Raw genomic sequence first — 72,089 nt, 5'->3', positions numbered from 1 at the left:
AACGTAGATAAATGCTCTTCATTGTTTTCGTACCATCATTTTATCAATTTGTAGTTTTTTTTACATATGAATCATGTGACACTAAAATAGTGAGAATCAAGACTTGGGTGAATTAGTGTTGCCTACAGGACTCGAGGAATTTCTCGTTCCGAAAACGAGACGATAATTGTTCTGTTTCTTGCCTCGTCTCGAATTTAAAAAACGTAAAAAAATACAATATCCAGTTTTTGTTTTCTTGCGCCACAGTGAAATATTTTCCAGTATAAACTGCCAATGCACTTGTAGAAATGTTAGATTCAAATGCAAATTAACAAGTATCTATGACATTTTCATTCAAGAGGTCAACCCTTTGAAACTTCGTTCGACAATACGACTACAGTTATTAAGATCTTACGTGTTCTTATTTCTGTGATAATTTAGGTTTGAACTTCCTATATAGTATTACTGCTTATAATACCGATTCAAATATTATCAAAACCGGTGGCAAATTTAAGATCTTGTTTCGGGGGGGAGGGCTTGAGAATCAGTAAGATGCATTTGTGTTGTGCTGTAATGCGAAAAATAATAATGAAATCATTTTGGAGGGGCTTGGAGTTCAATAGCCCCCCTAAATATGCCTCTGATCAGAATATATTTGTTATAATTATTAGTGCATAAATGTAAATTAACCTTCATAATATTACTAAATACTTATGTTCTTTGCATTGTTCACATAGAACAATATCATGGTGATGGGGCAAACTTTTTAGCGCTGCATCTCAGTTACATGAGTTACACGTTATTCGCCTATATGAATAAATTCTTCGTTTCTGAATTAACAGATTTTACACGTAAATCCCCCCCCCCTCAAAAAAAAGTAGCACTGCATTCTTATTCTGCACTTTTATCTAATTAAATTATATGATGAGCGAACTGTGAAGATCACTCTTCGACGCAAGTGTTATATAAGCCGGGAACTAATTGCTTAACTATATTTCCTTTCCTCTTTCAAAAATTAATAAAATCACTTATTATGTTCTGCCTTGTCATTTATTAATTATAAATATTATTATTTTCCAAGTGTATAGTGAATATTTTATGGGCTAACTGGGAAAGGATATGACAAAGTTTGTCCTCTAAAAGTTGCATGACATTTAATGTCCTTTCGAACGATTCCAACAGTTATACCACTTTCCATTTCAAATTTTGAAGTTGGAGGTCTTCATGAGACGCCACTGGTCTCGCTACTATTTTTATTGCATCCTAATAATACGTTTGGTAATGCAATTTCTTGTTTGAAGGCTCTACGTGCAGTATTAGGTGTGATATAGGCCTGGTTCGTTCTTATTGAATCACCCTGTATATATATATATATATATATATATATATATATATATATATATATATATATATATATATATATATATATATATATATATATAATTGAAAAGTTTGGAGGAAAACAATGATAACACTCATTTCAACTTAATTGTCGAAAGAGTTCAAGTTTGAAACAACAACATATTTAGTATGCTTTTTTTTTTTTAAATCTTGAATTGTTTCCGCAATTCAGCTCACATGAGTGTTATTGTTGTTTCCTGTAACCCTGTAACCAACTCACCCGGTTTTAAAATTAGAGTTATCGTTGTTTCCCCCCGAACTTTTCAATCAATTCTGTAAATCAGGTTTTCAGTCAAAATCAAGTGAAAAAATATTTCACTTGCTTATCTTTGGAATGCCAATGTCGGGTCCAAATTATCTAGATCCTCAGAAATATTGTAATATTTATTTATTTATTTAATTTGCATATTACTATTAGGCACACGCCTGAAATTCCATGATTTGTTCTTTCATCTTCCCAGATATGTCTTTTAAAGTTTTAAGTTTTATTTTTTAAAGTTACATTCCCTATTTTGGAAAGCAAAATATTGATAATAATGCTTTTAGTTTTGCGTTTCCTCTGTTGTGTCTCATCTTTTTCACCTCGCAAAAATCAAGACAGGCTTAGAAATGGTCGAAAAATGAAAATAGAGAAAGTACATCCTGTTTGACAAGGCTTCTTATAAAATACAAGTAAAAAGATGTGTAGGCAGATAAGGTTGTCTCATTTCTGACAGCAGCCAGTCTTGCCTTCCGCAACTCTTTCTTCTTCCGAACCATATGATCAGATTGTCAACTAATATAACTTCGAAGATATACACTCTCCACATTATTAGATGAACAATCTTTCCTCATTTCATAACTTGTTATCCTTCCCTACCAACTTTTTGAAGATCAGTGAGGAACAGTGGTGTGAATGAATCAGGGAGATTGTATCTGCAACTTCACGAGCAGGAAAACAAACCCTGGTGATTCTCCAATACCTGAATTTGTGTTTATTTTTATATTATTTCCAGCGTTGTCACATTTATTTTTAAAATGTAATATTAATGAACTGTAAGAGCTAGTTTAAAAATAAAAAAGTGAAAATGTAGTATTGGGGTAGGTTAACATCTGGAGAAAGTTTTCGTAATATTTTGGAAAGAAGTTCACCATGTTATTATATAGAGATTGATTATCTCAGCTGAAAACGTTAGACACGGCCTTAAGGTTCTTCACTAAGCTCACTCTCATCTTTCTAATATCGGTAAATAACTTAAACAGAATGAAGAATGTAAAAATGCAGAAACTGAGCCAGATAGTATCTACAAAACTCAATTATATGAAAGCATTAAGGTTCTTCACTAAGCTCACTCTTATCTTTTTAATATCGGTAAATAACTTAAACAGAATGAAGAATGTAAAAATGCAGAAACTGAGCCAGACAGTATCTACAAAACTCAATTATATGAAAGCATTAAGGTTCTTCACTAAGCTCACTCTTATCTTTTTAATATCGGTAAATAACTTAAACAGAATGAGGAATGTAAAAATGCAGAAACTGAGCCAGATAGTATCTACAAAACTCAATTATATGAAAGCATTAAGGTTCTTCACTAAGCTCACTCCTATCTTTTTAATATCGGTAAATAACTTAAACAGAATGAAGAATGTAAAAATGCAGAAACTGAGTCAGATAGTATCTACAAAACTCAATTATATGAAAGCATTAAGGTTCTTCAGCAAGCTTACTCCCATTCTTTTAAAATTTTAGTGAATATCTTAAAGATAACGAAGAATATCAAAAATGAAGAAACTGAGCCAGATAGTATCTACAAAACTCAATTATATGAAAGCATTAAGGTTCTTCACTAAGCTCACTCCTGTCCTTTTAATATCGGTAAATAACTTAAACAGAATGAAGAATGTAAAAATGCAGAAACTGAGTCAGATAGTATCTACAAAACTGAATTATATGAAAGCATTAAGGTTCTTCAGCAAGCTTACTCCTATTCTTTTAAAATTTTAGTGAATAACTTAAAGATAACGAAGAATATCAAAAATGAAGAAACTGAGCCAGATAGTATCTACAAAACTCAATTATATGAAAGCATTAAGGTTCTTCACTAAGCTCACTCCTATCTTTTTAATATCGGTAAATAACTTAAACAGAATGAAGAATGTAAAAATGCAGAAACTGAGCCAGATAGTATCTACAAAACTCAATTATATGAAAGCATTAAGGTTCTTCACTAAGCTCACTCCTATCTTTTTAATATCGGTAAATAACTTAAACAGAATGAAGAATGTAAAAATGCAGAAACTGAGCCAGATAGTATGTACAAAACTCAATTATATGAAAGCATTAAGGTTCTTCACTAAGCTCACTCCTGTCCTTTTAATATCGGTAAATAACTTAAACAGAATGAAGAATGTAAAAATGCAGAAACTGAGCCAGATAGTATCTACAAAACTGAATTATATGAAAGCATTAAGGTTTTTCAGCAAGCTTACTCCTATTCTTTTAAAATTTTAGTGAATAACTTAAAGATAACGAAGAATATCAAAAATGCAGAAACTGAGCCAGGTAGTATCTACAAATCTGTATTATATAAAAGCATTAGGGCTTTTCACTAAGCTCACTCCGATTTATTCTTAATTTTAGTGAATAACTTTAAGATAGCGAAGAATACAAAAATGTAGAAACTAAGCCAGATAGTAATTACAAAACTATATTCTATGAAAGCATTAGCCCTTTGGGGACTTTTGGTGCAGATCTGTACCATGGCGTCGACCTTCGGAATTTGCTTTATAAATCTCTACTGAAGCTTTTCACACCTTTTTTTTTCATTCATTCAAGCGGGGAAGCATTAAAGAATATGTTTCATAGGCATTTTGCAGTCACGTGTGACATGCCTGGGGGCAGTGACGTCACAAACATGGACGAAGGAAAAAATAAAAGAATAAATTTTTAGTGCCTCTTTTTTAAAAAAATCCTGACAAATCGCTATTAATCCTAGGATCATGGTGCGTACCTCATTGAGTTCGTAATGAAGGAATATTTCCAACTGTACACTCAAAGTTCCCTATTAGGTACCAGAAGCAGGAATATCCCGCCCAAAGTGGATGAAAGGTGATGTTTTCCTTTTTCGGGAATTCCTCCCCTCAAGTACATGATAGGGACATGTGAGTGGTACCGCTTAGAACCTAGTATCATTCCGAACAAAACGAGATACAAACCATGATCATAGGGTGTAATGTACCATTACAGTTGAAAGTAATGGCAATTTTTTTTTCACGCACCCTGTACCTAGAAATTTTTTTTTCATTCAATTTCGGTTTAGCTACACAATTTATTTACTCCCTTTACTTCGAATTGAATACAATGAATCGAAAGGTTTCATTAATAACCATATTCCCACTGTATAATATATGTATTTACATTTTGATTAAGTGTAAATCCCATTTTCTGATATATAAGTTGAAAAGTTTCAAGGTTTACCATTCTGACGTCATACCGAAACATAGTTCTGTCATTAGATATAAATTTTCTTAATTTCAGACCAATGTAGAATTTAGTCAGGTACCTAATTTTTCCCTCACCCCCTCTCAGTAGTCCATAGTCACTTTCAGATCCGGTTATATCTGGATTTACCAAATTTCCATTCGCTTTGTAATTTCCGCGGCTAAAGTTTTCGTTCTGATTGGAGGAATTCTCCTACCTCTGGCTTTTTCGGCGCAATGTTATTAGAATAATAGAAGACACCTTACGAGACGCAGCTTATATTTTCGCCTACCTATCTGCGTTAAAAGAACTAGGATTTTAATAGAATTCAGGTAAAAATATGATTTAATTTCATAATTGAACACTGAAGGCTGTGTAGGAGCCCCCAAAACAGTGAAAAAAGCTACATTTTCCGTAAAGAAACAATAAGTTAGTGAAGCATCCAGTTCTGTTTTTCTAGGAAGCCATGTTTGCTGCCCAGCTATAATAGCAGAAGTGAAAGAGTGACTTTATTTTTTTTTTTGTTATTCCAAATTCAATTAGGGATTAGGGACATTACGACCTGATTAGTGCATGTTGGTCGTGTATACAGTAAATGTGATTTATCATTATTTATTTCGTAATTGCATGTATATAGTAGGTTTGATAGTACTGTAAATAATCATAATGGCAGCTTAAGTTAGCTTAAAAGGGCTCCTATCCCCTTTTCCAAATTGAACCAGTTCTAGCGGGGGAATGGGTTAGTTATTGTTCGTTTTAGGGCCTTTTCCCCTTTCAGGGGAAGGGTCCCTCCATAAACCTCGTTAAGGTGCCCCCAGGGCATCAATTTTTGGCAATCATTATGTAAACAATTGGTCAGGTCAATTAGACCTAGTGTTACCTTTCTCATTTTTGACCCCCTTTAAATTAAATAGAGCCGACTGTATATATCGACGAGGGAGTAATGTATTTTAAATTTAATGTGTTAGGTTATTTTCGTCAACATGCATGTAACTAAATGGTGCATGTTTAGTTTAGTTAGTTGTCTTTATGTATAGTACTAACAGTGGTGTATGTAGTTAGTAGTTTTGTGTGAGTGTGTGAATTTTCGATTTGGACAGTGTATAAATATGCTTTAATTTAGTACCATTTTGCTAACATAAATAAACCAGAGTAAATATTAAATTTCTGATTAATGAGTACAAGTATACATTTCAGTACACGGTAAATTATGCCTCCACTACAGCGCTATAGCGTCAGTTTTCGGTAGTCAATTGTTTGTTGACAGTACGACATCGCATGACTTAGTGATTTAGATTGTTTGATTTTGGACAGTTATTCTCAAATTACTTCCCGTGGACATGGTTTTCGGTTCAGATGAGTATACCTTCGTATAAAATAGCATGAGATCTTACTGTACTGAAAATTTCAGCTTGCTAGGTCCAGTAGTTAATGAATAATCCGCTGAAATAAAGAACACCTATTTTCTTAATAGAAGTAAAGCCCATATGCTGTTACTGTTTGTTTAAAAATGTAGTATTAAATTCTCTTTTCCCGTAGCTGTAGAAAATTCCATTGTTGCTTCAGTTTTATCAACAAATCAGAAATAGATTAATCGTTGACAATTTAACTTTCCGTAAATACATGTATGATTTTTTTTTAAACCTGCAAGGTAAATACAATTTGGGTGCTTCGAAATTACCCGGACGTCGACCCCTAGTCCCCTTAAGTATTTTTCATGTCTTTTCTTAGTTTAATTAGATGAGGGAAATTAACGACGTCCCAGACGGTGGCATGTCTGCGCTGGGTAGCCATCGGTGATGTTTCGGTAATTGAAATCACCGATCCAAAATTCAGTTTATTTATTTAATTTTTTTTTAATTTTGGCGAATTACTAATTAGGGATACCTTAGCTATTACTCTAATTTCATCCCTATTCTGGAATCTTCTAGTTTCCAAGAGGTCGGATGATTTTTTTTTTCTTGAAATTCTAAATTAGCGCCTTCTCTAACCTTCCGGACGATTTCCGGGAACCTGCTGGTTTGGGCCGGATACGGGGATCGGATTTCAATCTTACAACCAAATTCTTGTGGGATTGGGATCTGATGGACACAGAACTTGCATCCTTGGCAGCAGGGCGTTCCTTGAGTCTACGTATTTGAGTAGACCACCCTTTTGGCATGTTAAGAATATTTTGGCTATGGATTTTGTTGAGAGCGAAATTCGATTTCTGTCTTTGTAGCGTTAGTTATTTCCCACTTAAGTCTTTGGCGCCACTATTTCTTCGTCTTCCTTCTTCTCTATCTCTCTCTGTCTTCATTACTTCGAGATTTTTTTTTTAAATTTCAACCTCCCCCCCCGGTTTCTGAAACTCATGAAAATGTACAATATTCCATATTACTTATTTCGATCGTATGTACTAACTGAGACATCGAGGGATGCAATTCGTGGAGGTATTGCAGCACAACTCAGGACCATTTTCGCGATATTCAATCCACCACGGGAGAAATTGACGAGAAGGTAAACGATGCTTTCAGATTCCTAGAAACCTTTGTTATTCATTGGTCATACAACTTATATCAATTGATTACTGATTTCTGGTTTTTATTTCTATTGATTGGTCATATAGTGTGTATGTATTAATAGTTTGGGCCCACTAGTTTCGAATAACATTGATTTTTTTGTATATACATATATATATGTACTTACATAGTTTTAAAAGTTACGTGCCTGCTCTATTTGTTGCATTTTCCACCTCTTATATCAACTCATTAAATAACACCAGCTATTTTTTTTTTGTATATATATACGCGGATCTTCAGTAAATTGAAAATGATTATTGATTATCGGGTTTATTCATATGAAATACAATGTTGCAACCTTATGAAGGAAAAAAAGGTGAATTTTGATAGTCAGGGTTTTTGTTTTGTCTTTGAGCCAAATAAATATAAATATTTATAAAATATGAATACTTGTCGAATATGAACGGTGATGTAGAATTTAAACGTCGATGAAATATTAAGATAGATATTAAAGTGAAATTTATTGTATTGATTAATATGAATGCATATATATATATATACGAGTATGTATGTAATGGGCTCGATATTTACCCTGGTCTTGTTAGGTTGCCATAGATTTTTGACACCCGGTATTAACTAACTATTTGTGATATATAGTATTCCCGCGTAAATTGTTATAAATTACTTTTTGTTGAGTTGTTATTAATTTTTGTAACTATGAAAGTGGAATATAATGTTAACTACTGCATGTGAATAAAACAAGTAGCGGGTCGTAAGATAAATAAGAATAACCCTAATCCTTACCCAAATTTACTTTGCGAGTGAAATTAGCAACCTACGAAACAGTGCGCCCCTCCAACGAATCTTTCCATTAGTGAACCATGAAACAAATCCTTCCCCTACGATCGGAAACCAAACTATTCAATATTTAGAATCTTTTGACTATAAGATCTATATTAGGAAAAAAATTAGTGATCTTAAATTCAACGAACTGAAATCTGTTTAATAAGTTAATATGAATACCGGAATATGGAAATATGTTCCCAATATCTGTGACTGGATTTGATAAGTTTTCCTTAATATTGACAAACTTTGAAATTTTAGATAAAGTGCGTCGAGTGACGAAATGAGAAATATAGATAAACATATATGTGATATGAAGCAATTAGTTGTCTATAGTTAAAACAAAAACAATTAAACACTCTCATGGACACAAACCACAGTGCAAAAGAGAGTTGGAAAAAGGAGCTATTATCGATGTGAGAACAAAGACTCATAAAATCGTCGAAATGTCTCCTCTTGGGACAGAGACCTAATAAAATGCTATTAAAGTATTTTTTTTTTTAGGATGATTAACCAATTATATTTTTTTTCTTTCTTTTCCGCAACGATCTATATATATATTCATTACATTGAATCCTAAATGTATTGATCTGTGAATTTCCTTATTTTTGTCTTTCATTTTTTTTCTTTTCCTTTTGTCAAATTCTCTTTTATGTAATGCAACTTTTAATATATATATAGGAAGATAAATGTGTTATTTGGTCTTGATAAAATTAGCGAATTTCTATGCATGTTAATGAAACATTCTTTCCATGTATTAAATTTTTTCCCTGTTATGTCCAACTAATTTTTCTTCTATTGAAATGTAATAAATGTATATAGTAATGTAGTTAGGTTAGTTTAATTTAACTAAATACAACCCGAAGTATACATTGTCCTGTATGAATGTGTGTGTGAGTGAAATGTAGGTTTAGTATTAAGTGCACCAATTATCTTGTCATACATGTGTAATTTATTATAATTATTGGTAGTTATCAATTGAACTCATTGAATGTTAATACTAACTTAAGTTGGCTCTATGAAGGAAGTAAAAAGGACTGAAGTAGCCTGAACGAATGATCATCATGAGAGAACTGTGAAAGTCAAAATCTTCGACACATATGTGATACTCCGATTTATTTTTTTTTTCTTTCTTTCTGTGGTCGTTTCTAACATGCCATCAACTTCGTCGTTCATTTTTCAAATATTGAATATTAGTCTAAAACTTCTGGAAATATTAAATAAACGGTAAAACTAAACTTTCTCATCTATCTCCGAGCTAGATTGGGATAATTCGGTAGTTGGGGTCAAATGGATCTAGATCGGGGATGTATGGGTTAACATGTGTCTACCTTTGATCACCCTAATACCAGACGTTTACCCAATAGCTATTGGAAATGATCCCAATTAGATAATTATTCACTTTCCTTTACCATATTCCTCAAAATATCCAGTAACAGTTTCCTCTTTAGCACCTTCTTACTTTACCTCTTTCCTCTTCTATCTTCCTCTTCCTTTCTTCATCTTCTTCTAATTTCTTTTTAATAAAACTGAAAGGGGGGTCGTGACTGGGAATTCTATATGTAATAAACACGGTCATGTATTTATTTGATTTTATTTTCTTTAGAAGTCCGATAAAAGGTTTTCTCTTTTCGATTGAACCTAGTATGTTAGAAATTAAGAAATGGAAATTATATTCCAATATAATTAGGCATAAGCTAATAGCTTCATGAACATCCCCACCAGGGGTGAAGGGTTCCCACTCACGACTTATTCTGTGCATCACATTTGTTGCAGCTTCCTTTTTCCTCAATCAGTTTTGGATTGATGAGCGGTGACAGGATTCGTTGTTATGGAAACGCATGTTTGCTGTGGCAACGGCCCCTCATCCCTTTTCCAGTTTTAGAGTGGCGACACGTGACAAGATTGTTGCCATGGTAACGCATGTTTGCTGTGGTAACGGATCTGAAAATGCTTATTGAATAATACCAGTTATCATGCCAATCAGTTTGAATTGGTGAACCGCGATAAGAATGGTTGTCATGGCAACGTTTGTTTCCATGGCAACGGATCTCAGTTTAAATGGCGACCGATAGATTTGAAATTTTTTTTTAAGAATGTCAAAGAGTGAGGTTGAAGGCATGTTGAATTGATTATAACATTGAAATTAATAAGAGAAATTTTATAGTCAAATGAAATAAGTAGAGTCGTTGGCTACTTTGTCATTTTTGTTTCCTTTTCTAAGGGGGAAAAAGAGAAGGAGTGTCAAAATTTTTCTAAAATTAGAATTAAACGCTAGAAGGGTTTCAAGGAAGGAAAGAGAATGGGAGTCCTTTAAGTCATGAATAATACTTGTCTGGATAGCAAATAAGTATTTTATAGTATATGTGTATTTTTGCTATATATATCTTGTCTTTTGTAAAGTGTAAAGTGTCTCAAAGCTATGGCAACAAAAAAGGTTGTGGTGTCACAGGGCGAGTGTGAAGTCACGTGCACTCAATGCACATTAAATGAAAAAGAGAAAAGATCTCGCGCCCCGCGAAGATTAATTAGATGCACCGGTTGTGGACAAAAATGGATCCACTTTGCTTGTTCCAATTTAGATGACACTGCTGAAAATGCAGAAAAGGTGCAAACCGGCGAAATAGAAAAATATTGTGAGGACTGTGAAAAGGACCGAGGCCAAATATCTCCAGCGGAGATATCTGACCTCGACGATGAGGAAAAAGATGAAAATCACAGTGATTCTCGGGATCAGACGGCAAACCCGAAGGAAGGAATGTCATCTGGAGGGTCTGACACGTCTGCATTAATTCGCCAGATGATGGAAATGATGCATGAAAAATTTTCTAACATGGAACAAAATAATACAGAAATGAGGCGTGAGATAAATCAGAATAGTGAAAACTTAAGGCGTGAGATAAATCAGAAAATAGATCAGAATAGTGAAAACTTAAGGCGTGAGATAAATGAGAAGTTTGATACCTCGAAACGAGAGACCGACGCTCGATTCGAGGTATTAAACAATAAATTTGACCAGATTTGTTTAGACTTTGCCTCTTCGATTAGTAAATTGAAAGAGCAAACGTCTACTGAATTGGAGCAGGTTAGATACCAGGCCCAACAGTCTACCGAGCAGCTCAGAGACGAAACAAATGAGAAACTAAACGAAATAGATGTAAGGTTTGAGGGTACAAACAAAAGATTTGGTGACATCGAACAAAAGGTTGAACAGCAGCAGGCTGAAATAAGTAGATTGAATGTTGTAATATCCGACCTATCAATAGAAACTAAACTAGAGTCGGTTGATCAAAGAATTAGTCGAATTCAAACTGAGGTAGACAGTATTAAGGGGAAGATTACTAAACTGGAAATCGTCAAGTCTGACATCTCCTATCCTTTTCCTGATAGCGATTCTATAGGGAAAAATTTCCCAGAAACGAGTAACGTCCTCCCGGGAAAGAGTCAAGTGTTGCCTGATGCACGGGACACAACCATGTATTGTCCCCCGCATCAGCCAACCTCGAAATCATGGTTGAGTAATTTCGATGTACCGATGCAGTCGAGTGTTGTGACTACAACAGTCACTAGCGTAAATGCTCACTCTACTTTTGGAATGGTACAATCTTACAGCGTGCTGCCAGGAGGGGAAAGGAGATGTGCCGGACCGTCAGTTACTGCAGTGGTGGGTCCTAAATTCGAACCTTACATGGTCAATACTAATTATAAAACCTCTCTTGGTCATATGGGAGCGTTCAGTTCAGTGACCACTTCGTCGGTGGCAAATCCGGTGACAACCCCAACCGCTCAGGATAATGCGTTGATTCCACTAGATTCTTTTCCTGCCCCGTATAGTATGAGCTCTAAAGTTTCCCTCCGGGATATTGAACGTTTTCCCACTTTCGATGGGAACATTACTAACGGGTTACCTCGAGTTTTCCTGCGGAGACTGCAGCAATATTTAGACATGTATAAACTTACTGATGGGGAACGCCTGCAGATAGTTGAAAAATGTTTGATCGCCGCTTCGGGCGCATGGTTTGCCTCGGTTAAATACCAAATCCGGACGTTCGGTGATTTTTTGATTCTTTTCAAAGAAGAATATTGTAATGAGCACATCGAACGACTCCAAAAAAGAAACTTACAATCACTCCGGTATGATCGCTCCAAGTATGGATCCCTCTTGGACTATGCTTGGAAAATTATCGAACTATATTATCAGATAGCTGAACATCCCTCTCAGGCCGAACTGGTAGATATTATAGTTAACGCTCTTCCACCCGATGAGTCCCGGGCCATAGCGTCCCACTTGTGCCAAACGGTGCGAGAAGTCACCTCACGTTTAGCTGCCTTGTGCGGTAAGGAAGTTGGTGGTCCACCAAAACGATACTTCGCCCGACAGGCAAAGATTCTAAAACCGACGAAGACGAAGGTAACGGCAAGTTGCCAGACAGATTTCCTGAGTTATACCCAAGCTGGATCTCGTTATCCTAGTGGGTATGGCTCAGAAAACAACAATAATGGCCGGCGACTATTTAGGAATCGGCCCATGTTCAACAATCGCCGGAGTTATCGTCCCTATGACCGTACCAACATGGCATCGAACCCGGATAGGGGCGATAACACCAGGAGGAATTTTAACAGGACGTACGGAAGAAGGGAGAACGGTAATAGTCAGGGCAATAATAATAACAATAATAGTAACAATAATGTAAATCGACCCCAGAATTCAGTCCCTTCGCAAGTGCGTGGTAACGGTGAGCCTAGAACAATATTAAATGGCAGTGATAGACGGGAAACTGCGGCCTAATGTCATCAGATATACTAGTCGACGGCTGAAGCCTTACGAATTGTTTCTATCGATTTCTCAGTTATAACTTCTGTCCGCTCTATTGCTATATGAACACTGCTGAAAAAAAAAAAAAAAGTATCGGAACTCACAATTTTCGAAATTTAAAGATTTTCAATTGTACAGAAGATAAACGTAATGAATTACTCGCGCAATACTCCAAGTAGATATAATATACTGTCCTAGTGTGACTGGTAATGTTTGAATGAGATGAATGAGTGTGTTAATTTAACAAGCATCAGTAGTTAGTATTCCCAATTAGCAAAATTTTGTTATTCTAACAAAATTTTTGTTAATGGGCCGGGGAAAACTGTAATGTACCATTACAGTTGAAAGTAATGGCAATTTTTTTTCACGCACCCTGTACCTAGAAATTTTTTTTTTCATTCAATTTCGGTTTAGCTACACAATTTATTTACTCCCTTTACTTCGAATTGAATACAATGAATCGAAAGGTTTCATTAATAACCATATTCCCACTGTATAATATATGTATTTACATTTTGATTAAGTGTAAATCCCATTTTCTGATATATAAGTTGAAAAGTTTCAAGGTTTACCATTCTGACGTCATACCGAAACATAGTTCTGTCATTAGATATAAATTTTCTTAATTTCAGACCAATGTAGAATTTAGTCAGGTACCTAATTTTTCCCTCACCCCCTCTCAGTAGTCCATAGTCACTTTCAGATCCGGTTATATCTGGATTTACCAAATTTCCATTCGCTTTGTAATTTCCGCGGCTAAAGTTTTCGTTCTGATTGGAGGAATTCTCCTACCTCTGGCTTTTTCGGCGCAATGTTATTAGAATAATAGAAGACACCTTACGAGACGCAGCTTATATTTTCGCCTACCTATCTGCGTTAAAAGAACTAGGATTTTAATAGAATTCAGGTAAAAATATGATTTAATTTCATAATTGAACACTGAAGGCTGTGTAGGAGCCCCCAAAACAGTGAAAAAAGCTACATTTTCCGTAAAGAAACAATAAGTTAGTGAAGCATCCAGTTCTGTTTTTCTAGGAAGCCATGTTTGCTGCCCAGCTATAATAGCAGAAGTGAAAGAGTGACTTTATTTTTTTTTTGTTATTCCAAATTCAATTAGGGATTAGGGACATTACGACCTGATTAGTGCATGTTGGTCGTGTATACAGTAAATGTGATTTATCATTATTTATTTCGTAATTGCATGTATATAGTAGGTTTGATAGTACTGTAAATAATCATAATGGCAGCTTAAGTTAGCTTAAAAGGGCTCCTATCCCCTTTTCCAAATTGAACCAGTTCTAGCGGGGGAATGGGTTAGTTATTGTTCGTTTTAGGGCCTTTTCCCCTTTCAGGGGAAGGGTCCCTCCATAAACCTCGTTAAGGTGCCCCCAGGGCATCAATTTTTGGCAATCATTATGTAAACAATTGGTCAGGTCAATTAGACCTAGTGTTACCTTTCTCATTTTTGACCCCCTTTAAATTAAATAGAGCCGACTGTATATATCGACGAGGGAGTAATGTATTTTAAATTTAATGTGTTAGGTTATTTTCGTCAACATGCATGTAACTAAATGGTGCATGTTTAGTTTAGTTAGTTGTCTTTATGTATAGTACTAACAGTGGTGTATGTAGTTAGTAGTTTTGTGTGAGTGTGTGAATTTTCGATTTGGACAGTGTATAAATATGCTTTAATTTAGTACCATTTTGCTAACATAAATAAACCAGAGTAAATATTAAATTTCTGATTAATGAGTACAAGTATACATTTCAGTACACGGTAAATTATGCCTCCACTACAGCGCTATAGCGTCAGTTTTCGGTAGTCAATTGTTTGTTGACAGTACGACATCGCATGACTTAGTGATTTAGATTGTTTGATTTTGGACAGTTATTCTCAAATTACTTCCCGTGGACATGGTTTTCGGTTCAGATGAGTATACCTTCGTATAAAATAGCATGAGATCTTACTGTACTGAAAATTTCAGCTTGCTAGGTCCAGTAGTTAATGAATAATCCGCTGAAATAAAGAACACCTATTTTCTTAATAGAAGTAAAGCCCATATGCTGTTACTGTTTGTTTAAAAATGTAGTATTAAATTCTCTTTTCCCGTAGCTGTAGAAAATTCCATTGTTGCTTCAGTTTTATCAACAAATCAGAAATAGATTAATCGTTGACAATTTAACTTTCCGTAAATACATGTATGATTTTTTTTTAAACCTGCAAGGTAAATACAATTTGGGTGCTTCGAAATTACCCGGACGTCGACCCCTAGTCCCCTTAAGTATTTTTCATGTCTTTTCTTAGTTTAATTAGATGAGGGAAATTAACGACGTCCCAGACGGTGGCATGTCTGCGCTGGGTAGCCATCGGTGATGTTTCGGTAATTGAAATCACCGATCCAAAATTCAGTTTATTTATTTAATTTTTTTTTAATTTTGGCGAATTACTAATTAGGGATACCTTAGCTATTACTCTAATTTCATCCCTATTCTGGAATCTTCTAGTTTCCAAGAGGTCGGATGATTTTTTTTTTCTTGAAATTCTAAATTAGCGCCTTCTCTAACCTTCCGGACGATTTCCGGGAACCTGCTGGTTTGGGCCGGATACGGGGATCGGATTTCAATCTTACAACCAAATTCTTGTGGGATTGGGATCTGATGGACACAGAACTTGCATCCTTGGCAGCAGGGCGTTCCTTGAGTCTACGTATTTGAGTAGACCACCCTTTTGGCATGTTAAGAATATTTTGGCTATGGATTTTGTTGAGAGCGAAATTCGATTTCTGTCTTTGTAGCGTTAGTTATTTCCCACTTAAGTCTTTGGCGCCACTATTTCTTCGTCTTCCTTCTTCTCTATCTCTCTCTGTCTTCATTACTTCGAGATTTTTTTTTTTTTTAATTTCAACCTCCCCCCCCCCCGGTTTCTGAAACTCATGAAAATGTACAATATTCCATATTACTTATTTCGATCGTATGTACTAACTGAGACATCGAGGGATGCAATTCGTGGAGGTATTGCAGCACAACTCAGGACCATTTTCGCGATATTCAATCCACCACGGGAGAAATTGACGAGAAGGTAAACGATGCTTTCAGATTCCTAGAAACCTTTGTTATTCATTGGTCATACAACTTATATCAATTGATTACTGATTTCTGGTTTTTATTTCTATTGATTGGTCATATAGTGTGTATGTATTAATAGTTTGGGCCCACTAGTTTCGAATAACATTGATTTTTTTTGTATATACATATATATATGTACTTACATAGTTTTAAAAGTTACGTGCCTGCTCTATTTGTTGCATTTTCCACCTCTTATATCAACTCATTAAATAACACCAGCTATTTTTTTTTGTATATATATACGCGGATCTTCAGTAAATTGAAAATGATTATTGATTATCGGGTTTATTCATATGAAATACAATGTTGCAACCTTATGAAGGAAAAAAAGGTGAATTTTGATAGTCAGGGTTTTTGTTTTGTCTTTGAGCCAAATAAATATAAATATTTATAAAATATGAATACTTGTCGAATATGAACGGTGATGTAGAATTTAAACGTCGATGAAATATTAAGATAGATATTAAAGTGAAATTTATTGTATTGATTAATATGAATGCATATATATATATATACGAGTATGTATGTAATGGGCTCGATATTTACCCTGGTCTTGTTAGGTTGCCATAGATTTTTGACACCCGGTATTAACTAACTATTTGTGATATATAGTATTCCCGCGTAAATTGTTATAAATTACTTTTTGTTGAGTTGTTATTAATTTTTGTAACTATGAAAGTGGAATATAATGTTAACTACTGCATGTGAATAAAACAAGTAGCGGGTCGTAAGATAAATAAGAATAACCCTAATCCTTACCCAAATTTACTTTGCGAGTGAAATTAGCAACCTACGAAACAGTGCGCCCCTCCAACGAATCTTTCCATTAGTGAACCATGAAACAAATCCTTCCCCTACGATCGGAAACCAAACTATTCAATATTTAGAATCTTTTGACTATAAGATCTATATTAGGAAAAAAATTAGTGATCTTAAATTCAACGAACTGAAATCTGTTTAATAAGTTAATATGAATACCGGAATATGGAAATATGTTCCCAATATCTGTGACTGGATTTGATAAGTTTTCCTTAATATTGACAAACTTTGAAATTTTAGATAAAGTGCGTCGAGTGACGAAATGAGAAATATAGATAAACATATATGTGATATGAAGCAATTAGTTGTCTATAGTTAAAACAAAAACAATTAAACACTCTCATGGACACAAACCACAGTGCAAAAGAGAGTTGGAAAAAGGAGCTATTATCGATGTGAGAACAAAGACTCATAAAATCGTCGAAATGTCTCCTCTTGGGACAGAGACCTAATAAAATGCTATTAAAGTATTTTTTTTTTTTTAGGATGATTAACCAATTATATTTTTTTTTCTTTCTTTTCCGCAACGATCTATATATATATTCATTACATTGAATCCTAAATGTATTGATCTGTGAATTTCCTTATTTTTGTCTTTCATTTTTTTTCTTTTCCTTTTGTCAAATTCTCTTTTATGTAATGCAACTTTTAATATATATATAGGAAGATAAATGTGTTATTTGGTCTTGATAAAATTAGCGAATTTCTATGCATGTTAATGAAACATTCTTTCCATGTATTAAATTTTTTCCCTGTTATGTCCAACTAATTTTTCTTCTATTGAAATGTAATAAATGTATATAGTAATGTAGTTAGGTTAGTTTAATTTAACTAAATACAACCCGAAGTATACATTGTCCTGTATGAATGTGTGTGTGAGTGAAATGTAGGTTTAGTATTAAGTGCACCAATTATCTTGTCATACATGTGTAATTTATTATAATTATTGGTAGTTATCAATTGAACTCATTGAATGTTAATACTAACTTAAGTTGGCTCTATGAAGGAAGTAAAAAGGACTGAAGTAGCCTGAACGAATGATCATCATGAGAGAACTGTGAAAGTCAAAATCTTCGACACATATGTGATACTCCGATTTATTTTTTTTTCTTTCTTTCTTTCTGTGGTCGTTTCTAACATGCCATCAACTTCGTCGTTCATTTTTCAAATATTGAATATTAGTCTAAAACTTCTGGAAATATTAAATAAACGGTAAAACTAAACTTTCTCATCTATCTCCGAGCTAGATTGGGATAATTCGGTAGTTGGGGTCAAATGGATCTAGATCGGGGATGTATGGGTTAACATGTGTCTACCTTTGATCACCCTAATACCAGACGTTTACCCAATAGCTATTGGAAATGATCCCAATTAGATAATTATTCACTTTCCTTTACCATATTCCTCAAAATATCCAGTAACAGTTTCCTCTTTAGCACCTTCTTACTTTACCTCTTTCCTCTTCTATCTTCCTCTTCCTTTCTTCATCTTCTTCTAATTTCTTTTTAATAAAACTGAAAGGGGGGTCGTGACTGGGAATTCTATATGTAATAAACACGGTCATGTATTTATTTGATTTTATTTTCTTTAGAAGTCCGATAAAAGGTTTTCTCTTTTCGATTGAACCTAGTATGTTAGAAATTAAGAAATGGAAATTATATTCCAATATAATTAGGCATAAGCTAATAGCTTCATGAACATCCCCACCAGGGGTGAAGGGTTCCCACTCACGACTTATTCTGTGCATCACATTTGTTGCAGCTTCCTTTTTCCTCAATCAGTTTTGGATTGATGAGCGGTGACAGGATTCGTTGTTATGGAAACGCATGTTTGCTGTGGCAACGGCCCCTCCCCCTTTTTTCAGTTTTAAGGGTAAATAGAGCTTTCCCAAAAAAATCTGATTTTTTTTATCCTATTACACATTTCTAGTCAATGTGTTTAGTAAAATAGCTACAGTGTCATCGTCCCTATTTATTGTAGGATCATGGTTTGTGCCTCATTTTATTCGTCATGATGCAACGTTTCGAACGGTACCACTACCGTTGCGCTGTCATGTGCCTGAGGAGATAAATTTCTGAAAAAGGGAATTATTGAAAATTTGAATTTCCCGCTACTTTATACATTTTGGGCGGGAATTCCTCCCCTCAGGTACATGATAGGGACATACAAGTGGAACGATTAAAAACTCTGCTTCATTACGAACAAAATTAGGTACAAACCATTATCCTAGAATAAATAGTCTTGGTGTTAAAGCTGACTTACTACATTTCCCTCCCCATTTTTGGGTAATAATTACTAATGTATTGTTATTCAATGAGCTCTGGCGTCAATAGTGTTCATTGCAGGATTATGATTCGTACCTCAGTTTGTTTGTAATGAAACAACGTTTCAAACTGTACCACTCACGTGGCGCTAGCATGTACCTGGGGGAACAAATTCCGAAAGTGATTTTTTCCTGACAAAAAACTTTTTCCCAATTTGAGCGGGATTTTCCACTTTTGGTACATAATAAGAACATTTGAGCGGTGCGGTTGAAAACATTGCTTCATTACAAACACAATGAGGTACGAACTATGATCCTACGTTAAAGAGTCTTGACACTAGAGCTTATTGAATAACAATATATTAGTAGTTATTAGGAAAAAATCGGTCGGGAAAAAATAGTAAACGAATTTTAGCACGAAGACTATTTACCCCCGGATCATGTTCATACCTCGTTTTGTTTGGGAGGAAGCAAAGATTCTTTGGGTAACATCGCTTATCCTTGTCGTGTACCAGAGGGGAGAAATCCGCGGGAAACGGGGACATCTTTAAATTTACGTAAAAAATTGGAAGTCCCAAAAGGGTTAAGGCTCGTCACTAAATTCACACCAAGTTTTTTTTTAATAATTTTAACGAATAGCTTGGAGACCACGAAAAATATGAAAAATGTATAAACTGAACCAGATAGTATCTACAAAATGTTTTTAAATGAATTAATAACTGTTTCGAGACCTTTACTTATTAAAGCGTAAGTTTTTGCGCCTTTTATGAAGTCATAATTATGCACCCAAATTTCTACAATATAATATTTATTGATAGAATCTTGACAATAAATATTAGTACGTATAACAGCATTTTGCAGATACTATCACAATTATTATTCATGTGATAGAATTTGACAGATACTATTTAATTATTAGTTCGTATGATAGAATTTCGCAGAAACTATCTCAAATATTAGTCCATGTGATAGAATTTTGCAGATACTATCGCAATTAATAGTTCATGTAACAGCATTTCGCAGATCTATCTGGCTCAATTTCTAAATCTTTATTGTTCTTAATTGCTTTTTAAAGTTATCCATTAAAATGTAAAAGAAATGGGGTTAGCTTTGGGAAAGTCTTCAATCTGTTCATCATGTATTGTACAAAAATATTAAAATATAACGGAACAGAGTATCCCTGCTTCCTTCCAAATGACCACAAAACCAAGCAAAACAATGATTTGCACACATGGGCGCCCGAAGGGGGGCAGGGGGACCCGCCTAGCCTCTGGCTCACGAAAATGTGTACGTATTATAGCAAATCACGTATATGAAATACCAGATGTAATATAGCAACCATGAAGATGGACCTCCCTAGAAAATTTTCTTCAGGCGCTCATTTTTGCACAATCATATGGTAGACTTACTTGAAGCATATTGTTGAAGAAAAATAGAAATAAACGTTAGTTAGCTATTTATTTACTTATTTATAAAAGTACTTTGTATAAAATATTTTGTACTAAATAACATGAGAATAATCTGTATTTTCTCATGAGAATAATCTACTCAAGGAACTTCAAAAATTCTTAATACTGTATGTGCTATACATTTAAATATTTTGGGATTTCTTTTTTCTTTTTTTTTAATAATTTCGCTCTCTGCACTGATTCTATACACATGAAAGGAAATATGTTGCGGCATTTAAAGTATAAGAGATCAAAATCATCACAATAATAATAAAAAATAATATTAATGATTATCCATTGTGAACACATTCTCCCTGATAGGAAAGTATTAACCACTTTCACACAGTTTTGTTTCTTCTGTAAAATAATTACCCTAACGGGCCAAATCTAGTATTGATGGGGAGTTTGAACTAATGTAGATTTACTTTTAATTACATATCATTGTTTTAATACTAAATATGGTTGTTCAGTGAGCTGTTCATACTACAGTCCCTAAATAGCACTCAAACTGCAATCTTCTCTCCAATTTTCATGTTCAGCGTGATATTGAAACACAATTTATAAACTACAATAATGAACAATTCGGTCTCTAATCTTACAGTAGCTGTAATTACAAGGAAAGCAAGACCTCTAAAACAAACTGAAAAGGGTAGATTTTGAACACCAAATTCACTTTTTTTAATTGGTAATAAGTAACATTCTTTACAAAATATAGTACTGAAAACGTTCATATTCAACGTAAATAATCTTTCTTTTCAATGGACATATTTTATATGTAAAATGAACGAAATGTCCAAAAGTGAAACGTCGAATTAATTTTTAACAATTTGAGTATGATTGAACAATGTAAAATGATTGAACAATATAAAATGATTAATATAAAAATTTATAAATAGATGGCTTCAGAGCATTCCTTCAATTTAAAATTTATAGTCACGCCATTGGTTTCCAAATCTTAGACAGACTAACGATAACACCGAACGAATTAGTAAAAACATTAGCCTAAATATTTGGAACATTTGTTTGGTAAGATTTATTTCATATGCTTGCAATATAATACGGATATGATGTCGGGTGGAAATTGCTTTCCAGTTCTAAAAAAATCCTTGGAATAAATTCTAATGATTTGAATTTCTTCCAAAATTGTAAGCAAGCTGTGTACATCAATTATATCACAAGTTGAGAGGCATATTACATATGTAACTTGTTTATGTAACTAATTTAAAAATATATTTTTATCAATTAGAAGTAAATTGATGTTTTAGGCACTTAAAAGAACGTAACGAAGAGTTATTTAATTATTTTCTCTTCATCTTATCTTTCCCTAAAGATAGATACTTCAAAATCTACTCGATTATTTCTTCTTTTGACAGTAAAGATAGCTTTTTCTGGTTTAAATTTTCCTATTTTTAACATTTCTTATTATTCAAGTTATAAACTTGTAAGTGCATTTAACAGAAGATACTCGTATCTAAGGAATCTCGATAATGAAATATGGAAGAAATAGAAACATTTGAACCGGAAGAAAGAAGATGGAGTAGGTTTTGAAATATTTCAGACGTATATGCACGATATCTATCTTCAGGGAGCATGCAGACGAGTATCAAAAATTAGAATTGATCTCTTATTAAAATTGATCGTTCATCAAATCCTGCTAATACTTTTAATACTTGGATTATTTTATCACATTGCCTTTCCCTTTCTTGTGAAAAGATCCAATTGTAATTTTAACCTTTTATACTAGAAAAGAACCACTTTTATTTGGATATTATCAGTGCTCCAAGTAGAGGGATACTTTTCAACTTTCAAAATATTAGCTTGCGTCATCCAAATTCTCGCTCACTTCAGTCACTATACATAAGAAATTGCACTACATGCCAGGTATAGATCATACATACATACATATATATAGGTTTAAAGGCTTCAAAAATGTCTTTGTCACTGTTACATATATTGGCTTACAGTCATAAGCAAAAGATATTTACCGTAAATGTAGTTACATGTTTTGTAATACACTACCAACATATCATTGTATCAATACAAACATAGAAACAGACATTGGTGGTGACAGGAGTCCAGCTTCTGAGGAAATGAAAGTGGCTCAAGACGACCCTAAGGTTCATTAGAGAATTTACCTTATTTCTAATCTATAACTGTGATGGTGAGTATATTTTATCCGGTTATCGGATAAAAATTAGGAGATGTATTATTTTTTAACTTCATGCATAACAGGATGAGCGTAGCTGGCCATCATACATATATGCATATATATACCTGAACCGATACTTGATCTAACTCCGAATACATCCTCTTTAACCCTTTGGTCACCAAAACTCATTCTTCAAGGCGAAAGTTCTGCATGTTAAGGCTATTAGTACCTAATCGTTTTCCAGAAAAAATGTTATTTCATGAGAGTAACTTTAAAATATTCGTAGTTCATGCTTTAATTGACTTGGGCAAGTTAAACGAGAAATAATACGTAGAATAGAACAAACATTCAGGAAATGTATGACTTACAAACATTCAGTGAAACATTGCCTAAGAGAAGTAGGGTACGGAAGGAAAGTAGAGAATGCTTCCCCCACTCTTTAAGTGGCCCCATCACCGCGAAATTAAAATACCGCTAATTTTACAGTAATTATGTGATATCTTCAAATAGATAAAAAGATAATCGAAATGTGGAACAAGAGCGCGCTAGACAATATTATCTTGCATGAGATACCGTTATCACGAGTCACCTAGTAGCTTTCCATTTGTAGGCATTTAGAAACTCGAAAATAAACGCGATTTTCTAAATGGTTGGAAATCTAAATCAAATAAGTGAGTTGTGATAACGGTATCTCATGTAAAATAATATTGTCTATTGAGCTCTCTTGTTCCACATTTCGATTATCTTTCATCTATTTGAAGATATTACATAATTACTGTAAAATTAGCGGTATTTTAATTTCGCAGTGATTAGGCCTCTTAAGTATGTCTCATATTTTGTTAATTTGACTGAAAAATTGGTTGTCAACCTTTCAATATTCGCAAACAGCCAAAAGTATCAAACAATTTTTGCCATAGGGACAAACGGCTATGGCAAACTAATGTTTAGTTAGTTACGGTGTTGCTATAAAAAAAAGTTTAATTGAATTGCATATCACACATTAAGAGTTGGAAAATCTCAAACAGGTATAGGTTAATACAATTTAACAAGGTAAGGATTATGGAAATTCTAATATCTTATGTAAATGTATTATTATAAAATATTTTACATGACCTTTAATTATTTCAACAACTAGTATGTATGTAATAGCAGTGTAAAAAGAAATAGAAATTTTAAAATTATGTTACAGATATTTTAAAAATATACATGTACGTATACTTGTATACTGGTATATGCTCTTAACATATAAAAAATGATAAATTTGCTTATCATACATTGTAACTAATAAAACTGGCCCCACTTGATAAAATTTTGACAAACGCTAAACGAAAACATAATGAACATGAGATTTAATAAGTCGAACCCAGCAAATCGTTTCGCAGAACAATGACTAAGAACAGTTTGACTATTGCAACCTCTAAAATTATTTTTTCATGATTAACACTGAGAGAACAAGTGTTATAGGTTTAAGGGTTTCTTTGTTTGTTCCATGTTTGTCTTATTTTCTTCCTTTAAAAGAATTCTAATATACTGTGCAGGCGTTGTAGATATAAACTTAACATTGGAATGTACTATCGTGAACTGAGACACTTTGTTCTGTTTGACAAGAAGTTTCCAATTTTGATTTCCTAAATAAAATATACAACTTTTTATTTGGTTAGTGAATATTCCAAATGTGGCAGTTTGGAAGTTTATGTTTAGCTGTACCTAACAACACTTCAGTGGCAGCACATGTCCTCACATTATTAATCACAAATTACATGAATATTTTAACAGTATGGTTTAACAAACATGTGTCTGTAACGTTTGGACACACGCAATTTCTTTGGAATATACTCAATAAAATAATCTTCAACTTTCTCATCATTCCCTTGGTAGTTAGCTGTTGTAAATTTATTTTCTGTGACCTTATGGTCAGGATTTGATTGGGAGAACACCGAACAACATTCATTATTGTGGCAAAAGGTTGTACCATTTTCCTGTGTAGTAGAACTTTGGTGTTGTGAAAGTATTTGCTTTTCAAAGTAGGAACTGTAGACATTAGATTCACGCTTAAGACCACTTTCATAATGCTGAACTATTGCGTTTTCAGTTTGCCAATGGGGTAAAGTGTATGCCATATTGTTATTACATTCAAAACAACTATAAAGATCTTGCGAGTCATTGCTTACTACGGATGGCGAAAGACAAACTGAATTATCTTCGTGTTTCAAACCATTTACTGTGGGATCCGGTGTGTTTTCGATGTGGGCTTCTGTCTTCGTCAAGGCATTCTGTGTGCTTTTCGCGCGTTTTTTAATGTGAACTTTTAAATGTCTGGACACATTACTTTTGTGACTAGACGCATAATTGCACTCGCTACAGGTGTAATCCCTTTGGCCGTTGTGAACACTGTAATGCCTTTTGAGCAAAGTTTTACGAGTAAATGTATATGGGCATTCAGAGCACTTGTAACCATCTTTGTGGGATGTTTTAACATGAAGACGATATGTTGCTTTGGTTTCAAAGTAGGAACCACAGCATTCTAGACGCTGTTCGCATTTTACATGCATCCTCTCACAATGGCGGTAGAAATTATTCTTCCGGGATGTTTTGTAGTCACATTTTACGCACATGAAGAATTCAACTTTGTCGACAATTTTTTTGGTTGAAGTAGGAACGGAAATTTTTGGCATTCCATCTGAAAAGTAAAATAAGTTCTTTTACTAATGGCATACATAGGAAACCTTTAAAGACATCAAAATACTTTGAAAAAATGTCTAATACGTTTGGATTTTGAACTTTGACTAAAATTATAACCGAAAGATTCTTACATCAAGACCAGATGATATTTTCAAACTGAAATAAAGACAATTAAACAAAGCTAAAATAAAGAGATGTTTTCGTTTGAAGATCATGACGATGACAATATTATTATCGTGCAAACTACTAAAATTAACGTATTGTATGATAAGTACTTGTTCAGTGTAAAGTACAGTATTTGCTTTTCTCTATCATGTAGGAATTTTTCTAGGTCCTAGATAACAATTAATTGCAAAAACAAAGTTGGGTAACAACTCTTCAAAATAAATATTCTCACTCTGCCAACTAACGTACTTTCTGGAAAATGAGTCGTGAGATCAGTCTCGCTCAAAATAATTGGGTTTTCAGCAGCAAATCATGTTCATTTTAGCGTTCACTTGTAGAAAAGTTTATTTTCTAATCTAATGATGGGATGATTATTTCAAAGATGTTATCAGTTTCTTTTACATTAATTAAATGAATACCAAATCAGACTTCATGATTGCCAACTAATTGTGAATAGTATTTTAGTGCTAAATAATAATAATAATAATAATAATAATAATAATAATAATAATAATAATAATAATAATAATAATAATAATAATAAATATATTATTAATAATAATAATAATAATAATAAGAAGAAGAATAAGAAGAAGAAGAAATTTCATAATTTATTTTTACTTTATTATTCTTACCAACTCGAGAATAAATTCATTATACTTTAACTTCCCGATAAAACTTTTTTAAAGTGAAATGTTATGAAATGTTATTTGCGAGCTATCCCTCGAAAAGTGTTGCTATTTTCACTCCTAGCTTCTCGTTTTAGATAGTGTGTATTTACAACGAAGTGGGGGGGGGGAGGGTGCACATGCTGGTACTTCTGATTACTCAGTTGTATATCAATGCTTCCTGAATTCGAAACTGCTCCAACCAGGCACGTAGCCAACGGGTGGGTACGGGGGTCCGGACCCTCCCTTCGAAGCCCGAAAGAAAAAATTAAGGAAGAATTAAACAAAAAGAAACGAGAAAAAGAAGAATATAATATAAATATAAAGCTATAGCATGCGAATTCCATCTACCCCCATGCTAATCCTATGGGCTACAAATGACTATCGATAAATGAAAAAAATGAAATGAAATCTTTAAGTTTAACGTCCCACGGTTATGCTAAAGGAGACGGTGACAACGAGAAATTAGTGAAAATGGTGGAATGAAGAAAGTGGGTGAAACGGGAGAACCCCGAGAAAACCCACGAGCACGGTGTTTGTCCACCCCAAAGTCCACACGGCGCGAGCTGGGATCGAACCGTGAATCCCAAGCACCGGAGGTGAACGCTCTACCACTGAGCCACCACGCCCCCCGACTATCGATAAACCAGTTCGATCAGATAGACTCTCAGGTAGAACTTCAGAATTGTTCACAATCATCAATAATATGAGCCTGGCAACATAGATTCCAGTTACACATGTTAAAGAAATTTTTAGTTTCGCGGCAACACTAATCCATTTTCTAGAATGTCTTTACTGCCAAAAGAGGTCTCGTTGCTATCCTTGACAGCATTAAACGAAGATAAGAAAAAATAAGAAGAAAGAAAAGAAGAGAACCGAGTTCGACTGACCTCGGAACTATATCTTTTTCAATACTTTTTTTTTTTTTAATATTCTTTTACTCGAGATTTCTTCATAGTTTGTTATTACAATACTTACTAACATATACTCATTTTATTGTCCTAAGAAACCAGTACGAGTATGTTGCCAGTAAAATAGCTTAGGCTGATCGAGTTCCTGATGTGTAACCACAGTATTTCATGTTACGCCCCCTCCATTACGAAATCCTGGCCAAACGAACCAATATAAGTTGCCAGTAAAGTAATTTAGAATGATCCGAGTCCCTGGTGAGATAATCACAGTATTTCGCCACGGAACCCCCCTTCTTATTAAGAAATCCTGGCTACGTACATGCTCCAACACCACGGAATATGTCTGGATGTTCAAAATCACATACAAAATATGACTGTTTATTCCGTCAATATGGTTCTTATTGTACATAGACTTTTCAAACCAAAACATGACATATCGAATTGCGTGTACCGAATTTAATTGCAGTATTTGTACACGCAATTCATTACTTTCGAAATAGAAAAGAATTTAAATTTCTTAAACAGAAAGTAGTAATTTTTAACAGAGGTTTGGAATATAGGAACAAAGTTGGACACTTTTGACTTCAAGATATAACTGATCTTATTACTTTATTCTACAGTCAACAACAAAAGTTCTTTCCGTTCGGTAAAATTTATTTTGGGAATAACTGTGGTATGACTGGAGAACATTACATTCTTTTTAATTCACTGAAAACTGAACTCAAATTGTCCTTCCATTCTTAAATTATTTACGAAACTAATTTCATCAAACGGAAAGAACTTTTGTCGCTGACTGTACGTACCAGTGTATTTAACGTTGCGAAAATATTTCTAAGAGCCACTTCGGCTATCTTCTTCAGGCACTCGATGGACGAAACACATCGAAATTCAAAAACTCGTATAGGAATTTGTGTTTAGTTAGTACTAAATTACATATATATATATATATATATATATATATATATATATATATATATATATATATATATATATATATATATATATATATATATATATATATATACAGATGGTGATCAGAAAAATGGAAACACCTGAACGAAATTGCAACTTACCAGATTAATATGGTGTCGGACCACCTTTCGCCTTCAGAACAGCCTTGATGTGACGTGGGATGGAGGCATAGAGGTCGTGAATAGTAGCAAGTAGAATTTTACACCATTCCTCGTGCAGGGCATCGGCCAGTTCTGTGAGAGAAGATGGAGGTGGAAATCGTCGCCGGAGTCGTGTTTCCAAGACGGACCACAGATGTTCAATTATGTTGAGATCTGGGGATTGGGCGGGCCAGGGGAGGTGTTGAACTTCATCCGATGTTCCTCAAACCACGCTGCAACAACGTCAGCTGTGTGAATGGGTGCATTACCATCCTGGAAGATGGCGTCATCGTCCGGGAACAACAGCCAGACCATAGGATGCAAGTGATCTCCTAAAATTGCGACATAATCGTTGGCAGTGATTCGTCCGCTAAATATGACCACAGGTCCCAATGAAAACCATGATATTGCAACCCACAGCATCACCGAGCCGCTGCCATGTTTCACAGTTGGGCGGAGACACTGCAGATCATAAGCTTCTTTGGGCATTCTCCACACATAAACACGGCCCGTGGTTGTGAATAGGGTGAAGGATGGCTCATCCGACCATATCACACGTTTCCAGTCCTCAACGGTCCAAGTTGCATGGTCGCGGCACCATTTGCGGCGTGCGAAAGCGTTATGGTCCCTGATGAGCGGTTTGGCCCGTGCAACACGACCCCGTAAGTTCATGTCATGTAATTCGTGGCGGACTGTGATTGTAGAAACAGGGTGGGGGAGGTGCTGATTGAGTTCTTCCGTCACTTGCTTCGCAGTGGCACGACGGTTCTGCGTGACAATGCGCTTTAATATCCAGCGTGACCTGTCACTCATTATTTTCTTCCGCCCACTGTTCCGCTTCCCCGATGTGGTTTCCCGTGTGTTGTGTAGGCCGTTATCACCTTCGACACTGTCCCACGCGACACACCTAACACAGTAGCCACTGCCGTCACACTCACTCCACATAACCACGCACCAACAATTTTCCCTCTTTGAAAATCTGAGAGGTCTCCCATTTTACAATACCTCCGTTTGCTGCAGCCACTGGACACTGCTGTTCCACTGCGCCTGACGTAGTATGGAGACCGACCTAACACACCACCACCAGCGGTCCGGCGCTGCGGGCGCCACGACACCACTGCCAACCCATACATCTGACGTGTTGCCAACTACAGGTGTTTCCATTCTTTTGATCACCATCTGTATATATAATTAGAAATGTAGTTGGAAATATAACTAAGATTCTGTCCTAAACTGTGTTACTGTATATATCTTCTAAAATTATGTCGTAATAAGAAGTATAGTTGGCCAATTAACTAAGATTCTGTACTAAAATGTGTTATAGTATAGTATCTTCTGAAAATATGTCGTAATAAGAAATATAGTTTGCCAATTAACTAAGATTCTGTAATAAAATGTGTTATAGCATAGTATCTTCTAAAAATATGCCGTAATAAGAAATATAGTTTGCCGATTAACTAAGATTCTGTCGCAAAATGTTTTGTTCTGGAGTCGCCGTAGTGAGTGGACGTGTTTTCTCTCGGTCCTGAGTGTAGTGAACCGTGATGGGTGTTGAACTTGGAATTTACAGAGCCAGAATAGGCTTATTCAGAATTGCTGTGAGTCAGCATGTTCTGTGTTAGTGAATACATGAGGCTACACGAAGGTATTTTTTGCCTACGGATTAATAATATTTACTTTATTACTCATCGGGGGTGTAGAACAGCATCTCGGTCCTCCAAGCACTCAACGTAATGATGTTGCAGAAATCAAAGACATGGTATCATCTCTTTGCGCGTCCAATGAAAAAGTAGTGGTCGAAGTTGCATCCCTTTGTGGTGCTAATGAACACTTAACAACGGAAATCAAGACATTGAGGGGAAACTGTAAGGACATTGGTTGATAGGGTAGATACCATCGAGATGAAATTATTAGAAATGACAAGTGAATTAAGTGAACTACATCGATATAATGCATTGTTAGAACAAAAAATTGATGATCTCGAGAACAGATCACGAAGACAAAATTTAGTGTTTTACGGGATGAAGGAAGAAGAGAATGAAGACTGGGTGACTACAGAAAAAAAAGTGTGTGATTTGTTAAGTAATCGGCTGCAATTAAGAACTGATGACGAACTTATACAGAGGGCTCACCACGTTGGAAGAAAGTGTCAGGGCAGAACAAGACCCATAATGTGTAAGTCTTCCAGTGACAAGAAAAAGGAATACGTCTTAACCGCTTAACGGTCGAATTTATTTTAGAGAAACGTCCCGAAGAGGTCATATTTTTTTTTATTTCATATTTTAAATCTATCATAAATGCGTGCTAACACGATCTATTTTAAAAGTCAATAAACCAAAACAAAAGACGGTTAATTTGCTTGTTAAGATTTGCTGCCTGCACCTTTTCTTCTCACAACGAAACATTTCGCTTAAATACAGATTCGAATGGAAAAATATAGTTTCAACGTAATAACTCGGGATAATCCAGATTTACATATTACCCTTGAACGTAATAATTCGGGTAAAACCGTTAAGCGGTTAAAAAATAGAAATAAACTTCGTGGGACAAACATTTACGTGGATCAAGATTACTCTGGTTCAGTAAGACAAGAGCGTAAACAACTATAGTACTATTTAATGAAAACACGCAAAGAAGGGAAATATGCAAATATCAATTTCCGGTACTTGTATATTGAAGGGAAAAGATTCACGCTAACTCCAGAACAATGAAGAGAAGTATTTCCAAGAAACTGGCCAGGCCGAGGGAGTTTACAATCAGCCAGGGCCGCCCACAGGGGGGATGTATGGCGCAAGCTGCGCCATTGAGAAAAATTTTGGGGGGGATTTTACTCTACTTTCGAACTAGCAATTTTACTGTCGGAATAGCATTAAAACACGATTTTGAGAAGCTAATTTTGAAAAATTTTCCGGGGTGAACCCCCGTACTCCCTGCTTTGATACTCGATGAATGAAGTACCGCGCAAGTAGCCGTATGAAAGGACAGGTTGGTTCGTTTTAAGAGAGAAGGGCCGCCCACAGGAGGGATGAATGGCGCAAGTTGTGCCATCAAGAAAAAAAAATTGGGGGGAATAAAAAAATTGGGAAAGAATTTTACTCTAATGTCGAATAAGTAATTTTGCTGTCGTCAGAATAACATTGGAACACGGTGCGATTTTTTTTTTTTAATCTCGAGAATGAATCCCCCTATCCCCTGCTTAGAAACTCTATGAATGAAGTACCGCGCAAGTTGCTATATGAAAGGATGGCGCCAAGTTCTGGTGAACAGCAGTTATAAACACTCAAGGAATCACTTTCAAATTGAGATTTGAAACTTGCCTATGTTGTCTGTTGAAAATTATAAAGTAGTTTGACATAATTGTGAGCTAGTGGTAACCATACAGACAACAGCCAAGTTTCAAATCTAAATTTGAAGTGAGTCAGTGAGTGTTTGTAACTGTTGTCCACCAGAATTTGGCGTCTATTTTTGTGATTTCAATTCTTTTTAAGGCCACTCGTACTTGGCTCTTTTACAGGAATGTTTTTTGTTGGATATCACTTCTTTTTGTAGGCTAATTTTGAGGATAACATTTTCTTTTGGTATCAAACTCAATAACTTGTAACTTGCGTCTTACTTTTCATGTACAAGGGAATTATATCAATATTTTGTAAAGAAAAAATAATACTACTAATTGTAAAAAAAGAATACCTGTGTCATACACAGTGTGTAGAAGTTTTTATACCCTTCAATATCCTTATAGAACATATTTAGTGTTGTACACTACCAAGACTACTAATAAAAGTAATGCCATTTTTATAATTACTACTGCCCCTACTACTACTACAAGCATTCTATAATACTACTACAGGAAATAAAAACAACAACAAAAATAACAATTACTAGTACTATAAAAACTACTGGGCAATTGTTTTTTAGAGGACTTGAGTTTTGAGGAGGGAAGAGATTATTAGTTTTGGGGGGAGTGCGCCATCAGCTTTGGGGGGGATGGGCACCCCTGCAATCAGCCACCTGAACCGCATTAGGCACCTGTCAATAAAGAACAAGGAAAATCTGGACAGAACTTGCAACAAGGAAACGAAGAATCCGTTTCCTCCCCCATCCCTCCATCTGGACATCCCAAGGTAAGAAGAAATATATCAGCATGAGGGGGTGCACCAAGGACACTTCCGTAAGTACAAAAACATTCAAAGTTAGAGGTGAAAGTGACAATATAGTTAGGGTAAAAGATGATAATTTTAATATATACCTGTATGTTCAAAATGTAAGAGGAATTCGTACCAAGCTAAAAATACTGACTGAATTTATTTATTTATTTATTTCAGAAAACAACAGGCGGATGCCTAATTATAGTTTTCCATCATGATAATATAATTTAAAATACACATATGATAACAAAATAATACGATAGCAAAATACTTTAAAATACATATAACATGATCTACACCTTATTTATTTAGAGTAAAATTCTGTCTATAGCTAAAAATGTCTCTCTGGGTGCTTTTCTGACATCTTATTATACAATAAACACATTTTTCTGACAGGCGATACATCCAATGTATTAGTCCTTTGCGCTGAGAGATGGAATATGCTATTATGGGGTCTGGTTGCTCTATGTGGGACGTGAAGTTTGATTTCTGATAGTAAATATTCTGAATCTACTGCACTATGAATTATTTTATGTAAGAAAGATAAAATGAAGTGAGTCCTCCTGCTTTCAAGTGGTTGTAATGAATATTTGCTTCGAAGATCTTCATACTTCTCAAATTTCGGATATATCGCTGTTTCTTTATATGTTAAAAAGCGCACAAATTTATTTTGAATGTTTTCGATTTTACTTGTATATTTCTTACTATCAGAACCCCATATTATCGCTGCATATTCCACCTTAGACCTTACATAGGCAATGTATAATGTTTTGAGGACATCGGTACTAGAAAAATCACTTCCTAATCTCATCACAAAGCCAAGGTTCCTAAAGGCCTCACCAACTACTCTGTTGACATGAATATCAAATGATAGGTTTGACTGCAGAGTGACTCCAAGATCAGTTATATAATCCACTCTTTCAATTGGTGTTTGATTAATAGTATACACATTGCGGACATAGTTCATTTTCCTGGTGTATGATACTACTTTACATTTTTTAATATTTAACAGCAATTTGTTTGATTCACACCATTGGAAAATAGAATTTATGTCGCTTTGCAAAGAAATAGCGTCTAACTCCGTGGAGATACTACGATAGATTTTTAAATCGTCAGCAAACAATAGTTTGTGGGAGGATGTTATTACAGGTGGTAAATCATTAACAAATAATATAAATAGTAGAGGTCCTAAGTTCGATCCCTGAGGCACACCAGAGTCTACGACATATTCCTCAGTTAGAATATTTTTGTATCGAACGCGATGTTTGCGTTGGCAAAGATAGGATGCTATAAATTGTTGAAGGTTTCGTGAAAAATTGAATGTCACAAGTTTGCTTAGAAGTATATCGTGATTAATTATGTCGAACGCCTTGGAGAAATCTGTATAAATTACATCTACTTGTTCCTTTTTATCAACTTGATTAGCTATAACATGTGTAAGTTCTGAGAGATTAGTTACAGTTGACCTCTCTGGCATGAAACCATGTTGAAAGGGAGATATTACTGACCGTACTGAGGGCCGTACATGTGAGTAAATTTTTTCATATATAAAAATTTCAAATACCTTAGATGGGGCAGATAGCAGTGTTACCGGTCGATAATTTTTTTATTTGGTCAGTAGGACAACCTGTCTTGGGAATGGGACAGACGTCACCAATCTTCCATTTCATAGGAAACGTAGAAGAAGCTATTGACTTGTTAAAAATAACCTGTAGGGGATGTTTCAGTATTTCTGAGCAGCCTTTAATGATATACGGTGGAATTTTATCCGGCCCACAAGATGACCGTGGTTTAAGTTTTTAAATAGCATTCTCAACATCTTCGATGTCTATAAAGTTAATATTTATTTTATCCAGGATTTCCGAATTATTGTATTGCTCCATAGGAATAAGATTATAACTTGATTTATTGTGTGTTACTTGAAAATTTGCCATAAATGCATTTGCAATAGCAGCATCGTCACTCAAAGTTTGATCGTTATAGTGAAACAAATTACTTCCCAAATTACTCTTTTTATTCTTAACATACGTCCAGAAAGTCTTAGGATTGCTTATAATATTGGCCTCACAGTTGTTTAAGTATGCATTGTATGCCTTGGAAATTTCTTTATTCGAAAGAGCTCTCAATTCTTTAAATGTAACTTCTTAATTTAGTCAGGAGTAAGCTTGAGTGATAGTTTATTGGGATGAGTGATTCTCATTTCTTTCGAATAGAAGAGAAGCAGGTTTTGTGCGTGTTTCAAAACAACATCGACAACGTTTGGGAGGTGATTCCTGACACCTAGATAAGACAAAACGTATAGACCAACCTGGGTTCACAAATGCTTCCTTTCGGAGTTATAGGCTGCCGAAAACATGAAAAAATTAACTTTAAAGCAGCAAAACTGTGGGGCCTACCGTAGTCGGGTCAAGAGTTCACTTTGGAAGTAATATGTGCCCTATCCAAAAATCCATGTTTCAGAATCCTAAGGTACTCACGCAACAATTTTTGTAGAGGAGGTTTGGCTACGGGCATATAATTTGAAGTACTCACCAACTACCCTATAAAAATTGTTGCGGAATTACCGCAGGATTCTGAAACAGGGATATTTGGATAGGGCACATAATAGTTAATCAGTGAAGTCTTGAACCGACTACGGTAGGTCCCATAGCTTTGAAACTATGGACTTTTAAAGTTCTTTTTTTTTTTATGTTTTCCGCAGCCTATAACTCTGAAAGGAAGCATTTGTGCACCCAGGTTGGTCTATACTTTTTGTTATATCTTGGCGTCAGGAATCACCTCCCAAAAGTTGTCGGTGTTGTTTTGAAACACTGTATATTTTAACCTCAAGCATTTTTTTTTCTAAATTATTATTATTATTATTAAGGGCAGAGAAGTCAGAGTGGTGGTCTTCTCTTTAGAGAAAGAGTAACCGTCTTTAGGCTGTTAGACAATCAGTTTTTTTTCTTTCTTTCTTAAAATTGTAGTCAAGCTTTCCTGATAGAGATAGATGTGGGACAAAACTGTAACGAAGTGGCGGGTCAGTGCAGTCCAGAGTGAAGGAAATTATAGGAGTCTGTTGAAATGAATGATGAAGAATAGACTGAAGAGTTTTCGTTCTTTTTTTTTTTTTTTCTGTAATGAGATTTTGTCGAAATCACTTTTATGGGGGGAGGGGACTTTTGTATAAATATTATCCTTACCCTGACCAGATCTTACGTTTTATTTCAGAATAAGACAAATCTTTATTTTATCATGGTATTTTTGTATTCATTTATGGTTTATCTTGATTGGCTTACTCTAGATGAATAATATTTTTTGAGAGGAGTGAATCACAACAAGCGTATATCTATGTATTTCATTTACTCGTGATTGATTTTGTAGCATTGAGCGTTGCTTTTGGTTAATAGTTGTCAAAATAAATATAATAATATGCCTAAATAAAGGCTAATTTTAATATATAAATATACGTGCAAAAAATACATCAATAAAAATACTGATTATAAGTGAATATTGAGATGTATAGGGAATTTAAGTCAGTTAAAAAGTAATTTTTTTTTTTTTTTTTTTTACTTAAATGTACCGGAGATAGAGGAATTGCTCTCATAAAAAAAAATTAAAAGTTTCAAGTCTGGAATGAACAACAAAAAATTCTTGTTAAGGACAGTCGAGCATCACAGAAAAGTCGTCACTTAGCGAACAAAAGAAGGGATTACGTCATACAAAGTTGATTAATACAAAACATGTTTTCCTATAATACTCCCTATTAATCTTACAGTTAGTGTCTAGTTTTAGCCTACTATTATTTTGATAAGTAGAAGCTTTGCTTTGTATATACTTAAACTAAACTATTTGCTGAGCAAAACAATATATTCACATAAAAAAAACTACATACGTGTTAGTTGGCGAAACTGTAACAGGTATGTAGTTTTTTATGTGAATATATTGTTTCGCTCAGCAAATAGTTTAGTTTAATTATTATTTTGAGTTTGTGATCTCTAGTTTTAAAAATAAAAGCAATTAACATTGAAAAATGCGTATTTTTACCTATCTTTACAAAACTGATCAAAGTGTGGAACCTTTAAATGTTATCCAATCTTCCTCAAAGATCTTTTGCATCAGTGAGACGCGAGGCATAAGCAAAGTCTGCAAATATTTTACATTTTATTTTTTTGTCTTACATAATGAAACATCCTAAAGTGTTCAAAGATTAATTATCAATTTTACATTGAAATAAACTACATTTAAATTTAAAGTTTGTGTGTTTCCAATGTGTCTTGAGTTCTTTTTTTTTTTTTTTTTTTTTTTTTACCAATTATCTCACGTGTTGCGATAGAAAGAGGTGTAAAATTAAATGTGAGGGGGATACTTTGTTAATTTGGGGGGATTGGCGTCACAGCCTTTGCGGAGGTTGGCACTTCTGCATTCCTACCCTCATAGCCAGTGATGACGTCAGTTTTAACTTCTTGAGAGGGATAGAGAAAGTTTCAGGGCACAACTATTCTTTTGTATACCAAAAAATTTTATATAACTTGACCTATGCCTGGACAGCAATTAGTGGGCATACATAGCTACCGTGGGGAGCACTCGCCCCCTATTGCTTGCCTTTTCGTCCCTTACGTTGTCAATGCTTAGAACTGAATTACTCGCGACGCTACTGATAATGTTAATCAATGGGCATTTTAGAAAAAAAAAATGATTGATACATTGATTAATAATAGGGATGAATTATACAGAAACCTTAAATTGTTCAGTAAAAGTTCCGAATATTCTCGTTAGATGGCACATCTTCCCTGAGTGTTTTATCAAGGAAGCGCTTTTATTTTCTGCCATCTAGTGGCCAAAGAAGGAAATACTTGGATCCTTGGAAAAACAACGAAGCGTAAGAAGCCCTTCATGAAGAATTGTGATGCCTTGGCAGTGTGTGAATTACTGGTGGAAAAAAAAAAAAAAAAAACTTTTGGAGAAAATGTAGGCCTACCTCCACACAATGAATGAAAATTATTGTGGGGAGATTTGTATGAACAAATTTGTACAGAGCATAGCATAGTATAGCCTATTGTATATTTTGTCATTTTCTTCTCAAGTAGGTACGTACACTCATGTCCAAAATGATTGTCTCATATCTATAACTGTCTCCTAGTACGAATATTATTTGATAATGATTTTGCAGGGTGCTTTTAATACTGATACTATGTGTATAATCGGGAAATGTATATGTGTGGTAAATTTCATAGGAAAGAATTATAAATACCAAAATTAGAATAAGTAAAACAAAATGTTGCTAAATGGACAACCAGGTTTTATTGTCGTTTTATTGTTTTTATTTACTGCTCTTTTGACATGAAATTTACCACACACATGTCTTTGCCGATTATACACATACTAACTTATAAGAAATACCGGCTGAATTCGTTATCAAATTTTATTCCTAGAAAAACGTATTTATAGACATGCGACAATAATTTTGGACATGAGTGTACATTTGATACCCTCTTTCTTGAGCAAGTTCATTTTAACATATAGGACGTTACTATCACCAAAGACTCCTGCAAGGCTTTTTTCCAAGGGAGGTGGGAGACTGACATTCAAGCGCAGTCGCGAATACTTTGATGCACGCGTGCACTAATACATATAAAACAACCGTTACTTATCCACATATTCTTATCTACAATAAATAAACTATAGTACTGTAGTATTTAATATACGCATGAGTAAGTACATTAGTATGTCTTGACATGACATGTACTTTCAAGATTGAACACCCTCCCGGAAATCCAGGGGGGGCAATTGCCTCATCTTGCCCAGGCTGCCATGACTGTGAATTTAAGACGTTGAAACAACGACACACCATAATTACTTAGAATAAATGCGTCAGAAGTCACAGTTACTTTCTTAGACTAAATTAGAGAAATTTATCTTTAGATTTTTTTCTTAAATTTTACGGTGGATTCTTAGTAGTTGAGAAAAATGCTGTACCTACACAGAGCGATCAGGGAGCTACGGCTATATTGTTATCATACGTTTCTTTATTGCGAGTGACGCGTTAAGCTGTTGGTTGGCATCTCATAGGGGAAAAAAATGAAATCTTTGAGTTTTACGTCTCACGGTTATGCCGGCTAGGCTAAAGGAGACAGTGATGATGAGAAATGAATGGAGAAAGTGGGAGGAAACGAGAGAACTCCGAGAAAACCTACGCACACGGTGTTTGTCATTACAAAGTTCACTTGGCGCGAGCTGGGATCGAACCAAGGACCTCACGCACTAGAGGTGAACGCTCTACTGTTGAGCCACCGCGGCACACAAAGACAGGTGCTATCTGCCTCCACAAGAATAAGTGCTATCTGCTACCACAAGAACAGGTGCTATCTGCTACCACAAGAATAATTGGTATCTTCTACCACAAGAAAAAATGAAATGAAATCTTTAAGTTTTACGTCCCACGGTTACGCCGGTCAGGCCAAAGGAGACGGTGATGATGAGTAATGAATGAAATGGTGGAATGAAGAAAGTGGGAGGAAACGGGAGAACCCCGAGAAAACCCACGCACACGGTGTTTGTCATTACAAAGTTCACTTGGCGGGGGCTGGGATCGAACCCGGGACCCCAAGCACCAGAGGTGAACGCTCTACCACTGAGCCACCGCGGCCCCTTCTACCACAAGAATAGCTGTTATCTGCTACCGCAAGAATAAGTGCTATCTGCTACCACAAAGACAGGTGCTATCTGCCTCCACAAGAATAAGTGCTATCTGCTACCACAAGAACAGGTGCTATCTGCTACCACAAGAATAGGTGCTATCTGCTACCATAAGAGTAAGAGCTATCTGCTACCACAAGAATAGGTGCTATCTGCTACCACAAGAACAGGTGCTATCTGCTATCACAATAATAGATGCTATCTGCTACCACAAAGACAGGTGCTATCTGCCTCCACAAGAATAAGTGCTATCTGCTACCACAAGGACGGGTACTATCTGCAACCTCAAGAATGGGTGCTATCTGCTACTACAAGAGTAGGTGCTATCTGCGACTTGATTTCTCTACTGAGAAAGGAAGTGGTACAAATCTACTACTATTTCCGTTTTCAATTTTGATCCCTATAGATCAGAAACGGTAAGGGATAGCAAGGAATAGCTTTCCCATACGGATTCAGCGTCCATAATTACTTAGAATAAATGCGTCAGAAGTCACGGTTACTTTCTTAGACTAAATTAGAGAAATTTATCTTTAGAATTTTTTCTTAAATTTTACGGAGGATTCTTAGTAGTTGAGAAAAATGCTGTACCTACACAGAGCGATCAGGGAGCTACGGCTATATTGTTATCATACGTTTCTTTATTGCGAGTGACGCGTTAAGCTGTTGGTTGGCATCTCATAGGGGAAAAAAATGAAATCTTTGAGTTTTACGTCTCACGGTTATGCCGGCTAGGCTAAAGGAGACAGTGATGATGAGAAATGAATGGAGAAAGTGGGAGGAAACGGGAGAACTCCGAGAAAACCTACGCACACGGTGTTTGTCATTACAAAGTTCACTTGGCGCGAGCTGGGATCGAACCAAGGACCTCACGCACTAGAGGTGAACGCTCTACTGTTGAGCCACCGCGGCCGCCTGGCATCTTATAGAGACTCAGAGTCAGTTTGCACTTAAATGGACTTGTATCCAATCAATCAGTGTGCTGTTATGTAAAAATGTTAGTACTACTGTAGATTATAAAACGGAAGAAATGAATGTCCAAAGTTGAGACAAATACCAATCGAAAGAGAACATTTAGCTGAACAAAATGATCTGGATGGCTATAAATCCTCATCCGTAGTTTTTTGAAAAAATTGAGAAAAATCTTTTTTTTTTTCTTTCTTTAAAGGATAAACCTAAATAGCGATGTTGTACGATAGCCACACCACGTATTAAAATGAAACACATACTGAAATACGAGGTGGTATCAAAAAGTTTGCAGACTAGTTCTGCAACACGCCAACAGGTGGCAGTGTGAGACCCCGCGTAGCGCAGTCGCCAACGTTTTCGTCTTTGGTGCTAGCGGTCCCGGATTCCCGGTGGTCGAAAAAGTGAAGAAATTTTTTCTGACCAGCCATCCTGAGTAAGGTTTTCCTGGGTTTTCTTCATTCACACCATGCAAATTCCGGTATAGTACCTAACATATAGGTCCCAGGCCGCTTCTTTCCTTCCCCATTCTTTCTTTCTTCGCTTTCCACGGATAGTGTGATTGCCGAGAGACGTCATCCCTCATATGTGACGGGCTAACATGTAACGGGCTAGGTTCCGTCTCCTTCTTAACCATATATTCAAACCGGAAGTGGAGAAATAGAAGTTGTTTTCTGCAAACTATTCAGCGTTTCAAGAATAGATTCTGTGTCCACCTCTCTCTCTCTCTCTCTACTAACTCGTAAGATCAGAAAAGGTAGGAATAGATTAGAACTTCCTGATTCAATATGGATTTTCATACAGCGAAAGTAGAAACAAACAGCTTTCTGATATTAATTCAGCCTGTCAATAATAGGTTCCATGCCCTTAACCAACTATTCAAACCAGAAGTGCTTAAAATTATGATTTAAAGTTTCAACCATAATCGCCATGGTAGTAAAATGGTAATAGACAGAAAGAAGCAGATTTTTCATATTGATTCAGTACCACAAGAATAGGTGCTATATACAACCTCAAGAATAGATGCTATCTGCTACCACAAGAATAGTTGGTATCTTCTACCACAAGAATAGCTGTTATCTGTTAGCACAAGAATAGGTACTATCTGCTACCACAAGGACAGGTGCTATCTGCTACCGCAAGAATAAGTGCTATCTGCTACCATAAGAACAGGTGCTATCTGCTACCACAAGAATAGGTGCTATCTGCTACCATAAGAGTAAGCTATCTGCTACCACAAGAATAGGTGCTATCTGCTACTACAAGAACAGGTGCTATCTGCTACCACAAAGACAGGTGCTATCTGCCTCCACAAGAATAAGTGCTATCTGCTACCACAAGAACAGGTGCTATCTGCTACCACAAGAATAGTTGGTATCTTCTACCACAAGAATAGCTGTTATCTGTTAGCACAAGAATAGGTACTATCTGCTACCACAAGGACAGGTGCTATCTGCTACCGCAAGAATAAGTGCTATCTGCTACCATAAGAACAGGTGCTATCTGCTACCATAAGAGTAAGCTATCTGCTACCATAAGAACAGGTGCTATCTGCTACCACAAGAATAGGTGCTATCTGCTACCATAAGAGTAAGAGCTATCTGCTACCACAAAAATAGGTGCTATCTGCTACCACAAGAACAGGTGCTATCTGCTATCACAAGAATAGATGCTATCTGCTACCACAAAGACAGGTGCTATCTGCATCCACAAGAATAACTGCTATCTGCTACCACAAGGACAGGTACTATCTGCAACCTCAAGAATAGGTGCTATCTGCTACTACAAGAGTAGGTGCTATCTGCGATTTGATTTCTCTACTGAGAAAGGAAGTGGTACAAATCTACTACTATTTCCGTTTTCAATTTTGATCCCTATAGATCAGAAACGGTAAGGGATAGCAAGGAATAGCTTTCCCATACGGATTCAGCGTCCTAAAAGTAGCTTTCGTCTCTTGTCTTAATCTTCTACTGAAACCAAGTGATAAAAATGTAGCACAGCTTCCATTTTCAACATTGGTTCCCCTATAGTAATAATTATAAGAGCTAGCGAGAAATTTTCTGATATGGATAGAATCAGTCTCCGGAGAAGAAGTCTCATATCTGATATTATCACACTGTTACAACCGGAAGTTATGGGTCTATTACTTCCTGTTTGAATATTAAATACACATAGTTTGGAAGTTTACTGTAATTTAACAAATGTTAAACGAAATTCTCTTATTATAAGAAAAGAAGAGTCATTACCAACTAAGTGCTCTGTGACGTCACAGTTTTTCTTCCTTTCTCAAATTGAATAGAGAGGAGAAGGAGCCGGTAGGTAGTGTTGCCCACGAGACGAGAAACTTCTCAACTCGAAAATGTTTTTGATTTGATTTGATTTTAGCGCCCCTTTCAGCATCAAGGCTATATAAGACGTGTACCTACAGGTTAAAAAATGAAATGAAATCTTTAAGTTTAACGTCCCACGATTATGCCGGTTAGGGTAAAGGAGACGGTGATGATGAGAAATGAATGAAATGGTGGAATGAAGAAAGTGGGAGGAAACGGGAGAACCCCGAGAAAACCCACGAGCACGGTGTTTGTCTACCACAAGGTCTACACGGCGCGAGCGGGGATCGAACCAGGGAGGTGAACCGGAGGTGAACGCTCTACCACTGAGCCACCGCGCCCCCCTCCGACCTACAGGTTAATGTGGAATCCAAACCACATGAGCTTCCGCCGGGAATCAAACCCGAGTCTGTTACACCAAAAGGGGCGTACGCTAACCGCTTAGTCATGAGAGAGCTCAAATCGAAAATGAGATTATAGTTGAGACTGAAAGTACCGGTACATTTTTAAATTCTGGACTAGAAATATGACAAGTATTGTCTCGTTTTCAATGTCATCTTCCCCAATCTCTTAATTCTATTAGATTTTTCTTCTTCTGAGAAGCAACAAGATTCTTTTAATTAAAATACATCAATTTCCATGTACCTAACAACGAAATGTATAGGCATGCTAGTACTTATCAATTGGTATATTTATTCCTGTTTGGTCTACTCCTTTTTCATCTACCAATTTATATAATTATCTTTGTATTACCTTAGATTTAGGCGAAACCGTAATTCCTATTTGGCCTACTCCGTTCCGTCTAATCTTCCCGCTGAACAGGAATACTTAATGTCCTAGAGTTTTCTATCATTTTCATAACCAATCGTTGTTAACTCGGCGACACTGGCGCCAAGTCTCACAGACCCGTGCCATCTGTTTTGTAATTTTACCATATTTTTTCATACCTCTTCAAATTTTTCAAAGATACACTAAAATGTAATATTTGTATTGAATTTCGCAATATATCTGTTTAATATGCGTAATACAAAAGAAAATTATCAACAAAAAATATTTAAACAAAAATTATTAGGTAAAGATTTAAAAGTTAACAAATGGGTCTGTGAGATTAGGCGCCAGTTGTCGTGTTACATTAACAGGCGCCAGTCCCGAAGGGTTAATTGACAGCTGGATTAAGATACAACGTATTTGCAACTCTTCTTTACAACCACCTATCTTGGGAATTCTATCCTACATTAATCATACTTGGATTCCCGATTTCCTTATACCCAGGGGTAAAAGTGGATCTCAGCACCTTCTCCTTTAGCCTAACCGGGAAAGTGGGGGGACGCCATGGAAATTTTCTGGAAGCGGGCGGACGTCGTACTCACTTTCACCCCTGCTTACACCACCTTCTACTACAGCGTTTCCCAACCTTTTTCAACTTGCGGCACACTACAGGTGTAACTTGAATTCTCGCGGCACACCCATATTTTATATATATATATATATATATATATATATATATATATATATATATATATATATATATATATATATATATATATATATATATATATATATATAATTACTATTATTATTTGTAAATATAAAATACCGTGGTATTTTAATGTGATTACTGATCATCTTCTTACAGAGAAGAAAGCTCGATCACTGATTTTCCCCCGTGGTAAATAATTATGCTTATTTTTCATTCTAATTTTAAAATAGAAAACAATAGCAATGAAATTTAGGACTCGGGTTTTTAAAAATCCACTTTCTCTTTCGAAAATTGGACCTAATCTTTAACTAAAAGGGAAGATCACTAAATAACGAACAAATAAACAACTCTCCTATACTTTTAAAACACAAATGTAGGTAATTTGTATGCATGTTTGCTTTGCTGAATTTATTGAATAATATGGTTAAAATTTCAAGTTACAAAATAGTCAGCAATATATCGTACACAATCTCGAGAATTTATCCTGTGTTGCAATAATGGTCATGACAATGATAAATACGTTTTTCAACATTAAAAATGTACAGAAAAGTAATACAGTATGAAACTTAAAATTGTAGATTTATAGTAGAGGTTCATAGTAATGTGAAATACAAAGATACATTTTCCCCTACGTCTTGCAATTTGGTTCCTATAGAATTAATAATTTGTTTCGATTTTCTCGCGGCACACCAGCGGAACATTCGCGGCACACCAGTGTGCCGCGGCACACCGGTTGGGAAACGCTGTTCTACTATAAGATCACTTCTTGTCTCTTTGATACCACAGATTAAAGTCCCTCAGAAAATATATAAAATAGAATAAACGTGAAAGAAATGGAAATGACAAAACGCACGTAGAAAATGATGAGGGAAGAAATTGGATAGGGAAGGTAAAACATGAAATCGAAACATGCAAGAACAAAACAAAAAAGAAAAACTAAATATCTACTCCTATTCATTATTTTCCATTTCTTCAAAAACCCTGAATCGAAAGCAGTGATGCCAACCTATTTATATTATGGGATTTTCTGACAATGATTTCTCGAAATGGCGTAAAGGGATTTTTCATTTTAAAAAAAATGACAGGATTTATGGAGTTCTTCATGTATCTATTACATTGACGCCACCAAAATTGTCTATAAGCGAGTAGAAAATGAGTCTTCAAAAACTTTAAATTAATGCTAATTATCAATTTTTGTTACTATAAAACGCATGCAGAAATCGAAATAACTGGAAAATAAAGTTTATCTAGTTTTATTACCTTCGGTAGAAAATTATGACACAAAAGTCGTTTAAATATTAAATTCAAAACAAAATGTACTTTTTTTTTTCAACAGCATTTTCAATTCTTTTTCAATTAAGGAAAATACTTGTTTATAAACTGTTTGATAAACGTAGACGATGGAAAATCTTTGATAATTCAGTCATATATTGAAGAAAAAGACTGATATACACAAATTCCGTTGTTCATCTTTCCCAAGTTTAGAAAATTTTGTTATTGATATTGTGTGGAAGTTCAAGAGGAAAATGGGAATTTCTGCGTCTCCTGCCTCTCATCTGCCTCTCAAGATGGTTTTATAAAATTTCAGGTTGGCATCACTGATCGAAAGACGCAAACGTAGGATTTATAAGATAAGTGGAAAATGAAATTAATTTCTGTAAAGAAATTTCTAATAATCCTGTTATTTCAATTTCAATTGAGCCATTGATTATTATAGATGATGGGGAAAAAATTCTAAAACTATAATCCCTAAACAAATCAAATATCTAGGATCAATATTAACAGACAAAAACTATGTTCACGAAGAAATTAAATGTCTACTAAAAGAAGCGAATTCGGGTTATTATTCAGTTCAAAATCTCTTGTCGTCGTGAGTTCTGTCGAGGAATTTGAAGCTTAAAATATATAACACGATAATCATGTCTGTTGTTCTGTACGGTTGCGAATCATGGTCACTTACTCTGAGGGAAGAACATAGACTGAAAGTATTTGAAAACAAAATCCTAAGAAGAATATTCGAACCCAAGAGGAACGGGAATGGGGAATGGCGGAAACTTCATAACAAGGGACTACATAATTTATACGGTTTACCCCAACATTGTTAGGGTCGTCAAGTCTAGGAGGCTTAGGTGGGCAGGTCATGTAGCCAGAATAGAAGAAAGTAGAAACGCTTTCAAAATTTTAACTGGAAGTCCAATCGGCCATTAGGAAGAAGGGAGTACAAACTTAAGATGGATCTCGAAGAAATAGGAATATAAAGTAGAAATTGGATCCAGTTAGCTAAGGATAGAAGTCAGTTGAGAGCTTTTGTGAATGCAGCATTGAACCTCCGGGTTCCATAGGCCATTGAGTTAGTTAGTTAGTTAATCCCTAAACATTAAATATCCCTCTCCCGGAATATAGACGGAACAAAAATTTCAGTTCGGCTTTCATCTAAGATGACATACAAATAATGATACAATATAGCAGCAGGGTTGTAGTCTAGACAGGAAAAAGTCAAACAGGTTTTTGTGTTTTGCTTATATCTAAGTTAAGATTGAGATGATGATAAATTTTAAAAAAATGCTAACGTTAGCAGTGCTGTAGGCTAAACAGGACTAGGCCAAACAAGAATATCTAAGTTAAGATAATGACCTAAAATGCTGGCAGTGCTATAGGATAAACAGGAATAGGCCAAACAGAAATTCATGTTTCGCCTATATTTAAGATAAGAGAGAGACAATCATCTAAAATGCTGGCAGTACTATAGGCTAAACAGAAATTCCTGTTTCGCCTATATCTAAGATAAGATAATGATCTAAAATGCTGACAAGAGTATAGGCGAAACAGGAAAAGGACAAACAGGATTTCCTTTCTCATCTCATCAATGAAATAAAGACAATGATATAAAGTGACAATAAGGACTGTAGTTGAACCAGGAATAGGTCAAATTGGGAGACACCAATATGGCATTCATTTGTTCTTCCTATCTGTTCTGTTTGCTTATTCTGTGCAAGCACTTACAGCCTTGCTCTCTTGCATCCTGGGAGTTGATTTAACCTATAGTGGGAGACAATGTCATCCATATCTATGAAGAAAGATGTCCAGATAATATCTAAAGAAGAAAGAAAATGGAGTAGTGGATAACATATTTATATTCTATCCATAGTTATGTATAAAACATGTCAACAATTAAGCCCCCTGCCACAGTTTTTCTCAAACTGTGGTTCGCGGGCCACAAGTAGTTTTCGAAGTCTTCTTAGACATTAGTATAAAAAGACAGAAAAAAATAAAATTCAAGTAAATTACCTATTATACACTACAGGTAAGAATTTCGGATATAGATTAGTATATAAATACAATAAATTACACAATTTAATAAGATAATACAAATTCCATTGTCGGTTAGAGCTGACCGCTTCTTCAGCAACGATATTGCATGAGACGTGAACCTATAGCTTAACAAGCGATCCGAGTCACATGAACTTGTCTCTCGCGCCGAGAATCGAACCTGTGTCTCTCGCACCGAAGACGTTAAATATATAGCAAAGAGGGAGCTCAATATACAAATTCTAATATCTTATATACGTAGATATATTTATGCTTTGCTATCTTAAATAACTTAAACTAAACTAAATAACTAAAGATTTCTGCATTTTCTTAAGAAAACTATGGTTGCTCTAGAATAAATTAAATGAAATCTTTAAGTTTTACGTCCCACAGTTGTGCCGACTACACTGAAGGAGACGGTGATGATGAGAAATGAATGAAATGGTGGAATGAATAAAGTGGGAGGAAACGGGAGAACCCCGAGAAAACTCACGCACACGGTGTTTGTCCACCACAAAGTTCACTGGGCGCGAGCTGGGGTCGAACCAAGGACCCACGCACCAGAGGTGAACGCTCTACCACTGAGCCACCGTGACATCGCTCTAGAGGAGAAATGATTGATATCCCTTCAAAATACCTACACTACGTCTGAACTCTTTCTTCTCTTATAAATGCTATTTAGTTGGTATTATTTTTACTGAGAATATAGGTGGCAAAACTTTAGAAATTGCTTATTGTTTTATCGAGCGTAAAACAATATCAGTTACATACTACCTACAAAGAGTTACAATTACTTATGGATACCCTTCCCCCAAACTTCTTAATCCGCCAACACAAAGTTCTGGGTGAGTGTCTGGACATATAATAGTAAATGGAGAAATTGGAAGACTGATCAATTTTAGTGTATCTAACACCCAGTCTCGCTTTCTTAATTTATGCTAAATACTTCGTTGATAATGGCGTCTTAAAAATAAAAAAATATTTACCTGATAAAAGATAGATATGTCTTGTCAACAGCAGTGGATCACTTAGCACTTGTGCTACGATGACGCTTATTGTAAGGTCAAGGGGTTACTGACTGTAACTGCAGTAGCACGTGTCATCTGCTGCTTATCCGATTCATCTGCCGATGCAGGACAACAAATCGCGAGAAAACAAAAGGGACAGGTGCTGAAACGCACCGTAAACAATAACAATGCTGTTTTTTTTTATTCCCTCTTACTCAGACCTCAATTTCCAAAACTGAGTTGTCTTGGTTAACGCGGAAGTAGACATTAATCATTCGTTGTTTTTTTCTTTCATTACTTTTTTTTTTCTTTCTTGTGTCTGTGTCATCTGCTGGTCAAGAATTGACGCTTACAGAACAATGACTTCCGTAGCATCACACAAGCCGTTGCGTGTGTTTCAGATTTGTCTGATGCTACACGGATGATTGGAAGGAAATTAGTCAGACCTTCCCATTGAAAGTATGATTACAATTAAGGTAACCATATGTCTCGATTACTCGGGATTGTCCCATTTTAGGAACAAAATATTGTCCCCGTTTATTTTAAGAATGACAAATTTTACCCCGATTTTTTAAGTGTAAAGTCATTAAGTGTTTTACTCACTAGTTTCAAATTTAAAAACTACTAGCAACAGTTACCCGTTTCGCTGGGTTAAATTACGAAAAAATAGTATATGTTCCATCAGTTAGTCACTTTTAGTATTACTAAAGCGCTCTCTTATATTGGTCATTTTTGATCATTTTTATATATCTCCCCCTCCCCCAAGTTGCGGAGCTGAATTTGTTTAAACAGCATCAGAAGTGACACTATTCATCTCAGCGACCCCGAAAACTATAGATTCAACACTAATATCGGTCATTTTCGATCATTTTTAAATGTCTTTCCCCCTCCTTCTCTCCCTCCCCTAAGTTGCACCGTCCAAGTGGTATGATAAAAATCATCCTAGGCCCAAACTCCATCTATGTTGAAAATTTGATCGAGATCGGTTGGGTGGTTCAAGAGATTAGGAGTCACAAACATAGTCACATTCAATTTTATAATATGGATAGTGTTATAATGAGTTTCATAGTTACTAAGTAACCTGACTTACATGTACTTAAGGGCCTTCACTACAGCGAAATTAAACTACCGCTAATTTTAGAGTTTTTCTGTAATATCTTCAAAACAAATACAAATATTCGAAAAGCAGAAACGTAGTGAACTAGACAATACGATTTTGCATGTGATATCATTACCACAATTCACCTATCTGCTTTTGGTATGCCGCTATTTACAGAACCCGCAAAAAATGCTAAATCTATCTACAGTTGCAAATCAAAAGCAGATAGATGAGTTGTGATAACGGTATAACATGCAAAATGGTATTGTCTAGTTCACTACGTTTCTGCTTTTCGAATATTTTTTATTTGTTTTGAAGATATTACAGAAAAACTCTAAAATTAGCGGTAGTTTAATTTCGCTGTAGTGAAGGCCATTAATGCAATAGGTACTTTAAGCAAATAAGATTGGAGTAATTTATTTATTTATTTATCTTTCCACCATAGGAATTCTAAGTTCATGGCTTCGTCAAATTCAAATTGTTTGATAACATTTTACCGATAATACATTTTACATTCTAATAAAGATACAACATAACAATAATTCTAAAATAGTAACGTAATTTTCAAACACTAATTGCCGCTTGTAATATCCTGTAGACCCATATACCAGTATTTGTTCAACACAGAAAATAAATTTTACAGAATCCTCAGATTCAAGACATTCCTCTATGTTGTAGAAGGTAAATAATAATAATAATAATAATAATAATAATAATAATAATAATAATAATAATAATAATAATAATAATAATAATAATAATAATAATATAATTAAAAATTTGGCATTTGTTTCACAGAATGGGGTAAGTTATTACATAATTTTAGGGTGCAACATACTTGCGCACACTTGAGATCCAAGATTGCGCACACTTTTCAGTTATACAGATCAAGATCCAAAAATCCAGGTTTGCGCACAGTTCTTTTTACAACGTTGCAAAACTTAGATGTTTACAGGGTGTCCCAAAAGTAGGTATACAGTACCGTACTGATCAGGCTCATTGCATTTTATAACATTTCTTATTGTTATCTTTCAGATAGGCTTAGTTTCTTTATTATTTGTTTTTAATGTGTTTTTACTTACATCTTAAGCTAGGAAGATCCGAAGCAAATAAACCCATAAACTAGAATGTTATACTTGATCAATGCAGGGGTGTATACCTACTTTTGGGCCACCCTGTACTATTATGAAAATGAAAAACTAACTTTGTGTTAACCAGATCAAAACAGCATAGTCTATGTGTCAAAAATTTACTTTACTTTCTCTGGCAAGTATGAAACACTATTTGAGACTCAGCATCCACGAAAACGGACTTTTCTCCTTTCGCCGTAATAATATCTTGAACCCGGGTCTCAAACGCCAAAGGCGCGTACGCTAACCGCTTAGCTACGAAGGAGCTCGTCGAGTCATTGGCTCAGTTGAGCTGAGTCGAACCAAGTTGATGGACTCGCTTCAATGGAGCTCGCTGATGCTGATGACTCACATGAGCCGAGTTGGTGGCTCATCCCAGCCAAGCCGGCTAAATTGATCTGAGCAGATGGCTCTTCATCCCAACCGAGCTGGCTCGAGCTGTTCGCTGAGTTGAACCGAGCAGAGCCGGTTGACATCACTGTCCGGGTTAGGCTTATGCTTGGGCTCAAAACTTAGACCGTGCAGGCCTCAGCCTTGACGGTAACAACTACAGTATATATACAGGGTGTTTCATATTAAACGTCCAGTGCTTATAAATAAGAAACGGCTGGGAATAAAAAGATGAAACAAAAACTGAGATAGGAAAATGTCATAGAGCACATTACATGGTGTTGTTGTGGTGAAATACTCTAAAATTAGCGGTAGTTTAATTTCGCTCTAGTGAAGACCCTTAAAGCTCTAATTTCTTTGTACCAGAAGTGGTACAAACGAACATTTTTGCGGTACTCTCCGGCACAAACGATTGGCATAGGTTTTGTTTCGAAATTCCAAGGTGTGTGTGTGGGAGGGGGGGGGGGAGACTGGTGAAATGTACCTTCATTATACTGGAATTTCAACTGGCATGCCGACCCAATTTAACCAGTGTTATTCGTTCAAGTTAGTGTGAAAATAAATGTTATTTTATGCTTAAAATTCAATAGATTTAAATGAAATCCCAACATATGCCACACTTATCCAAAGAGAGGTTGCTCACCAGGAGCGCTTTCACAGGGAAAGATTCAAGCGGGTCCGCTCCCCCCCCCCCCCCGAAAAAAATATTCGTATCTCAACACTTATTTGAACACTTTCTGAACAAAATTATAATGGTTTAACAGGGAAATGATTGACGTAGCATGAAAAATTGATCTTAGACACTTCATATGTAATCTTTCTCTTATGAAAAAACAATCTAGTTCTATCCCTTTTTAATGTAAGTGGAAGCATTTTACAATCATGTGTCGTCTTTTTTTTTGGGTGGGGGGGGTGCAGAATAATGCCCGTTAAATATTACATAGACCCTAAATGAAGTGGCTTGTAGTATTTGACCTCCCCCGAAAACATTGCACCTCTCGCAGCAAAATTTTCTGGGTGCGCGCCTGTTGCTCACAAACCTTCTAATTAAAACAGGTGCTTTCCCATTTAAGGAGTTCATGAATGAGCTCTTTTGCATACAACTCTGATAATTAAAGTTTCATCTTTAAGCTAACAATCATCGTGTGGTGACACCGATTTTTCAAAATAGAATGACTACAGTACAGAATACCTACTTTGAAAATATGTTTATTCTCTTTTAAAAAATTCCCAGAGAAGAATAACAGTGGGTGGTTACCTGCACCTTCTATCGCAGAGACATCTTGGGATCTGCTGATTATAATTCGGTAAACCTGCCATATTTTTTTCATGAGAATACGGGACACCTTCGATCTCTCCCAAGGTGACCAGACGTCCCGTTTTAGCCGGGACAGTCCCCCTTTTCCAACCGTTGTCCCGTTTTTTCTGATTCTCGAACGGGACGCCTAAATGTCCCGTTTTTAAGTAAAAATGACCTAGGTGTCCCGTAATTATTATTCAAAATATAAATCGTCAATGCAAATTCTCTCTTCCGTACCAACACTCGTTGCCAAGGCCCAGCCGTGTCTAGAACTTCTGAATTTTCAAATGGAAATTGAGTGTTCGTGGTTCAAGTGGGAATTCTGAGTGTTCAACTAGTTAAAAGAACGCGCAATTGGGAACCATTATTTGTTGTGTGGTACACGTAAAGTTTGAAAGGGTGTGTTATCACTCTTGTGTATTTTGTAAATTGAGAACACTGCTGAGTCCCAAAATGCAATCTGGAAGTCAGATATCTTCTCCCCCCCCCCCCGTAGCCGATTCGTATGCGTCCCGTTTTCGCAAGTGAAAATTCTGGTCACCTTGATCTCTCTCCCCATTTTCAGTGATTTATCTGAAATTAATACAAAGAAGTACAATCTGTTCTCAGGAAATTTTATGCTTCTGGGGAATTCCTATAAGCGTGTTCCATTTCCATGAGTTATTATTATTATTATTATTATTATTATTATTATTATTATTATTATTATTATTATTATTATTATTATTATTATTATTATTATTATTATTATTATTTGGACACGCTTCAAATTGGAAGGAAAAGTGCACATCCGTATAGGCATTCTTGTTAATACTTTACTTGTGATGTACAATATTATTAAAAACAACTAACTCGTGCTCTTAATCACAAAGATTTCAGATCCCCTTGACTGCCAACGAACAATTGCAACTGCGCTGCAAGTCTAATCTATTAGTTTGCTCGCTATGAAATTGGAAAGATGGGTGTAGTGATATCCTACTCCAAGCTGTTTCATGTTATAACTTATTGTTCTTTCACTAATAATAGAGTTCCCAGTCAATAAGCTGATATTGACAGCAGGAATAGGACGATACTAAAATACGGGACATTTGCTTGTCCCGACGAAATTTACGGGGGCGCGGGACACTCGGGTCCAAAATCGGGACTGTCCCGTATTTTACGGGACGTATGGCAGGCTTATAGTTAGGGATTTAGTGAACTATGCTAAAACTAAAATTAAAATAAAAGTGAGATAAAAGATCAAGTTCTGTCATGATACTTGCGCTGTTGAGTATCAAGAAATGGAATAAAATTGTGTACAAGTGATCGAGGGAAAGTTTTATGATCTGTTATTATTATTATTATTATTGAATAAATAATAGCCGCTAGAGGTTCTGTATATATGCCTTCATGAATAATGCCCTGCCAGAAAGAAACAGGCCAATAAAATAAGATAATAATCTCGTTCCAAAGCTATCATCGATTAGCACGGGTTTATAAAACTGTTTTCTTTCTTCTACTTATTGATGTGTGCGTAGTCGTATGATTGAATACATTTCAGGTCTTTTGTAATTGACCTATTTTCTTGTTGAATAGAAAACTATTCTAAAGCTACAAGTATTTACTACAATACCTAACAAATTTTCATGTTTTTTTTTTTTTTATTTTATTTTTTTTCTTCGTGTTTGGTAATTGCGGTGCTCCGGTGCATACAACAAAACTAAAACATTAACTACTGTTATGTGAGTGTCTACAATAACGTCTAGTTTATTAGGAATCTGTCACCAGTAAAAATACAGGGTGGCCCAAAAGTAGGTAAACAGTCCCGTGCTGATAAACTCATTGCTTTTTATATTATTTCTTAGTGTTATCCATCAGGTAGACTTAGTTTCTTTATTATCTATTCTTAATGTCTTTTTACTTATATCTTAAGCTCGAAGCAACCGAAGTAAATAAATCTATAAGCTAGAATGTTATATTTGATCAATGCAAGGGTGTATACCTACTTTTGGGCCACCCTGTACAGCAAGCCAGGCGCACATTCAGAAATGTTCGTTGTTAGTGGTCCAAGCTTTGAGGGGGGGGGGTGCCATTACGTCTATGTAGTATTGAGCGGGTATTATTCTATATCCGAGAAGACGATAAGTGATAAGTAAAATACTTCCAGTTTCATTTTCAGAACTAAGTTGCTTTTATAAGAGGAAAAGTGCAGATAAATTCTAAGATCAAATTTTCATGCTATATCAATCATTTCATGAACCATAAAACTGTCTTATTTATTTGTCATGTTGCTAAGGTAAATCATCTCCTACATATTGTAGAAGTTTCGTCAGTGGCGGATCTGGCCCGGGGCCGGGGGACCTAGGATACCCTCCCCAGTTCTTTTGATTGACAAAAATAATTAAAGCTATTATTTATATGTATTTATGTGGTCTTCATTTTGTTACTACAATAGGGGGCGCGGTGACTCAGTGGTAGAGCGTTCACCTCCGGTGCTTAGGGTCCCTGGTTCGATCCCAGCTCGCGCCGTGTGGACTTTGTGGTGGACAAAGACCGTGCTCGTAGGTTTTCTGGGGGTTCTCCCATTTCCCCCCACTTTCTTCATTCCACCATTTCCTTCATCTCTCATCATCACCGTCTCCCTTAGCCTAACCGGCATAATCGTGGGACGTAAAACAAATATTTCATTTCATTTTTGTTACTACAATCACGTCATCAATTTACACTTGCTTATACTATCAATCAATTAACACTAAAACACTATTTGTGGTCTGAGACTTGCTCATCAAGGTGTGATAATATTCGCGACTGTGCCTATACTATGTCAGTCTTTCGCTCCCCTTGGAAAAGAAAAATCCTGCGGATGTCCCTGCTCATGCAGTAAGGAAAGTAATATTTTGTTTAAAAACAAAAAAGAAAAAAAAAGCGCCAGGATATTTTACTATCAAAGGTGAAAGACGATAGTCAGCAATTCTTGTGTATAAAGCTTAAAAATGAAGACTGCAACCACATTTCAAGGTTTTTAGGATAACCTTTTAGGATAGTTTTCATCTTTGGCGGACAGGTACCTTCTGCATACAATTGCTTTCAAGTTTCAGCCCCGCCGGGACGACGCGTGGCAACAAAAGCTATACCGCCCGGCTCGGCGAGGTCCATCACAAACTTTTAGCGTCTCCGTGTAAAGTTATCTGTCGGCGATTGTTGGCTGGTAATGGGCAGAGAGAGGAAATTAACAGAGCGTGTCAAATCGAGGTGAACAGCAACAAGCAAAAACCCGTGTCTAAAATTACGTAATGAAAACGTTAATTAACGTGTGGGCCTACACACGTTCTCCCCCGTCTTCATACGGGCCGATTGATTATATTTAGACACGAATTAGACCGTTCTTTCAATCTCTCTATATATTGCGAAGTCTATATTACAGTTATTTAGAAATCCAGTTGCACGCGAAAAAAACAGGTTTGATTGTAGTTCTTCAACCCACAGATTAATTCCCTGCTGTTTCTCACAATTTATATTCCCATCATTGCTTTACTGAGTCAAGGTACTCCTATATTAAAAAGCTGCTTTTCTATTAAGATGTTTTAGTAGCTGTGTTATTATATACACCAATAGCATTGAATTGCAAAATTGATTAAATTTTATTAGTTTTACTAATAGGCAGTAACACAAAACGGAAAGTTTTCCATTTGTCACTAAAGGGTGTTTCAATAGAAATTGGTCTAGCTATACTAAACTTTAAACGACGAAGAACTCAACTGTTGCGTAAAGGATTGAAACCTTAATACCTAGTCCCCTAATTAAGCTAGGAAGGTAATTTTGGTATGAATGTGTTCCCGAAATATGAAGCTTGCTTCTGATATGCATTTTATGTATGTGGGGGATACCACGGAGGCGAGAGGGAGGGTAAATTTCGTGTTTTATTTTTTCAATTTTTTGCATCAGGTTTTTGGGGGACATTCCCCCTTAAGGGTACAGTCTTAAAACTTGGTATGTAAAGCAATGAAGTGGTCTATTAGTGTATTACATGCTAATGCCGTGCAAAAGTATTTGTTGCTTATATAGAGAAGGGGCAAAGTTGACCAATTTTTGAGTATTTTTTTTTCACGTAAATGACATATATTTTTAGGAGGGTTCTATATAACACTTCTTGATCGAATAGGACGGGAATTGCACAAATGTTACGTTGTTGGAATCTGTGATCCATATGCTTTCCAACGATGTACAAATCATGACTGTGTAATAATTAGGAAGGTCACCAGGTCCGACAACGTGAAGGTCTTTTGAATTTTTGAATTACGTATCTTAAGAGAGGTAAAGTTCTTTTTTTTTTTTTATTTTAAGTTAAGGCTAGAGTTATAACTATTCTATCAGGCCTTGTTTCCATTTTGTATTAATACACGATAACACACTGTGCAAGGTTATGTGATAATATGTTAAAAAAAAAACACTATCACGTAACAGTTTCAACACAATAACTGTGTCTTCATCAGACTTCCACTCCTCCCACTCCTTACGAGTCTTCTTCCCGGCGAAATTAAAATACCGCTAATTTTACAGTAATTATGTGATATCTTCAAATAGATAAAAGATATTGAAATATGGAACAAGAGCGCCCTGGACAATATTATTTTGCGTGAGGTAACGTTATCACAAGTAACCTAGTGGCTTAACGTTTTCAGTTGTTTAGAAACGCAAAGACAAATGCTGATTTTCAAAATGGCTCGAAATCGAAAGCAGATAAGTGAGTCGTGATAACGGTTTCTCATGTAAAATAATATTGTCTAGGGCGCTCTTGTTTCACATTTCGATTATCTTTTATCTATTTCAAGATATCACATAATTACTGTAAAATTAGCGGTGTTTTAACTTCGCCGGGATGAAGACTCTTAAGGCTAGAGTATATTATCATGAATTCCTAAACTTAAGAAAATGTGACTCTGCGTATGAAAATTCCTAATTAAAATTAACTTAAAACTTGTTTCAGAGTTTTTGAAAATTCCTTAAAACTCGAAATCAAATCACAGAACAAAGCCATGTTTATTTTAAAACATAATAAATGTGTAACGGGTTTCACAGACATCAGACAGTATCTGATGAAGCCAATATTATCAGTTGTTGGTGAAACTTTACACAGTTATTCATTTTTAAAATCAACATTGCATTGTTCAATGATTTTTATTTCGAGTTTAAGGAATTTTCAAAACTCTGAAACACGTTTTAATTTATTTTTAATTACGAGGTTTTATACGCAGATTCACACTTTCTTAAGTTTAGGAATTCATGATAATATATTCTATCCTTGATTTGATTTGATATCGAGTTTAAGTTAGTTAAGATAGCAAAGCTAATATGAACCAGTTAGCAGGGGCGTACAAAGAGGGTGGGTCCTGGGGGTTCGAAACCCCCCGAAATCCTAACTATTTGTAAATGTAGTCTACTTTTAGGGCAATTTTAGAAATGTTCATATAATTTAGCCTCAAATTGTATTTGGAGCGTCCCAAGAAAACCCTTTAGACACCTCCCGAAATAAATTCCTGCGTACGTCCCTGCCAGTTAGTTATTGACAATTCCGTTTCTAACGGAAAAAAAGACAGCTATTTCTGTAATATTAGAATTTTCTTTTCTTCCTTCGGTAAGTGCCCAATGTAAGAAAGAGTTCCCTTAAGTTGGAAATGTGAAATTCAGTATATAAATTCTTACGTAAAAGAAAAGTAAGGGAATACTGTTTCACATGCTAATGTTTCGGAAAACCTGCCGCTAATGGGGGGGGGGGGGAGATGTGCAATTTTAATAATATAGAAATTTCTGATTGTTTATTCCAAAAATACCCAATGTGAGGATTAATTTAAGTTGGATATTTGAAATTGGGAGTGGAACCTATTAATTAAAAACTAGCTGAACCTGCACTATCTACTCAGGACATCATTCTAACAGAGGCGGATCCAGGACCGACTTCTGGGGGGGGGGTTGTCTTACTGCTACTTAGAGATACATTTAAGAGCTTCAAACTCTGGGATGGGTTGTATTTAGATATAAAAAATAAGAAAGTTTCCTCTTCTGGGGGGACATCACCCCGATCGCCACCCCTGAATCCACCACTGCAATCTAATATGAGCTACATTTTCCCTATTATTTCCTCATTATGTCTGTACCACTGGCGCAAATCCCGGGGGGATGAAGGGGACATGTCCCCTTCAATCTTGGAAGTGAGGGGGACTGTCCCCCCAATAATCCGATTTGAAATGTGCATTTTGGAGAGAAATATGATGATTTTGTTCGACTGCCACTTCATCTACATCGCCTGATAATATACAACAGGTTCACCTTAGAAATCAGATCCATCTACCGTCCATCAGATCAAAGCCTCAAATCTGCCCGCCTCCCAATTGAAGACAACTCTGCTCCCCTGATCCTCCACAGAATTGTTTTCCAACTTCATAAACATTTTGAACATCGCTTAAACAAACAAACAAACAAACAAACAAAAGAGAGAGAGAGAGAGAGAGAGAGAGAACGGCCTTACCCGTTCCCCCCAATATTGAAGACAAATTTGCGCAGCTGGTCTGTACATATTCATTTACAGACAAGTGAAAGACGGAAGGACTCGCAAAGGGAATACCGTAAATTGTTATAGACGAACATAATAATTGGCAGGCGTACCACTTCCTCTGTTTTCAAACTTTTTTGCATAAGGAACAGTTTTTCGTATTATTTTTCCGCCCTTGCTCCTTTTTACTGTGCGCCCTGGAGCTTCTGCTCCACTCGCTCCAAGGGCGCCCATGTTGTGGTTTCCAAGGAGGGGGGGGGCAAGTATAAGCGACATTTCAAATGTAGTCTCAAATTTCGCGGTAACTATTCTAAAAAATGTATTGGGTTTTCGATCTTCCGAAGTACAATTTCCTCTAGAGGGGGTAAGCGTCCCACCTTGCCCTCCCTGATGGGCGCCCTTGACACGCTCCATTGTAGTTACGCCACTGTGGTTTAGTGAATGTGAAAAGAAGTATTCCCAGATGAACTATATTGTAATTTTATTTATAATGACTGTTTCTTTGATGTTGATCTTAATAGGACCACCCCTTACACAGTTGAACCTTCGCGAATATGGCTATTCCGATGTTGTCAATCAGTAGTTGATACTAGAAGCAAGAAGCGATTTAGAGACAACGGTGGTTGGTTGACATCGGACGATATGTAAAACTGTGAAAGTTGTAATAACTTATAATGATAGGGGCTCGTTTCCTCGAGCAAATAAGCACTGATTACAATTAAATAAATTAATATAACTATGTAGTCTTACCTTGGTGCTCATCTGTAGTAATATTCTTCATAACTCTGCTTTTCTTCTCTTGCACACAGTTTGAAGAAGTTAAAGCTAAAGACACGGCCCACGGGATACTTCCACGCTGCATCTCGATACAAGAAGCAAATGACAACTACTGTATTTCTTTGACTTTACCTCAAAAATCTATATTGAAGGAACATCTGGAGTGAACGAAAGCACTGTCCCCCAGGCGACAATTTTGTTAATCCTTTCCTTTTGGCCTGGACTTTTGCGTCCTTCCGTTTGATTCCCAATGCACTTTCATCCTTGCGCGAGAAGGGGGAGGTATTGTTTCAAAAACCACAGGGGGTGGCTTCGAATGCATTATCAGCTGGGTGGTAAGTGCTACCATAAATATTGGTGTCCAGTTGCGGCGATAGGAGTACCAAAGGAAACAACTGAGGTATACTTGGAATCAGGCATTGCGTAGAAGATAATGCATCTCTTCCTCGCTGAGGTTTCTCGCGAGAGGGAGGCTTTACGCTCGGTGGGAAACTAGGGTTTCGTCACTTTTGTTTCGCAAAATGCTTTGTACTATCGTCCGAGACTTTGATCCAATGCAAGATACAAATCTTCATACTTACGCACAATATGGGAGAGTTAGGTTACTCAGTAACTATGTTTCTATAAACAAGGTCATTCTCAAGGTCATGTGTCATTTGAAACTCCCTTGGAAGAATGTCACATCCCAATTTGTGTCTTGGTAGCTCATGTGGTGCAGATCCCATGTTAAGTAGTACGTACGTAAGTCCACGTTTCATGTAGTCTCGCTGCTGAAAGGGACACTAAACTCAAATCTACTCATCTCAACTCGTGTTTTTGCTTAAAGTGCAGCCTTATTATTATTATTATTATTATTATTATTATTATTATTATTATTATTATTATTATTATTATTATTATTATTATTATTAAAAATTAATACAAAATATAAAGCTTATATTGTGAGGCTGCAAACAATTTGATACATATCTAACCAGAGTGAGCCCTGCGTGTGCGCCTTTGGTGCACGTGGTCTCAGGTGGAAGAGCTTTAAAAATTTGTACGGTATACAAATTTCATTGCCCTCGAAAGATGACACCGAGCAGCGGCGATACTAAGCCAAAACAATAAAATCTCATCTCAAGAGGCAAAAAATATCATTTTGCTTTTGAATTTCTTACATTATATTAATTAGAAAAAAAAAAAGATTAAAAATGTGTACTGCCGTGCTACTTACTTTTTTAAAAAAAGTGACTGAATCATCCGTAAATTTCGATCTTTCATGTTTGCAAAATAGTCTACGAATAAGTGTTTTTCTTCATTGAAAATAAGGAGACCTATATTTTATTATCAGATCAAATTATTCGATCAGATTATTATCAGATTATTCGATCACCTTCTAAACACATTTATTGTGGAACAGTTAAGAAGTTGATTGGTTTCCGTTTACTATTTTAGTTTCTTCCTTTCGTTCGTTCGTTCATTTTGCTTTATTTTATTTTCTTAAACAGCAGAAAATGGAGGATACGGTGGGTCAGTGGTACGGTGCTTACCTCTAGTACGTGGAGTCCCTGGTTTGATCTCCGGACACGTAAGTTTGTGATGGAGAACATCGTGCTTTTTGTGGGTTTTCTCCGGGTACTGCCGTTTCTTCCCACTTTCTTATTCTACCATCATCATTCACTTGCTTTAGTCATCGTCTCCCTTAGCTTAAAGGGCACAATCGTAGGACGTTAAACTCAAAGATTTCATTTTTAAACAGCGAAATATAATTCATGTTCCTAGGAGTCAAACTATTCCACAAACCCTTTCCTAGCTCTTCCTGCTGGTTTTACTGACTAGCATATATGTCTCTGGTGAACGTGGTCCCGTGTTCAATCTCTGATGGGAAAGCACAAACATTTAATTTCATAATCATTGACTTTCATTAATCATCAATCTCCTTTAGCGTACAGGACATTGCCGTGGAAAAGTTAAACGTAAAACAAAATACTTTTTCTCACTAGCATGCAGTTTTCCTGTAATACGGAAATTCATATTTGTAAATGAAGTATGTATGTTGGTAGTTAAAGCGGCCATTTTCCATATATGCGATATGTGTGTCCACCGTTAAAGTCACCGTTACCCATTAAGAAGTCAACAGATTGACTCCATTAACGAAGAATTAACGAATTGACTCAATTAACTCGAAGGATTAACGGATTGACTCCATTAACTCGAAGGATTAACGGATTGACTCAATTAACTCGAAGGATTAACGGATTGATTCAATTAACTCGAAGGATTAACGGATTGACTCCATTAACTCGAAGGATTAACGGATTGACTCAATTAACTCGAAGGATTAACGGATTGACTCCATTAACTCGAAGGATTAACGGATTGACTCAATTAACTCGAAGGATTAACGGATTGACTCCATTAACTCGAAGGATTAACGGATTGACTCAATGAACGAACTCGATCGAGATAATCGTTCTAGGTATCTACTGCAAATAATAATAATAATAATAATAATAATAATAATAATAATAATAATAATAATAATAATAATAATAATAATAATAATAATAATAATAAATGAGTTTCGTTTCACAGTGCGAAACTACGGTAGACTTCCAAACAATACAAATTCAATGCTGGAAATGAAATGGTACATCTATAACTACTGGTTGCAATAGAGGAATAAAATCGAAGGTGCCGGTAGAGTCTGATCCTCGGGCGCTGAATTCACATCATAAAGCCATTACTATCTATTTCTTACTTTTTTTTTTTTTTTTTTTTTTTTTGGTAACGATAAAGGATGAACGGCTTTGGTTTGAATAGAAGGTTAAACAGATAGAACCTATTCTTGGGACACGGAATCAATTGCAAGAAAACCGCTTCTCAATATCTCTATCAGTTTTTCGTCTACGAAAATCAGTATTGAAACCAGAAATACTAGCAAATTCAACCACTTCAGGTTTCGAGATAATGTTGCGGGCTGTGATGATACTCTTGCGATACTGTATCGATTGAAAAAAAAAAAAAAAAGAGAGAGAGAGAGAGAGAGAGACAAAATCTATTCCTGGGAAGCTCACATGTCGACAGACGAACGGACGTCCAAACAAGTTCTATAAGGCTTCAAGCACTTAGGCATAGCATTGTTCGGAAGTGTAATAGGCCTAATTTAAAAATTAATTCGTTTTTGTTCAATTATCGTCATGTGAAGTAACGGACGAACGGACTATTAACATTACATTCTTAGGTCTAAGGCCTAGTAACGTAATCCTTAAACAATTTTGTGGTGCTCCTTGTTTTCTTTCTGGGATGTGAGGTTCCTGATTCGATTACCGGTGAAGTAAATTTCTGGTGGATAACATCGTCTGCGTGGGTTTTCTCAGGGTGTCTCCGTTTCCTTCCACTTTCTCATTCCACACCAACTCTTCCATCATCATTCATTTACTTTAATCATCGTCTTTCTTAGGCTAAAGGGCATAATCATGGGACGTTAAAATCAAAGATTTCATTTTTCAATTGGAGGATATTTAGACCAGAACGAGAATAGGTTCTCGAGGCTAAAACGAAAATCGAGGTAAGTATAATCAAGACGAGACCGAGACCGAGCCTAATACGATTATTCTGGACTCGAGAGGAAACCCAGACTGAGACCGCTATATATATATACACAGGGTGTTAATGAACTTTACCGACAAACTTTAAGAGGTGATTCCTCACATTAAAATAAGACAAAAAGTCCATATTGGCCTATGCGAAAAGTGCATAGTTACGGAGCTAGGTCTGTTCAAACGCGAAAAAGCTAAAATTAAAGAGGCCCTATTTCGAATTCGAGAGAATGTGGATGGTGGTTCTTATCAGTGTAAAGGAAGCCAGGCATACACAATCCAAAAGTGCATATTTCATCAATTGTCAATAGGCATAAAGGTTATTCCCTACAGGTTGTAGTTCTCAAATATGTTTTCAACAGAGTTTTCAGATAACCCTGATTTCAAGAAGGGTCCAAAAAAGGCACAAGGTAAACTTTGACAACAATGGACATCCAATGCTTCCGAGGGAAGGCGGTACTGCTAAGAACCGGCAGCTCTATGTTTCTTTGTGTTCGCAATAACGAGTGATGATATGTGTTTCGTCACGGTATATTTCACGTTTTCTTCACGTATATGCGTGAAAGAAAACATCGCACCATGCTTTTTCCCGAGTACGAGAGACCGGACATCGCACCAAAGGATTCCGTGTTTATTGCTATCAAGGCTTATCGTTTGCCTACTTTGGACCAATCATAAAATCAGAGCATATCTCAAAATTCGATAGATGGCACGTCTTAGAATTTCACCCTGCAGGGAATAATCCGTACACCCATTGAATATTAATGAAATATACATTTTTCGATTGCGTATGCGTGACTTCCTTTACGCTGATAAGGATCACCATCCACAGTCTCTCGAATTCGAAATAGGGCCTCTTGAAATTTGGCTTTTTCGTGATTTTGGACAGCTCTAGCTCTGAAACTATGCACTTTTCGCCATAGGCTTATATGAACTTTTCCTCTTATTTTGATGTGAGGAATCACCTCTTAAAAGTTTGTCGGTATAGTTCAGTAACACCCTATATATATATATATATATATATATATATATGTGTGTGTGTGTGTGTGTGTGTGTGTGTGTGGTGGGCAGCATTTTATATATTAAAATCACTAAAAATGTTTTAGTAACGTAAATAGCTAAAATGCGAAAACCTCTGTATACAAAAACTTATTTTAGTTCTTGGAAAAATAAATAAATAAAATGGCTCTACATATACCAACAAATCAATATAGCTATACTTTAGAAGTACAATAGGCACTGATTATCTGAATACTGTTCTAAAACACAGAACAATCAATATACGCGGATATGTGGATGCATATTAAGACTGTGTAGTCCACGATGCTGTAAAAATCGTAAATTAGAAACAGTCTGGCGTGTCAATGTAGCATTAAGATTAGAATTGAGATGTCTGGACTTTCGCCACCACCTATGACTATGTTAGCCCGTCACGTTTTGAGAGATTATGTCCCTCGGTGATCACGCTATCCGAGGAGAAGAAAGGAAAGGAGACTTATAAGTTAGGTACCACCCCGGCATTTGCCTGGTATGAAAGGGGAAAGCCCAGGAAAACCTCATATTCAGGATGGCTGGCCTGAAAAAGCTTCTTACACTTTTTCGACCGAGTGTCTCCACCGGGAATCGAACCCACTTGTGTTAGCGACTACGCCACGCAGGGCCACTTGTGTCAGTGTAGTATTTCATGAATGTATTACCCGTTTGATTGTCCAAATTATTCTTAATTTCTTATGTTTTGTTTTATAGCTACTTAACTTTATACATATTTTTAAAAGAAATTATTGTAGTCTTTAACTGTTTTCTGCCAAAAACAACTGTATGAATTCAGAACAGAAAACTGGTATGCAGAAAAAAAATTAAAAATCTATATGATGTTTCGCAGGGCGCCTTATATAAAGGGCGCGCTGTACCCTTCACAGGTTCATTAACAACAGCCACTATATGAATTTATTATACACAACTGGTATACAGAACAACTAAAACCACTTATCAATAATGTAATACTTTGTGGGGCGCTTTAAATCAAGGACTCACTGTACGTTTCACGGGTTCTTTAACAACAGTAACTGTATATATTTATCGTACATAACTGTCGTATACAGAAGGGTAAATAAAACCATTTATCTTTAATGTTGTTTCGGAAGGGCGCTCACTGCACCTTTCAAGCGTTCTTTACATATAACAAGTGTAGGAATTTATTATTAAAAAAAAATGCTCCTTTATTTATACTGTGATGTTTCGGAGGGCGCTCTGAGACATGTCTCGGTATCCCGGTTGGCCAGTCCATGCCTGAACCGATACTATATTAAATCTCATCTCGATACCATCTCTATACACCACTGATAAACGCTAGGAACAAAAGACAGAATTCTCTTCATCTGCATTAACTTCTAACCTTTGAGCTCCTCTGTGGCTAAGCGGTTAGCGTACGCGCCTTTGGCGCGGGAGACCCGGGTTCGATTCCCGGCGGGAGCTCATGTGGTTCGGATTCCACGTTAATCAATAGGTCCACGTCTCATATAGCCTCGCTGCTGAAAAGGGACGCTAAACTGAAATTCAACTCAACTCAACCTTCTAACCTTTATCTAGGCCTAAATACTTTTATTCTCGCTTTATTTCCTCACTCACCCTCACATTTACATCTTGAGGGTGAGGAAGTTTCTGCTACCTGTTGTCAAATCCTCGTCCCTGCACTCCAGTGACTTCATATGTGAGTAATCAATCATCAAGAGACCATCACAATGTCATTTCCTTCAAATTTTAGCCATTTGTTCTGAATACTATAGTTTATTATGGTGACTCCCTCCATGCAAAAAGCACCTTTGCATCCTGAGGTGTATTGTGTGGAATATGATGCTCACAACCTCAGGTGTTCTTTCCGCGGCTACTAAAAACAACGTTAGCAGAGCCACGTGTTTAGAAGATAAGAAAAAAAAAAACGCGGCAGAAGTGATTTTTTCTTTTGTAAAACAGCAGGCATCTGGCACACAGCAAGTGGCAGTCGACCATGGCCGTAATCCATGCAAGGAGTGGATGGACACGCAATTCTGGAGCGTCCTTCCTCCTGTTGCATATGCTTAACATCCCGCGCTTTTTAACTTAACAATAATCACAGCCTAGATCTATCTTTGTACCTGCACATGCTCATCAGAAGCTTTCACAAGCTACAGAAACGAAGAACGTTTCTCATTAACCTCTGACGGTGCCAGAGTTATTAGGAAAAGTGGTTGTAGGTGTTAACCTCCTTCATCACGCACTTATCATATTTGAACTAATGAGGTGGGTTGTTAGAGACGTTTTACAAATGCATAGCCACAAACAATAATATATTTTACAAGAGAAACATTGTTCCACAGACAGTTTAGTGGTTACATTTCTTTCCACCAAGAGGTTATAAATCCCGTTGTGTTGTGCTGATGAGCATGTGAGGAAATTCGTTGTCGACCAAGAATTGCTTTGCTTCTCAGCAGTATGCAATATCTATTACAATCATCTGCTTTCAACACCTCCAGGAACAGAAGGTACATCTCGGATAAAATAAATAGTTCAAATATTTCCTCTTCCGCGTCCTCGTCTTTCTTATTTACTCATTTATTCCTTGCGGCCGTGGTGGCTCAGTGATATAGCGTTCACCAGAGGTGCATGGGGTACTTGGTTCAATGCCAGCTTGCACCAAGTGAGCTTTGTGGTGGACAAACACCGTGTCTGTTTGTTTTCTCAGAGTTCTCCTGCTTCCTCTCACTTTCTTCATTCCACTATTTCATTAATTTCTCATCATCACCGTCCAGGGGCGGCCTTAGGAGGTACGGGGCCCCAAGTTTACAACTAACTTAAATCAAGATCTGTAGGTCATATATATATATATATATATATATATATATATATATATATCGCTCTCCCCGCTGCTCTAGTTGTTAGCGCGTGCGCCTGTGGTGTACATAGTCTCGACCCCGATTCCCGGTGGGAGAGCACTCAAAATTTGATTTCATAATCACTCCCTTTCGTTAATCATCCATCTCCTGAGAACAGATTCTGGGACGTCAAATGAAAAAAATATTTTCGTATCATTTCAAAAGTTTAATAGAGATTTTGCATTCAGAATGAATGGCAATCAAAATGTGCTCTTAAATAGTGCGTGAAAGTTATAAGACTAAACATATATAAGGTACATTTCAATGTAAAATTATATATATTTAAATCTACAACTAGAAATATTAGTATATTATATCTAAAAAGGACATAGTCATAATACTACTTGTTTTGGTGACCTCTCTCGAAATTTTGAAAACTTGTTAAAATAAAACCTAAGATTACGTTTTCAGTACCAACATTACCAAACACTGAGGGCCCCTGGAGCCCCGAAAGTTTTAAAGTTGTTAAAATAAATTCTAAAATTGCGTTTTAGTTTCCCCATTGCCTAAAACACTTCGGGGGAGGACCCCGGACATCCCGAAATGAAATCCTGGCTACGCCACTATGCATATATTAAATATAGTAAATATCTATAGTACTACAGTATTTCATACTAATCTATTAAATACAGCAGTGTATCAGCAAGTCAATCTTACAAATTTTGACATGTATTTCGAACCAGGTCCGTAGCCAGTTCGAAAATTTAGGGGGGCCCAGTGGAAGTTCGGGGGGGCGATCCAAAAATATTAGTTCATTCCATATTATAGTTCATTTGCAAACCTACCGTGAAAATATTAGAGGGGGCCAGTAAAAATTTAGGGGGGCCCGGCCCCCCTACACCCCCCTGGATACGGGCCTGTTTCGAACAATAGAACACTTTTCAAAAATATAAGTGATATAAAGTATAGGTGACTCTCTTGCGACACCCTACGAGCGGCCATACATACAACAAGAATTAGGACGTGTTTCAAAAATTTAGCAAAAGCTACCAACAATCCTTACATTGTAAAAAATATAAGAGAATGACGTCTTAAATACGTCATAATCAGAGCTGGATTTAGATTTGATGGGGCCCTAAGCTACTGAAGATAATGGGGCCCTTTATGTGTCCAAATGAACGTAGGACTCTAAATACAGAAATGAAGAAACCAGTGATATTTTAGGAAGCAGGCTAGCAGAAGGGGTCCCATTACTTACATCATAGGGGCTTTCACATTGTAGCTATATGTAAATTATACTTTATTTATTGTTTTTCTTATATTTTGGAAATGTGCTTTAAATTTTTCTTTAATTTTGGGAGCCCCCAAGAACGTAGAGCCCTAAGCTATAGCTTGTTTAGCTTATACGTAAATCCGGCACTGGTCATAATAACTATAACTACCACGGTTTCTTTGTCAATTTGACCATTCACGAATTGACTTTCGAAAGTTATTTTGAAATTTAAGGTTAAAATAATAGGCCCTACTTGCACTGTGTGTTAACATGACTAATAAAACATAGCATCTGCGTATAATTTTTAATGAAAATTTTATATTTGTAAGACATAATGAAATGCACATGGATACGAATTCGGTGGTTCAAAGATTTCTTAACGACTTAAATCTTTTTTGAAAAGATTTCAAGTTAGGAAAACCTAATGTACGCTAGTGAGAACATTGGAGGTAGCTACTTATGAAAGGTATAATCAGTTTGAAATCGTTATCGACTGCAGGCAAATGAAAAGACGATTACAAATCTTACGGAACTAATTGAAGATGGATGACATATTTTTCATTGAATTATTCGAGTTAGAAGACAAACCTTCAAAAGCAGCTACCTTTCAGTACGCACTAGTATACATTCGGCTTTCCTGACTTGATTTAAAAAAAAAAAAAAAAAAATACATCCACGGGATTTTTCGCAGGAGAGGGCAAAGTTTGTCCTCTGGTTTTGTATTTTTAATATAGCTATAATAAGAGAAAGGATATGGAAAGAAGTCGCACTGAGGCTGATTTATTTGATACCATCTCATATTCAGGGTAGTATCACATGACATAATCAGTAAGAATGCTAGGAACTTTTACTTAGTGGGGTGTTCAAAGTAAAAGAGGGTGTGCATCCAAAACAATGCTATACATTTTTACACAAACTCAAAGAAAACAACATTTTTAAGTCCAGAGGTGTGTGTAAGGATATATATGAGAATTTTAGGTGTGTTGGTGGTGTGCAGAATATTCCCTGGACATAAAATCAATTTTTAGAACAGAAGTTGTAAATGTAAAACAAAGCAAAGAAACTACTGCACCATTAAATTCAGAAAATATGAAGTTACGCTCGTAAACTTAATACAAACTACTCATTTACTTGTTAGGGAGAAATCATACCCTCCCTTGTGGAGTCCATGGATGTATCTGTATTGCAATATGTTATTGTGTACTTGACAACCGAGAGTAGAAGAGCCATCTAAACGGTACATAGCCACTTGGGCCGGGGGCTCCACGTATTAATTACATGTATTAGGAGTAAAATTTAGTCGTACAGACCATGACACACTTGTTTGCTTTGGATTCTAATATGCTGTTAAAACGGCACTGGAGAGTAGAATAGATGGTCTAGCGCGGGGCCCGATTGGGAGCAATCGGTCCAATCGGCCTAAGGCCGGCCCTGTCACCGTTTCCTTTAACCTAGCCGGCATAATCGTGGGACGTAAAACGTAGAGATTTCAAAGATTTTATTTATTTCTTAAAAACAAGGCTGTATTTAAACATAAGCCATGGCCCGGAACGGCAATTATTTCTTGGAATAGATATACCTAATTACAGAAAATGTATTATTTCCTATTATTATTATTATTATTATTATTATTATTATTATTATTATTATTATTATTATTATTATTATTATTATTATTATTATTATTATTATTATTATTTGTATATTATTATTATTATTATTATTATGATTATTATTATTATTATTATTATTATTATTATTATTATTATTATTATTATTTGTATGGCTGCGAAACATGGTCACTTACTCTGAGGGAAGAACATAGACTGAAAGTATTTGAGAACAAGATCCTGAGACGAATATTCGGACCCAAGAGGAACGGGAATGGGGAATGGAATGGGGAATGGCGGAAACTTCATAACGAGGAACTACATAATTTATACGGTTTACTCAACATTGTTAGGGTCGTCAAGTCTAGGAGGCTTAGGTGGGCGGGTCATATAGCTAGAATGGAAGAAAGTAGAAACGCTTTCAAAGTCTTGACTGGAAGACCAATCGGAAAACGACCATTAGGAAGACCTAGGCGCAGATGGGAGAACAATATTAAGATGGATCTCGCAGAGATTGGAATACAAAGTAGAAACTGGATGCAGTTAGCTAAGGATAGAAGTCAGTGGAGAACTTTTGTGAACGCGGCATTGAACCTCCGGGTTCCATAGGCCATAGACTTAGTTAGTTATATTATTATACAGTATACTGTATTGTTATTAGTACCCTAGATTCCCGTAAATTCGACCTAATGTGGACTCCGAGGTTGACGAGTTACTGAAGATGGTGATCTGTCAGCAAATTCGTCAGACATTTCCAAGAATTAATGTCACAACGAAAGAGAGAAACCTTTGAAAAAATTGAATATCGTAAGCACTCTTTAAACAGAACAACGAAACATGAGGACATTCATCGCATAAATATATAATCACAATAATAATACAGTAATTAAAAAATGTACTGATTATGTTTGCATATTATGGTTAATGTTAGAAACTGTTACATTCTAATTATAATAAGGCCACCAAATTATTTGTGCTCGTTTTGCATTTCGTGTGTATATTAGAAATTTGGTAACTTGCATAGTTTAATTTCATAGTATTAGAAATATAAGTTTATGGACAATAAACAAATGGAATTTTTTTTTTTAAAGTGTTGGTAGTTCTTTTGGTTGGTAACTCACATCAAGCTCAGAAGCTCCATAAGTTTGGCGACCACTCCTCTAGAGGCTGTCTATTTCACCTGTGTCCTCGGAAAATATGTGAAACATACTTCGGCCACACCCTCTCCACCCTCTGACGGACGAAGTGAATGATCTCAGCTGAGTTGCCAATTTGTCATTCAGTCGTTTGACCTTGATGAGTGAAGATCGTAGGCTACTTACAAGGCAGGGTACCCAGGTGTAACACACCAATTGTGATAAGATTGCACAGACATAAAGAATATCAAAAAAGAAGCGACACGTATTTTTTTTTTATATATATATATGGCCAACAAGCATATTGAAAGGATCAAATAGGGGCATAAAAATGGGGTCGAAATGAGATTATGTGGAATATAGCGAGAAAGAGAAGAGATATCGGAAAAGTTTAAATGTACGAAATACTACTAATAGTCGACGCAATTCAATGAGGTAGAACGCACCCATGAGAAGAGAGCAGAACATCCGAAAATGGACCAAGCACGTGTATAACATGGTCACAATGTGTTACAGAAATAAGTGAAAAGGGTGATAAGGAGGAGGAAGAAAGAAGAAACGAAAACAGAAAATATATGTTTTTGCTTTGGGTGCATACATCACCCATATGCAAAAAAAAAAAAAAAAAAAAAAAAAAAAAAAAAAAAAAAAAAAAACAGATTTATCTGAATGCACGAAGATGGGATAACACACAGGAAGGGTGCAAACGCCGTTCGTATAGGCAACCAGCGAGATAGTACTGCGCAGTGGGTTGCATATATCGGGTAATGGGAACAAAAGTTCATAGCACAGCAGAATGTAATAGCAGGTGCTCCACATACGTAAGATAAACAGCAGCATTAATATCAGTACCACACATGAGTATCGACATTATATCATTACGAATATACGCGTACAACATATTGTCCGTTCACTCTAGGATGGAGGATTGTTTACAAACAACAATTGTAGTGCGAGCGTCAAAACTTCGCTTCTCAAATTACATGGTTAATTCATGGTTGCCAGGCACATAAATCGTCAAACTGAATGTACCTACTTCTGCACTGTCATGGATAAATTATTTTTACTACATAAATTGTTATTTTTGAGGTGACTCTAACATTAATGTTATGACACATCGATTTAATTATGATGTAATACAATCTTACATAT

At 35.9% G+C, this 72,089-nt stretch overlaps 1 protein-coding gene across 1 annotated transcript; it reads right to left on the bottom strand.

Annotated features, from left to right (window-relative positions):
- Positions 1-20,716: 20,716 nt before the first annotated feature.
- On the bottom strand, positions 20,717-60,019 carry LOC145684163 (uncharacterized). Its single transcript, XM_081756147.1, has 2 exons — positions 59,457-60,019; positions 20,717-25,488 (listed from the first exon to the last, which is right to left on the bottom strand). Exons 1-2 carry the CDS (start codon positions 59,566-59,568, stop codon positions 24,578-24,580), a joined length of 1,023 nt encoding a protein of 340 aa, XP_081612273.1. The 5' UTR covers positions 59,569-60,019; the 3' UTR covers positions 20,717-24,577.
- Positions 60,020-72,089: the final 12,070 nt, after the last annotated feature.

This window comes from Thermobia domestica, chromosome 4, assembly GCF_964235325.1.
Source record: "Thermobia domestica chromosome 4, izTheDome1.hap1.1, whole genome shotgun sequence".
NCBI lineage: Eukaryota > Metazoa > Arthropoda > Insecta > Zygentoma > Lepismatidae > Thermobia > Thermobia domestica.
Note: the sequence above shows the minus strand (reverse complement) of the source record. Positions and strands in the feature narration are given on the sequence as shown.

Bases quoted from the DNA above. Each gene is read 5' to 3' on its own strand.
- LOC145684163 (XM_081756147.1), bottom strand. From the start codon at position 59,568: ATGCAGCGTGGAAGTATCCCGTGGGCCGTGTCTTTAGCTTTAACTTCT. The intron at 25,489-59,456 runs GTAAGACTACAT...TTTACTTTTCAG, and splicing joins TACTACAGATGAGCACCAAG to ATGGAATGCCAAAAATTTCC.